Here is a 72,089-nt window from a genome sequence, read left to right as displayed (position 1 = left end):
CAAGTCCCACTATTACTTTCGCATCCATCGACTTAGTGTCTAATATGTCATGTGTGAGCTGTATCATGACATCTTGCGTGGACAAATGCGATCTAAAACCTATCATCGAATGGGGGTATAAGTCGTTGTCTTCCATGAAATTGGTCAGTCGCGTTTGTATGACATGTTCCATCAGTTTTCCAACGCAAGAGGTGAGGGATATAGGCCTTAGATTTCCTAGATTGAGCGGTTTCCCTGGCTTAGGCATGAAAATTACCTTAGCGGTTTTCCATTGTTGGGCAATCTCACCCTTCTCCCAGCATTCTTGCATGAAATTGGTCAGCGCCGTTATAGATTTGTCATCTAGGTTTCTGAGCATTTTGTTGGTTACACCATCGGGTCCGGGGGCTGATTTGGTTTTCAGTTTTAGTATTTCTGCTTGAACCTCGAATTCGTGAATAGGGGCGTCTAGTTCGCTGTTGGATTTACCCTCATAGCGCGGTAAGGTAGTTTTGGTGGCGGAGCCTATATATCGACAACGAATTGCATCGAGGAGCTCCTGCTCCGAACCTTCAAATTTATAACCTAATTTCTGTAAATTTTGTCGCTGTGTTAATTTGCTACCTTCTGGATCGAGGAGATGCCGAAGGAGGTTCCATGTTTTGGCGAGGCCGATATTGCCCTCAAGCTGGTCGCACATTGTTTCCCAGTTCTGATCGCAGAGTCTAAGTGCATATGCCTCAATCTCTTTGTTGTGGCGCGCTAGGCGTCTTCTGAGATTGCGATTCCACTTTTGTCTCTTTAATAGCTTTTCCATACTAGCTTTGGCCTCCCACATATGAACAAGGCGGCGGTCTAGTACTTCAAGTTCCCCGTTGTCGTCGAGCGTTTTAGTCGCATCCTTGGTGTCCCTGCGGAGTTCCTCCGCCCATTGTTCTACGTTTGTGATTTCTGCCTTTCTCCCGTCCTGGTTGCGAGCGTCGCGGAAAGCGTCCTATTCGATAATATGCGGGGAGCGCGTTTGGCGCTTGGCAGGGCCAACGTCAGTTTCTGTGACAAGAATGTAATGGTCACTGCCTAGGTTTAGCAAGGAGTTGGACCAATTAGCTGTACCCGCATTCTTCACCAGGGTGAGGTCTGGGGACGTGTCAGCGCACACGCTGTTACCCATTCTTGTGGGGGTAAGAGGATTCGTGAGCAGGGTGAAGCCCATTTGCTGTATGTCTAGCCATAGCTCTCTCCCCTTCGTACAGTGCCGCGGGTAGCCCCACGCAGGGTGGTGGGCATTGAAGTCACCTAGAATAACCAGTGCGTGCTTGTTGCCGATACGCATCACTTTCCTGAAGAGGGAGTCGAATTTAACTTTCTTTTGACTTGGAGTGCTATAAATATTCAGAATGAAAAGACTGCGTTCAGTCTTTGTGGCCGGAATAAGTTTGACGAGGACGTGCTCTATGTGGCGGATGCCCGTGTCATGTTCAATGGCCGTAATGTTCCTTCTAACGAATGTGGTAACATTAGGTTTGTCGCCTGTGGCGTTAAAAGCTTGATAACCAATTAATTTTGACGCGCCTCCAGTCTCCTGGAGGGCGATAACCTCTGGGTGGGCCTTCAGAGACGCAAGGAGCTGCTGGAGGATCGGCCTTTTCCGCCGATACCCCCGGCAGTTCCATTGCCACAGCAAGTAGTTGTTATTCTTTGTGTATATGGCCATGTTGAATTTGCTGAATGGTATGTTCCACAGTTTGTTGCCATATATTGATGGCTAAGAGCTCATTCCTGTGTCCTTGTGTTACGTCTGTGATCCTGTATTGCGGAGAGAATCGACTGAATTTGGTTTTGCATGTTAGTTTCCAATGCCTGAAATTGCGCTTGTATTTTGGTATCCAGGGCCTGAATCTGGGTCTGAATGTTGGTCTCCAGTTTATGGCAGACTTCCTCCAGCGTAAGTTCGGGTTGTGCGCCCTCCAACGATTTTCTCTTGCTAGGTGATGGTAGGGATTTCTCCACCACCATCGTACTCTCCTGGGTATTATGTGGAGGTTTTTCGGCTTCCTGTCGTTTCCTATCTATCTGGATCTTAAGTGGCAGCTGCTTCCTAAGTTCCGCGTTTTCATTTTGAAGGGCCGTAACCGCCCCGGTTAATTTTTACACCATGCGTTTAAGTTGTAAGATGTCCTCAGACCCACCGGGTGGATGAGTATGGGAGACCTTATATACAAAGCTCTCCCTCTTGTGGTCATCCGGCACGTTGGTCTTGTCCGTGGGCGGCGTTGACCCTTGCTGATGACACTCAGAGCGTCCCTCGATTTTGGGCCGGGCTCCGATGTTCCATTTGTTGCCAGTGTTGTCCCGCCCCCTGGAAGCGGAGCGCTTGCGAGAGCTGGAGTGGCCCCTGGAGCTGGAACGACCCCGGGAGCCGGAACGACCCCGGGAACTGGAACGACCCTGGGAGCTGGAAGGGCCCTTGCAGCTGAGGCGGTCCCGGGAACCCGAGCGACCTCGGGAGTTGGAGCGTCCCGTGGACTGGCCGTGACCACCAGAGCCTGTCCCCGACACCAGGCGCGGGAAGGAGTCATGTCGCATGTGAAATCCCCCTTCTGCCCTGGTTCTTGGTCTGCTCTGTCGTCCAGATGCGTTGTTCTCGCTGTCTGTTGTTGCCTTGCTCTCATTGTCTTGCGTTCGTTCCTTCCACTGTCGCTTCTTAATTATGTGCGGGGTTCTGTACAGTTCCCGGCACTTCCTGTCTCCGAGTATGTGCCCTTTCCCACATAGGGCACACTTTGGGTCACAAGTATGTTCCCGAGGGGGGTTGCTCATACCACATCCTCGGCACTTAATGTTGTCTGGGTTCGGGCATACGTCGGCTCGATGTCCGAGTTGGCCATATGTCACACAGACCTCATATTTTTTCTTGTAGAGATGGCAGCGTAGCGGCATACCTCCATAATAAATCTAGTGCGACACTGTCTCATCTTCAAAGAGTAACAACACGCTGCGAGACTCACGCCCAAGTCTCCTGACTCCCATCACCTCCGGGTTACGCGAGCACTTCAACATATCTTGAATGAATTCCACGGTGTGCGAGACCGGAATTCCATGTATAACTCCTTTCCCACAGCCGTCCGGAGTAGCCAGGTAGACGAACGCGTCAACGCGTCCCTTTGGCGTTGGAATGGAGCCGATTTTCAGGTACTTTTGCATCCTCTCCTGGCTGTCAGTGCCTATGAGAATCGAGTTTTGCTTGTGGTTGACGAGCACGATATCTTCCTTAACTTCCGCCGGTTTAAAACCTGCCGCTATCTTCACCGCGTCCGCCACTGTTGCGTCAGTGCGTTCCATGATCAGTTTGAGACCCCCTTTCGGTCTGAGCACTATTTTATGAAGCTCGGGGGAGAGGCGCGTCTGCTGCGTGCCAACAGATTGCCTCGCCAGCTTCCTTCCCTCTCTCTTTATCGCCATCATGTGCGCTGAAGCTTTGTCTTGCCTCCCATCTCGGGTCGGGTCGCCAGCTTGCTCTCCCTCCCCTGTCTTCGAGAGGGCCGTGACTTTGGAATAATTAACCTTAAACCAACCTACTTGAGAGTGGAGCTCTTCAGGCTGGATACTCTCTCCTTCCACAATTACTTCCATGCGAGACATGGCGCAGCTGAGTTACACCGCGACAAGCCAGCCTGTGCGTCCGCTCGGCGGGCGGCTCGAAGAGCCGCTCACCAGGTTAGGCTTAGCAGCCTGGCCGGGTGGCGTGAGTCCAAAAGTCTGTAGAAATTGCAAAAGAGGGCTGCACTTGCCGAAAGAGTGGTATCCCGGTGGTCGCGAAGACTTCCGGCGTTGAAATAGCTCAGTAGTTTGCGAGCACAAACGGCAAAACCGACGAAAACATCGAAAATTTGCGGAGCGCACATAGGATGCGTCCACTCTCCTCGACGCCCGCGTCCGCTCCCCGTGAGCAACGGCTAACGTATCCCCCTCCGCACAAGTCTCTCACTAAATTGCAGCAGGTGACGTCGCGACAGCTACAATCCCGCACCTTCCTCTCCCCTGCCCACTTAGCCCTGGTTCACCCGGGACTGTTCACGCCAGTATGCACCCTCTGCGGCGCTCTGAAAGCGGATTTTGCACACATTCTTTATTCTTGCTCTGAGCTCCTTCCACCAGCCGATTGGCCACTCACAGACCTCGAGCGATGAAAGGCTGCGATGTCCAGTTCTGACCCGGCTGCCCAACGGCAGCTAGTGGACTGGGCTTTGGAAGTCTCCTTCCGGCCACGACACGCATCCAAGAGCAATCCCATCACTAGGATGTAACAATTAAGGCTTGCTTTACATTATAAAGTTTTTCACCACCACCACTTCGTCGCATTGGCGCTCCCGCAGGCGGCGTCGTTGACGTAAGCGCGGCTCTTGCGCAGGCGTGCTGTGGTTGCTCGAATATAGCAGGCGGCCTTTCTCTTAGCATGGCTGTTTTGTCTTTTTTGGTGCAAACGTGAAGTAAACCGAGCCTGCTTGCCGGCAGGCCAGCCTGGATCCCGTCCGCCGCCGTAATAAAAATCAGATTAAGATTGTTTTTGACGTAAGCAGTAAACGCTGAGACAGAGAAATGTGCGTAATGTATCATTCCTGAGGATCATTGATCAAAACCGAGTTGCTGGTAAAAGCAACAACTCTGATACGAGCAAAATTTCTCGCCAGAATCGCCTCGCAAGCTGCCGCTGGCCCGCCGTTTCGGTCCGGCTCGCCTGTCGCCCGCAGCGGTCCGCTGCATCCGCAGCCGAAAGTGTCGCGGAAATTGACCATAAATTTAGTTTATGGTGCAATTATACTGTTAACAGCAAAGCGATATTAAGAGATATTGTAGCGCAGGCTACTCGCGAAGCGGCGTGTGCTGCGCCAGGCAGCAGCGCAGTTCGTCGCCTGGCGCGACCGCAGGCGGTGCCGTTGCCGAAATCTCGGTACTAGCACAAGCATGCTTTGTCGCTGCTCGTGTATTGCAGGCGGTCTTTCTGATAATATGTCTATTTTGTCTTTTATGGTGCGAACTTCAACACCAAGCCAGGCAGTAATCAGACCGCTGCGAGTGGCAAAGCGTACGCTTTGAGCTCGAGTGCTTGAGTCGAGCGGCGAAGCGATGCTTGCTGCTCTGTGTGTCCCTGCTTGCAGTGGGGCTGCAATTCGCAAGCAGCGACCGGTGCAGCGCGCCGGCCGAGTTTTCGCACATGGGTCGCCTGTTTCTTACTTCTGTCGTGAGTGTCACACTGCTGAGCGCAGCACCTTTGAAAACGACGAAATGTTCTGTTTTCCATGGCGTCGTGGGTATAGCAGTAGCTTCGCATTCCAGAGGTTCATAGTTCGAATCCGCATGTTCGGGAATTTTTCGTTTTTATTATTTTAGCTTTAAATATCTCTCCCGTCTTGTTTACCCGCGAGCGACTGGATTTATTTTTCGAGCCATGCCTTTCTGACCCAGCAATAAGTGCCGCTCAGTACTTGGCTGCACTCAGTCTAGATTCATAATCACAAGTGATAAGAGTTTGTTTTACTATGGTGGCATTTGTTTAAAAGAGTTAAAAATGAAGCGTTCCGGCCCATAAATTTCGCATAGCAGGAAATGACAAAAGAAGAGTGAGAACGAGAAAGGGCCAAGTCGGCGGGAGGTCTCGAACGTTGTCACGCTAGTGTGACATGGGAATTGGCGAACCAGCGGCCAACTGCCATCTTGTGGGAGACGTGGCGCCGACGACGGCAGTCGACCGACTGTTTTCGTCGGCGCAGTGTGACAGAGCCAGACATCACGATGACATGGTTTTGGCAGACCGAATCGGCCGACTGTTGGCCTGTCTTTTGCACAGTTGTTTTCATTTTAATATGTAAACACCCCCCCCCCCCCCCAACTACCTACAGCCAGCTGACTGCTAATGCAAAAGACATGCTTATCTATTCAATATATAAGTTGGGTGTGCGTCTGAATTGTGTATGCATTAAAAGATCACATTTTAGCACACTGCTGTCAAACACAAATGCAAATGCACATGAGAAATTATGACTTTTCCAGTTGTATGGAACAGCTAAAATCAGTTCTAATTAAAGCAGTTCTGCATTTTACAGTACAGTGACGATGTAACGATAGTGGCTTATTTTTGTTGTTTTTCAGTCCATTATTAAAGCCAAAATAGAAAGAGCACTGTGTGGCTGCAAAGGGGCTTAGACATGCATCACTTGGCTGTAGTGCAAGGCGCTTTGTTCTCCACAGAGACAGCGGGCCATCAGGTAGTCCTTTAGCATATCTTCATGAGCTGATATTACCGTTCCACAAGTTAGACTATAGCTTTGAAAACAAGTATGGGAAGTTCTGCTGAAAGCCCTGTCATTGTTGCCATGTACAAAATAAGCTGGCATATACTCTGTGCAACTCCAAAGCATTCTGAAATGTCGCTGTGAGTGGAAAACAATGTGGGTGCCTTTGTACTGCATAAAAGTCTACACGTCTTTCTATAACTGTAAACATAATGAGATCTGGGAATCAGTAAAGGGGATTACAGGTAGAGGAAATGCAAGAACCAATTTGGACGGTTTACATTGCAATGGCTCCTGGCTTAGGCTGGGAAAGAATACTTTGTACAGTCAGGAAAACAGGATACAATGACCCTATAATCTGCTTATCTCGAGCAAACACCAACATTTCAAGCACAATTTGTAAACTCAGATTTCCAGCATGAGGTCGATGATGTTGCACAATAAAATAATATAAAAATTGAGCCATTTAAGTATGTGACAGGCATATATGTGTATGTTCTCTGATCCAAATTTAAAGCAATGTTTAAGAGTTATTTTCACTCATTAGTAAAATGTAGACTGATTGAATGTAAAGGTGACCAGTTCACAATCTAGCTAGCAAAAGTGAGCATTGCTTACTGTTAACTGATGTTTATACCATTCAACATGTGTTGAATTTTCGAGTGTGCTATTAGTTGCCGACTATCAACCTTTTCAGCAAAATATACCTATTTCACTGCCAGTCTGGTTTTCAAAGAAAGAAATTAATTGAGGATGGATAGGCATCAGAAACTTGGAAAAGGCCAATTTGAAGTTATGCCGAAGAAAGCCGAAAAAGAACAGAAAAGCAGTGATGACTTTTGTCTTTACTGGTGTCTCTTTGCTGCAAATTGAAGTTGACGGCTTTTGTGTTCAAGATGAACCAACAGCCCTGTTAACACTATCCTGATTATATAAAAGTCACATGCATGAACATGCATTCGTAGCCTTATTAATGAGCCATGTTATGAAGGAGGTGTGTTGCTTAGCTGAAGAGACGATAAGGGAGAGAAACCAAGAAAAATCTGACAAAGATAGGCACAATAATGCATGCTTAGCTTTTGAGTGCACAGGTTCAAAAATCTGACCTAGATAGGCAGAATAATGCATGCTTAGCTTTTGAGTGCACAGGTTCAGTTGGTTAGACCTAGCTTCTGCACAGTGTGCAAGTTAGCGTAAATGCAAATGTATGCCGTCCGACAAAGCTATTGTGTAAATGTGCCCCAATATTACGTGAAATAGATTGTGAGGAAAGTTCTTACACGAAAGAGAACATTGCATTGGCTTGCTGAGCTGAGCAAGCGACTAAGCACTTCACTATAACAATTTATTTTAACATTTATTATACCTAAACAGTACTAAATGACAATATTTTAGTGGTCAGCTTTGTGAAGAAGTAATCAACCATTAGCATCCAAGCACAGCCATACGGCCACAAAGGAAAGCTTTGTAGCTCTTCTTTGTGGTCTTATGGCTGAACTTTGGTGGATCTCAGTGACTGATTACTCGCTTATTACAAATATTCTCTGCCTTGACGGGATTACTTTAATTAGTGGACGAGCATCATCATTTATTGCGTGCATTTTTGAAGTGACTAGCTCAAGGGACAAGAGGTTAGTAAGCCTTGTGAGGTGGAAGGCCATTCCAGCCTTTAGTGGCAAAAATAAAAAATCAGTCTTGAAATGCAATGCCATGAGCTAACTAGGCACAACAGTACTAGTGCGGCTAGTGCAGAAGGAAAGATGAGTCAAAACAGATTACTTGGTTATAAGAGGATAAAGAGTTAAAAAAAATCCTTGCAGTTTCTGCACGACATGAAGAAATTTGAAGATTCACCTTTGGTGCTGTGAAACTAGAGCTTCAACAATAGTCTGAGAAAATAAAACAGGGGCTCAGGTCTGAACTCATTCTAGGATTTTAGTTAAGTTCGGTTTGTGTCATGCACCATTGGAACGCCCAAGGTGATGCCACACAGAGGATCTGAACACAAGTAACTTGGAAGACGGCGATGCTAAGTATATGTTACGGTGTAAATATTAACGCGAATATTTGCAATGTTTGTCCGTTTTTCAAATCTGCCGCCACACCACCTTATCGCTTTCTTTGCGACGCAAGACGCGACAAGATTTATCTCGATTGATCGCAGCCAGGCAGAGCTGATTCTACGTTGTTCCGGAATGTTCTAGTAACATTGCACGCTTTATCTCGAAAGTTCTCTATTAGCTTTAAATTGAGCACGGCCGACAGCGGCGGGCATTCCGTTCGACGACCGCCGAGCACGCTTGTCGCTTCGCCGCCGCCGAGTGATTCAGTCCATTTTGGGTGCAAGTCAGCCCAATAAATAGTTTTCTTTTTGAAGACCCTTTTGTCCGTCTTCATCGCTGCTTCGACTGCCGTCACCACTACGTGACATCTGGTGGAGGTGCGGGGTAGCCTTCCATGTTCCGGACGCCCCCTTCAATTCTTGAAGCCAGCCCTAAGCGCTTCATACCCGAGGACGAACCAGCAGCTCAGCGAGCCAGCCGACGTCTCCAGGGAGAAGTGCCTGAGTTCGGGAAACTGCCGGACCGCACCAGACAGCGAAAAGACGCTGCTACGAGCACCGCAATCTCGCCGAAGATGTCGACACCGATCATACTACAGCAGCCGCGTCTGCCGCCAACTTTCAATGGATCCCTAGGAGAAGACCCTGAAGAATGGTTGGATCAATTTGAGCGCGTGGAGTCATTCAACAAGTGGGATGATGCGGCGAAAATTGGACACGTGTTCTTCTCATTGGATGGCTCCGCACGCACGTGGTGCGAAAACTACGAGTCGTCCTTTACGACATGGGAGCTATTCGAGACAGAACTATTGAAGGTATGCACCAGTGTCGTGAGAAAAGAAAGAGCCGAACGACTCCTCGAGTCCAGGATCCAGCTTCCGAATGAGCCCGTCCGCGGTTACGTCGAGGAGATGAAGCACTTTTTTCGCCGCGCCGAGCCCGGCATGACTGAGGAAAAGAAAGTTCAGTTTTTAATGCGCGGCGTAAAAGAACAACTCTTTGGCAGCCTCGTCCGCCAGCCGCCAAAAACAGTCGAGGAATTCATGCAAGAATCCTGCACGATTGAGAAGACCCTCGACGTCCGAGCTCGGCAGTACAACCGCCCTTCCTCTGCCTGTGCAATCCGTTCGGACAAGCCGGCCACCACCAGCGACAGCTTGCGGGAATTTATCCGTGAAATCGTCCGAGAGGAGCTACGCCGATTACTGCCATCCTCCCCACAGCCACAAGCAGCGACTCTGATGGACGTGGTACGGGAAGAAGTGCAACAGGCACTTGGCACCCCGACGGCCACAGAACCCCAGGCCATGACCTACGCCGCTGCAGTAAGGACTGCCCAGCCCCAACGACAACCCCCACGTCCTCACCGAGATGAGCCACTTGTTCCACAACGCCGCCTCCCAGCCCCCGCCCACCCAGCCTATGACCGACGCTCAAGCCCCAGGAAATGCGAAGCCTGGAGCACTTCCGACCACCGGCCGCTGTGCTTCCATTGCGGTGAGGCCGGCCATATTCTTCGTCACTGCCCGTACCGACGTATCGGTCTTCGAGGATTTGCCCCACGACCATGCTTCGGACAACGTCCGCAGGAATCGACGTCTACCTGTGTTGAGAAGAGTACACGCCGAACCGCTTCTCGCGCTCACCATCGCCGTCAACCTCGCGCTTTGCGTCGTCACGCCGCAGCTACGCAGCTGTTGTACGAGGAAGGTCTCCCAGCCCCCGTAGGGGAAACTAAAGGCAGACACCTCTGGAGGTGAGGTTGCTCAAAAGCGAAACGCCGAAGATCCTCCACCGACCACGCCCCATGAAGATGCTGCACCCGCGACGCCGCATGAAGAACCGGCACTCGCTGCAACGACGCCGCACACAATGAGAACCCCGAACACGACGCAGGCTGCCTTGAAAACGACGCCGCCATCCAGAATAGCTTCGACCACACGCCTCACCCGCGACTTGCATACGCGACGAAGCCGTGACCCGACGCTGAGAGCGACATGCAATGCAAGAGCCAGGACCTCCGACTTAGAAGGGACTATCGACGGCCGGAAAATTACCGCTCTAGTCGACACAGGAGCCGATTACTCGGTGATGCATGGAACATTCTCTGCGAAGCTGAGAAAAGTCACAACGGCTTGGGACGGCCCAAAATTCGCACCGCAGGATGCCACCTCATTACGCCATCAGTACAATGCACAGTGCGAGTGACTGTCAGAGGACATACCTATCCTGCCACCTTTGTTGTGCTACCGCAATGCTCCCGCGAAGTGATCTTGGGTATGGATTTCCTTAATGAGCATCAGGCGATCATTGACCTCCGATCCAAGCAGATCACGCTTTCGACGGACGAAGCTATCGCTTCGATGAAAACTGGGGAAAATCACGTTGCCCTGAGTGTCCTGGAGGGAGATGTGAGCGTCCCACAACTATCAAGCGTTATCATGACCTTAGGCGCCACGAGAGCCATTAACGCTGAAGCTATCATCGAGGGGAACATGCAGTTGCTTCTAGACAGAGGAATCAGCATCGCAAGAGGCATCGCACTTTTCCGCAGTGGCCAGGCCGAAGTACTACTGACTAACTTCAGCGAAGAATACCAGCACATTAACAGAGGAAGGACGATTGCTTTCTTCGAAGAAATATCTGACGTACGGGACTCCTTCGCCCCCTCCGACCCCTCCGCAGAAGATTCGCCTGACCAAGAGAACTCGCCCACTTTCGACGTCAAACCAGCCCTGCACCGGAACAGACAAAACCAGATCTGCAATCTGCTTCAAAGCTACAGTGAGTGTTTTTCGACATCGCCGAAGGTGCGACAGACGCCAATTGCCAAGCATCGCATTATAACGGATCGACACGTCCGACCTCTCCGTCAAAGCCCCTACCGTGTGTCACCACGAGAACGACAAGCCATCCGGGACCAAGTCGAAGAAATGCTTCGCGACGACGTCATCCAGCCTTCAAACAGCCCATGGGCGGCACCGGTTGTTCTAGTGAGAAAGAAAGACGGCGCACTTCGATTCTGCGTGGATTACCGCCGCTTGAACAACATAACAAAGAAGGACGTCTACCCCCTCCCCCGCATCGACGACACACTGGACCGCCTCTGCACGCCAAATATTTCTCATCGATGGACCTCAAGAGCGGCTACTGGCAAATTGAGGTCGACGAAAGAGATCGCGAGAAGACAGCATTCATAACTCCGGATGGGCTGTTTGAGTTCAAGGTGATGCCATTTGGTCTCTGTTCCGCACCAGCGACGTTTCAGCGAGTAATGGACGCAGTGCTGGCAGGCCTGAAGTGGCAAATTTGTCTGGTATATTTAGATGACGTCGTTGCCTTCGCCTCGAACTTTGAAGAGCACCTCAAAAGACTTCGAACCGTACTAGACGCAATCAAGTCGTCTGGCCTAACCATGAAAGCAGAGGAATGCCACTTTGCCTACGAAGAGCTGCTGTTTCTAGGTCACATCGTTAGCAAGGAAGGAGTACGCCCAGACCCGCAGAAAACAGCTGCTATTGAATAGTTTCCACCGCCGGCCGATAAGAAAGCAGTGCGCAGATTTATCGGACTGTGCTCATATTGCCGACGATTTGTGAAAAACTTTTCGCGCATCGCCGATCCCCTGACCCAACTGACGAAGGCAGACATGCCCTTTAAATGGGAAGCGCCGCAAGCAGAAGCCTTCAAGGAACTTCAGCGTTGTTTAGAGTACCCACCGATCCTTGCACATTTTAATGAAAAAGCCGATACTGAAGTTCATACCGACGCAAGCAGCGTGGGACTAGGCGCCGTCCTCGTTCAAAAAAGTGACAGGCTGGAGAAAGTCATCGCATCCGCTAGCCGTTCCCTTTCCAAGGCCGAGGCTAACTATTCGACAACTGAGAAGGAGTGCCTTGCCATCATCTGGGCTACGTCGAAATTCCGCCCCTACCTCTACGGACGGCCGTTCAAGGTGGTCAGCGACCACCACGCGCTCTGCTGGCTTGACAATTTGAAGGACCCCTCTGGCCGACCCGCTCGATGAAGTCTGCGTCTCCAGAAGTTTGACGTCACCGTCGTTTACAAGTCCGGACGCAAGCACTCTGACGCCGATTGCCTCTCACGAGCCCCTGTAGATGCACCGCCGCCGGACGAAGATGAGGACGCCTTCCTGGGACCCATCAGCCCCAGCTCTTTTGCCCAGCAGCAACGCTCGGATCCCGACCTAAAAGGCCTCATCGAGTACCTGAAAAGCAGGGCTTCTTCACCCCCCGCTTCGTTCAAGCGAGGACTGTCTTCCTTTTGTGTGCAGAATGAGGTCCTTGTGAAGAACTTTACAGCGAACAAAACAGCCTACCTCCTTGTTGTACCTACTTGTCTCCGCGAAGAAGTTCTACAGGCTTCACACGACGAGCCGACAGCTGGACATCTCGGGTTTACTCGCACCCTTCGCCGCATTCAAGACAAGCATTACAGGCCCCGACTGTCTGCCGATGTCGCACACTATGTGAAAACCTGCCGAGATTGTCAGCGACGAAAGACTCCTTCCACGGGACCAGCAGGATTTCTGAACCCCATTGAACTTCCCTCAAGGCCCTTTCAGCAGATTGGCATGGACTTGCTTGGCCCTTTTCCAACGTCAACATCTGGAAATGAGTGGATCATCATAGCGACCGACTACCTGACCCGCTACGCCGAGGCGAAAGCCCTACTGAACGGAACAGCAGCAGAAGTCGCCAAATTTTTCGTGGAGTGCATTCTTCTTCGACACGGTGCCCCCGATGTGCTCATCACGGACAGAGGAACAGCATTCACGGCGGAACTAACGCAAGCCATCCTGCGCTACCGCCAAACCAGCCACCGGACGACAACTGCATACCATCCGCAGACCAACGGACTGATCGAGCGCCTGAACAAAACCATCGCCGATATGCTCGCCATATGAGCGCCGAACACAAAACCTGGGATGTCGTCCTGCCTTACGTCGTCTTCGCCTACAACACCGCAGTGCAGGAGACCACCAAGATGACGCCTTTTAGACTCGTCCATGGCAGGGAGGCTACGACCATGCTAGACGCCATGCTGCTCAACGTTACAGAAGAAGGGAACGTCGACGTTGCCGCCTACCTTCAACGCGCCGAAGCTCGAAGGCTTGCCCGATTACGGATCAAAGATCAGCAGCGGACCGACGCCAGACGCTACAACCTACGAAGACGCAACGCGGAATACAAGCCAGGAGACCAAGTCTGGGTGTGGACGCCCATTCATCACCGTGGATTGAGTGAAAAGCTTTTGCGCCGCTATTTCGGCCCGTACAAGGTTCTTCGTCGGCTATGTGAACTGAATTATGAAGTCATCCCTGACGCAATGACTGCATCCCAGCGACGCCGCGTACCACCAGAAGTTGTCTATGTAGTCCGTCTGAAGCCGTATTATGCGCGATAAAGGCCGCTGCATTTCCATGCTCTACTTTCGTAAGATCCGTGTTTTTTTTCTCTTACTAGTAGCATTATTTGTTTTAATGCATCAGGTCGATGCTTCTTTGAGAGGGGAGTAATGCCGCCAATATTTGCAGTGTTCTTTTTTCAAATCTGCCTCCACACCACTTTATCGCTTTGTTTGCGACGCAAGACGTGGCTAGATTTATCTAGATTGATCGCAGCCAGGCAGAGCTGATTCTACGTTGTTCCGGATTGTTCAAGTAACTTTGCACGTTTTATCTCGAAAGTTCTCTATTAGCTTTAAATTGAGCACGGCCGACAGCGGCGGGCATTCTGTTCGACGACCGCCGAGCACGCTTGTCGCTTCGCCGCCGCCGAGTGATTCAGTCCATTTTGGGTGCAAGTTAGCCCAATAAACAGTTTTCTTTTAGAAGACCCTTTTTCGGTAAGGCCTTATAAGTAGGCAAAATGTAGTTCTTCTGACAATAAAAAAATATGAGCACATTCTTAGTAACATTAGCAAACAGGCCATTCTAGAGCATGCAAAATGTTGTTTTGGAGAACTAAAACATGGGTATTTATTGCAAGATGGCAGACCCCTTTATGCATGGAACAAAACACTGAAGGGAAAGCCATAATGCAGGTAGTAAAAAGCTGAGGCTCAAGGGCAATGCCTTGGGGGACATCCAAGACTGCAGGGACAGGCAGGATGCTTAAGAATTGGCAAGGGAAATCTGCCGACGGCTGGCTTGGATCCAGTTTAGAGCTAATGGATACAAGTTAAAGCACGACAAAGAAAGACATACATAAACAAGGGAATCACATGCTTTTTCAAAGCCAAGAAGGAAAGCATCGAAGGGGATATTGCAGTCAATGTGCATGTCATGAAGAACAAGAGCAAGTTGGCTATTGGAGGAATGTTTTCTAAAAGCTTGCCAGTTTGGAGGAAACAACTTAATGGGCCAAAACAATCTAGCAGGGCAAGAGTACAAAATGTGTTTGGTGATTTGCAGCTCATGACAATGGCATAAATGGGGCCATAGGTGCTGGGAATGATGGGTAAGAAATATTGAGGGGCCAAGATATGATAATAATAATAATAATTGGTTTTGGGGGGAAAGGAAATGGAGCAGTATCTGTCTCATATATCGTTGGACACCTGAACCGCGCCGTAAGGGAAGGGATAAAGGAGGGAGTGAAAGAAGAAAAGAAGAGGTGCCGTAGTGGAGGGCTCCGGAATAATTTCGACCACCTGGGGATCTTTAACGCGCACTGACATCGCACAGCACACGGGCGCCTTAGCGTTTTTCCTCCATAAAAACGCAGCCGCCGCGGTCGGGTTCGAACCCGGGCACTCCGGATCAGTAGTCGAGCGCCCTAACCACTGAGCCACCGCGGCGGGGCAGGCCAAGATATGATGAGGCAGGAAGCTATCTGCACAGTATGCACTAGATATGCGTACACCGTGCTTCCTGTCCTGTTGATGTTTGCTACAAATTTCACAAAACTTGGTACGGGTGTACTGTCGGGTGAACCGGCAGTAAGTTTGCATGTTGAAGCTGCGCTAAGGGACGAGGACAACAGAGCAAGAATTGCTACTATGTGCAGTGGTGCTGTTTTCCGTCGACTTTGTTCCTAACATACCTTTACCAGCTCTACAGGGCTCATTTTGCAGTCTGCTGTTTTAAGTGGTGTCAGGTAAAGCCAATCGCTATTCTTCAACAAGAAAACTGCTGTGCCATACAACACATCTTCATCTTCATAAGTTGCAAGATAAATGTACTTCTTTAGTCTCATATTCAAAATAACACAGATTAATTGCTTGTGTCATCATCAGAACTAAAAAATTAACCATACTTTCACATATACAGCCATTCCTCATTAGTGCAGTCTTCGTTAATATGAACTGGAACTATTAGCAGTGTTTCGGGGGAAAAAAACTTTTTTCAATGCTCTTACGCTTTGCTAACAGAGAAACTTGCCGATCATAGTGGACAAAGTGAAAATGCGTACGGCCCATTGTCGCATGTGTTCTTGACCCATTAATGTGCAGTGGGGAAAGACTTAAAACTTCGGATTTGAGCAGCTAAATCGAACGCTGCCTTAATCATATACCTTTCTTGCACACTGGAATTGCCATCACAATGCTTGCCCCACTGTCTGCACAGACTGTTATGCTAACCCGTGGACTGCAAGACACACTGGCTTCTAACTAGCTCACACACTTTCTGGTTGCCAAAGAGCTTCTCTTTCTAGTGTAAAAATCACTGTCAGGGCTCGGCGACTCACAGCTTGGCTTGGATTCCTCACTGCACAAAATGAAATAACCTGCTTAAAATTAAAACAACAGAATCGCTTGCTTAATTATAACCTCACGTATGCCTACCCTCAGCCCGCAATGCTAGGTTAGCAGTTTTTATACTGTGTACACCGCAGAAGAAAAGAAAAATGCAATACTCCTGATTCAGGCATGTGCAGTGGGCAAGAACAGAACTAGGCACCGGTGCAAAGCAGGGAATCTGCTAATGGAAGCAGCAACAGCCATTTCATTCAAGTAAACGAATGGGTTCAAATTAAATGTGGTCTTTGCCTTGGCATTTCAGCGGTTCCATTGATACTACATGACTCTCAGAAACAGGGCAACATCGGTATTGCAGAACAAACCACCAAGCAACAATGGTTAGCACATTTCAAAGAACTGGAATAAGCCTTGTTATTGTAGCTTTGAATCTATGCAGGAATGGTACTGTCGTGACCACACAAATGTGAAAGGATAAGTGGGCCAGAAAACCTAGCCGATCACTGGGGAAGGTGCCAATTTGCGTCTATATGTCAGCAAATAAATATTTGTTAGTGTAAAATGTAAGGAGGATTAAGGAAATCTGGGAAGCGTTCTACACTGTCGATACATAGCTGTTTGTGCTCGCCATCGCCGTCACTCAGCAGCAAGTAATCATGTCCGTAGCTAGCAGTCACAGGCAAATGAAGGTAGCAGGGTGCATGTGCATTCTGACATCACTTTCTCAAGGCTTCGAAATTGTGTTGTTAAACAAAATGGTGCGGCTGTCCCAGGGGGTGCTGCTGAATAACCACTTAACACCAGCAAAGCAGAGTTCACAAGCTGCTCTGCAACAATAGCATTGTGCACACATCCACTTTCGTATTGCTGATCTCCTGATCGAAAGGGACCGTGAGCAAAATGAACAACAAACAGTGTCACGGTTCATGAGGCGCTTCAAGGTCACCGAATTTTTCTGATTACAGTGGAAACCAAGAACCCACTTCAACTTCACATTGCCAAAAATTTGTCAAAGCAAAAAGATAAAAAAAGCAATGGGAAAGATTCTCTCTCTCTCTCTCTCTCTCTATATATATATATATATATATATATATATATATATATATATATATATATATATATATATATATATATATATATATAATCATCAAGACTCGTTACGCCAAACTTGTTCTGTGGACAGTTTATACCCCATAAGCTGCTGCCACAGTTATTATTTTTTGCGCATCAGAGTGGAATGCACATTGAAGAGTAGACTCATGAGTTAACACATATTAGAGATTCTACACAGTGAACTAGCCGTGATTTAAATGAGGCAATGATTCTTGTTTGTAATCGCGTAATACCATGTTGTCACAACCTAAACCTAAATGGTTAGAGGAAGTGTTCAGTCACCCATTCATCGCGCAAATATTTATTGCAGACAAGTGTCTGCACAGCGGGCAGGAAATAAAAAGAAATGACGCCCTCGAATATACATCTGCACTGCACACCCATGTTTTCGCAAAAGCCACACAGTGTCGCCGGCCACTCATAACCCGGGCACCCATAATCACAAAATGTATTGAATGGAGCACCAAGACGCAAAACGATAGCGGCGTTGCTTTTGTCGCCGCAGAAAACAGTCCGACGGCCGTGCTGCCATGATCGTGTCACGTCGCACACACGGCAGTACTCGAGCACAGTGCCCGCACGAATCGCGATCAAAATGGTAATGGATATGTAGCAGAAATAACGTCGTGTGGTCGCGATCACTGCAACCATCGCAACAAATACGACTAGCTGCGCAACGCCACGATAATTTCCGCATTCGGAAAGCACAGCGTCCGTCGCGAGTTTTCGCAGGTGCACATTTCGCTGCCTTGACGTAAAAGCACTCGCTCTGATCGCAATCACGTTCACTACGCGGACACTTGTCACTGTGCTATGCAGCTCATGCACGCACAAGAAATGCACCGTGACTCGCCGCTGTCCGTGATGATCCTCGCAGCAATTACAAACGCTTACAACAACCAGAAACAACTCGAAATAAACACTTCGTGACACCGCCACTGCACAGGTCTTGCATCGGTTTGAAGCGGCGCTCTGTCAACTCCGTCAGCGTAGAAGATTACAGAATTCAACTAAGGGAACTGTCGCTCGCCACTGCTGAACGCGGCGAAGTTTGCAGTCGCTCTGAACACTGGCAATATCAAGATGTGGCCAATATAACACGCTTAGCGACATCACTGCCTCTGCCCAGGCCGCGCTCCCCAGTTCAGTCGACGGACGGCCATCTTGCCCCGGCAGGGCAGAACCGAGGCGGAGGGGCTCGAGACGTCACAGACGTCACGGGAAAAGCAGCCAATAGCTGCAATCCGGTCGCTGGCCGGATACGCTCGTCCGCCAGAGAGTTGAAGTTGACGAACTTCCATCCGTTCGCCGAACGAGGCTGAAGGCGCTAGGAAACGATCGTACAACGGCCCTTAGACGAGCTCCACCATGTTGACCAAATGTAACGCGGCATTGGGGCGTACGCTATTTAGGCAAAATAGCGTTCGCAGCTAATATTAACCCGAGACGCAAGGCGTGTCTAGCGTTCTACGCATGCGCACTTCGACTCCTCGATATTCTTGGGGTGCCCTATTCTAAAGCTCCCTGATATCGACCATTAGCCAATCATTGAATCAAGAATGCAATTACTCCTCCTTAAATCTTAATTCGTCTCAGCCCTGAAACTCCTTAATATCTGCCATTATCCAATCACTGAATGAAGAATGTAATTACTCCTTCCTTCAATTTGAATTCAACCATGCAGCTACTATGGTAAACCAACGAAGTTTAAGTGTAAAGGCAAGAGTGAAATGGCAAGGCCCAGTCCAGGATGATTTTTCTTTTACTGCAATGTTTCTAATGTAAGGCGGGGGTTTATTTAAAAGAGCTGGAAGGAAGGGAGCAGCGGCGAGAACAATCCGAGTCCAACCAGGTCGGGCACAGACAGACACACGTGGCGATAGCAATACGGCTGACGTGCAGGGCCATCTTCTTCGTTTTCACGAGACATCTGCTTTGTCTGGGTCACCATCTTCTTCACAATCAACCCCGGGGCGAAGAGGAGCCATCCTGGCGACTTACGGGGACTGCAATATGGAGGGGTTGTAGTAAGGCTTGAGACGCTGGACGTGAACAGTCTCGCGGCCGCGGCGGCGGAGATCGGGAGATGGCGTGAGGGGTTCGACGACGTAATTAACGGGAGATGTGCTCTCCAGGACACGGTAGGGACAGTGATACTTGGCGAGAATTTTCGAGGAGAGTTCAGGAGTACTTGATGGTATCCAGAGCTACACAAGCGCACCAGGAGAGAAGTGCGATGTGGTGGGAGCGTTGTCGTGGCGGAATTTCTGGCGAGACTGACCGTCAGTTGTCAGTGACCGGGCGATTTGGCGACAATCTTCTGCGTGTTGCGCGGCTTCGGAAACAGGGGTATATTCGGAGGCATCAGGTTGGTAATGCAGAATGGTGTCTATGGTAACAGATGGATGACGGCCGTAAAGAAGAAAGAAGGGAGAGAAGCCAGTAGTAGACTGCTGGGCGGTGGTGTAGGCGAAAGTCACATAACGGAGGATGAGATCCCAATTCAAGTGGTTGGATGCGACGTACATAGAGAGCATGTCCCCGAGGGTGCGGTTAAATCGCTCGGTGAGGCCGTTGGTCTGCGGATGATAGGCGGAGGTGGTATACGATGGATTATGTTGCACTGGCGGAGCAGGGCGGTGACGACATCGGACAAAAAGGCGCGTCCGCGGTCGCTAAGCAGTTGCACGAGGTGCACCGTGACGAAGGACGAAACGTTGCAAAAGGAAGGAGGCAACGTCTGTCGCTGTGGCAGACGGAAGAGCGGCGGTTTCGGCATATCTCGTGAGATGATTAACCGCAACGATAGCCCAACGGTTGCTGGCCGCAGTGTACGGAAGCGGGCCGTAGAAATCAATGCAGATACGGTCGAAAGGGTGTGGTGGGCAAGGGAGTGGCTGCAAGTCTCCAGCAGAACGATGAGGAGATGGCTTGCGACGTTGACAGGCGAGACAGGCGCGTACGTATTTAAGTACGAAGGTGTACATGCCGCGCCAGTAATAGCGCAGCCGGATGCGGGTGTATGTCTTGAAAACTCCCGCGTGACCGGATTGTGGGTCAGCGTGGAAATAGGCGCATATGTTCGTGCGCAGGTGGCGAGGAATAACGAGTAACCACTTGCGGCCGTCGGTGCTGTAGTTCCGGCGATAGAGGAGGTTATCGCAAATCACGAAGTGGGAAGCATGGCGGCGGAGCGCACGGGATGGAGAAGCAGCCGTGGGGTTGGAGAGAAAGTCGAGAAGAGAAGCGATCCAGGAGTCAGTACGTTGCGCTGAGGGCATGTCGCTAATGTGAAGGGACGACGGGGAGACGTCAGAGGTGTAAAGGCTTTCGATCTCGGCTGGAAGTGGGCAGCGGGACAGGGCAATTGCGTCTTGATGCTTGCGTCCGGAACGATAGACCACGCGGATGTCATATTCTTGCAGACGAAGAGCCCACCTGGCAAGGCGGCGGATGGGTCTTTCAAGGAAGAAAGCCAACAAAGCGCATGATGGTTCGTCACGTCAAAAGAGCGGCCATAGAGGTACGGGCGGAATTTGTAAAGGGCCCATACGATGGCCAAACACTCTTTTTCGCTTACGGAGTAATTAGTTTCAGCCTTCGTAAGTGTGTGGCTTGCGTAGGCAACAACGTATTCATCGAAACCACAGATGCGCTGGGCGTGTACGGCGCCGAGGCCGACACCACTGGCGTCCGTGTGGACCTCGGTAGGAGCGGTCGAGTCGAAATGGCGCAGTATGGGCGGCGCTGTGAGGAGGCGGCGCAAGGTGTTATAACCATCGTCGCACGCCGGATACGACATCGATAAGTCGTAACTGCCGGACAGTTGTGTTAAAGGCGCAGCAATCGAAGCCAAGTTGCGAATAAACCTCCGAAATAAACCTAAGAAGCTGCGCAAGTCTTTTATGGAAGTGGGCTTGGGAAAGTCTGCGACAGCGCGAAGTTTAGCTGGGTCGGGACGAACGCCTTGCTTAGAGACAACGTGTCCTAAAATTGTCAGCTGACGCGCAGCAAAACGGCATTTCTTCAAGTTGAGCTGCAGGCCAGCGTGTTGGAGGCAAAGCATAGGTAGGCGGTCGAGGTCTGCGACGACGTCCGCGTATGTCAGCGGAACGGCCTAGGGGGCGGCGTCTGGGCGACAACGTCCGCGTATGTCAGCGGAGCGGCGACAGGTGGTGGCGGATGGGCGGGCGGAAGAGCCTCGGCAACCTGCTCTTGGATGGTGTGTCGAAGGGCCGGAGCCAAATCTGGAGCTTGCCCTGTAGGGTTCGGCAGAAGAGAAAGCTGACGCGCCACTTCTTCCCGAACAAAGTCTTTGATTTGTTGCAGCAGCGATGAGGTGTCAGGTGCTGGTGTCAGTCCAGCAAGCGACTCAACCTGTCGAGGGTGCTGTCGAATCAAGAGCCTCTGCTTCCGCAGCTCCTCGAAGCTTTGGCAGAGGGTGACGACTTCAGCAACGGTGCGCAAGTCGCGCGCTACCAGCATCTGAAAGGCGTGGTCGTCAACACCCTTCAAAATGTGTTTTATCTTGTCAGCTTCTGACATGTTGAGGTTGACACGCTTGCATAGGTCAATGACGTATTCGATGTAACTGGTAAAGATTTCGCCGACCTGCTGAGACCGTTCACGCAAGCGTTGTTCGGCGCGGAGTTTCCGAACAGCTGGACGACCAAACACTTCGGAGAAGGTTGTTTTGAAAGCAGACCAGGTGCAGAAGTCCACCTCGTGGTTCCGATACCACAGGTTAGCCACGCCGGTGAGATAAAAAAATACGTTATTTAGTTCGGTGGCATCGTCCCATTTGTTGTAAAGGCTCACCCTCTCGTAAGACGTGAGCCAATCTTCGACATCCTGCTCATCGCTCCCACTGAAGATGGCCGGGTCCCGTTGGCGAAGGGAGCCGGCGCAGGTAACAGCTGGGCCCACTTGCACGGCTTGATGTTGAACATCGTGAGGCATCGCAGGTGGCGGGAGAGTACAGTTGCAACAATTCCAGGGCTGTTACCCGGCTCCTCCACCAAATGTAAGGCGGGGATTTATTAAAAAGAGCTGGGAGGAAGGGAGCAGCGGCGAGAAATATCCGAGGGCAACCAGGTCGGGCACAGACACACGTGGCAATAGCAATACGGCTGACGCGCAGGGCCATCTTCTTCGTTTTCACGAGTCATCTGCTTTGTCTGGGTCATCATCTTCTTCACACTAAGAAAGAAGTAGTTTTCGTTTTACCTTTAATTCAGCTTATTAGGTGGAAGGTAATGAAAATTTCTCGTTTACGTGTGGAAGTGGCTTTCGGCTAAAACTTGTTTTTTTTTCTGATGGATTGTGATTCATTTTTTCTTGTTAGTATTATGCGCAAAGCTGCTTGTTCAATGAAGATTTCAGATCAATATCAAATTACCTTTCTTTCACAATTTTTTTAGTCTTTCTCACTTTATGAAAAGCCTGCCGACTTGTCGAAATACGGTTTGAAGACTGCTACTACATTCGCAGGATTTCTGAACGTATTTCACGCATCATGACAATCATGTACATAATTTGTTTCCACCAGAAAGCTTTAGCTGTCACGTTTTCTGGTGCAGTTGCCATATCCATTGTTGGGATTCAGGCAGCGTGACTGGGCCGGAGAAGAGACGAAGACGATAGGGGGAAGAAAACTTGGAAAACTTTATGCAAAGACTATTTACAGTGTGTACAAGTACAGGCAACTGAGAGGGCTTCTCAGTAAAGAGAGATTCTTGGGAGTCGGGAGTCTCTGATACCTCTCAAGATGGGGGCTCTCTGTGGCATCAAACCAGCAGCTCCTTAAATATTCTTCGTATTCCCCAGATCCCTAGCTGGGGAATACAGTTCGAAGAATGATGTCCAATCACACGATGGCACTGATGGTACCACCCACGGCAGGGCGGTCCTGATGCTTCTTCGCAGCTCGGTCGAGGGAAAGGAAACAGGACCCGGTCATGTTGTCGTCCCCGCGGCTTCCAGGTGGCCGCGCACGTGCGTCCGGAGAGCAGTTGCATGACACAGGAATGCTGGCTGTCTCCCCGCCGGTGTCGAAAGATCCTGCACTGGTAACCGGAACGAATACGCTTATGGTCGTCGCTGGCATTCCTGTTGAACTCTACCGTCGCTGCTTCCGGCATTCCTGTTTGAACACCTGGGGATGCTATTGTTTTCTTTCCCTCTGGCAGTCCTGCAGACACGTCCACTTCGCCGAATTCCACAGCAGGAAGGAAGCGCGATCACAACAGCACCCCCGCCGCCAGATATTGCGCCCGGAAGATGAACTGCTCGCGCGTAGCTCGGCTGACTGGGCGTGGCAGGAACCAGATGCTCTTTGGGAGTCTTCTGATGACCTTCAGTGCCGAAGCTCGGCATCGCTTCCCCTCGTCAGATGGCCGTTTTGGGAAATTCTCTGCAATGCTAGCCAAAAGAGATCACAGACGCCGAACCACACCTGACAAAAGCACGTGCCCTCAGAACCCACTCACACCGCCAGACCAAAACTCAGGGCCAAAACTGCACTTATCAAAAAACTTCAACTAAAACTTGAAGAGACCAAGTGTTTTGCCTGAATGAACACATGGTGTCTCCCGAAGAGTAGTATTGACAGGCCACCTGTCTAAGGCGTGTGCTCCCGCTCGAGGCGCACTTGGATAGGAAACAAAATTCGCTAAATGAAATCAGGTTGGTGCTTAGAGGGCACGCGGTACGGGAATAGGTGACTTGATTTGGCCGACGTGGCGTTAAATTTTGCCCGCCCCAATACCTAGAGTCAAGGGACGTTACACCACTCGCTCTTACTTATCCTGGCCGAAATAGGAAAACGTACTCCTAGGTATGTTACCTGATCGGCTGTTCGCTGGACAGCTGAATGTCGTGTCCGATGAGGGTTGTTTTTCCTGGCTTGTTTGAAAACCTCGTCTCAAAGTCGCGGACGACGTTTTTTCATGTCTCCTCGTTGACTTTCCGTCAAACGTGGCTCTCTGTCGATTGAATTAACAGCTCATTCGCTACTTGCTCGTCCTCATGAGGGACATAAGGTGTGTCCGAGATCTCTTCCTCTGGCATGTTCAGCGCCGTGTTAACCATGGCCTGACGCTACACATAAGGCTTCATCAAATTACTGTGGATTATCCGATTGTGTTTGTTTCTAATTTTTGCCTTATAGTTGGTGTCCGAAAGCTTGGACACCACCTTAGCTGGGCCTTCCCATTGTACCTTCAACTTTTTCCTTTTTGACGGACGCAGCAGCATCACCTGGTCGCCGGATTGAAAGGTGCGCTTGAGTGCAGATTTGCCGTAGTACACTTTAGACAGTGACTGCGCTGCTCTGACGTTATTGCTTAGAGCTCTTAACGATGGGTCGCTTTTATGCTCTGCAATGAGTGATTTCCTATCAACCTTACTCAACTCCTCCCAACAAGTCGAAGCAGGTGTTAATTCGAACCCTTCGCGTTGGTTCCTGTTGCCCCATTCTCTTCGGAATGGGCAGTTCCTTGCATTTCATGAGCTACCGCTGGTTCGGGAACATCTTCATGGTCATGCTCATGCGGTTTAGACGGATCAGTTTTCCTGCAAGGATCCCCCGGCTGGTCGGGAGAATGGTTCGGTGCCTGCTCATTTATCGGAGTGTAGTCGAGTTTCTTTGCGAGCTCTCGCGCTCGAGAACGTGTTAGCGCCATGCAAGCCAAGCCAGAGGTGAGAGAGAGACCTTTTTTCTTTCAGCAGCTGCTCGGATTTGTTCGAAAACAGGTAGGGCAAGTGCGTCGGCAAGTTTGCGCTAACTGCCGCTTCTGTGTCTAGCCTGCCAAAAGTCCCCTCTAGAGTCACCTTCGCTATAGGCAAGCATGCACTCTGTTCTTCAGCGACCTGCTTAATCCAGGCACATTCGCCGGTGTAGTCCGTAGAGGAAACACAAGACGGGTGAACAACATCCATTTTAGCCGCTGAATCCCGCAGTGCCCTGAATTTCTTGCCATTTATAACCACGTCCCGCATGTATGGCTCCAGCAATTTAAGGTTTTCCTCCGACTCTCGCATGCACGCGAACGCCATCTTTTGCTGTTTGCAGTTCACTGAGATGTGACCCTCCTTGTTGCAATTATAGCAGACAATGGGCTTTCGCGCTTCAAACACGCGAGCTCCAGGTGCCTGCTGTTTCGGCGAAACGGCAGATTTGGGTTACTCCATCTTGTTTTCGCTACCTCCTCCTTTTGATCCTGCTTCCTCTGTTCGGTGATCCCGGCGTGTTGGTGGCACCCTTCGGTCGGGGATTCTCTTTAATTAGGTTTCTCTCTTTCCTAACCTGTTATCGTACCCTGCCTTGCTTTGGAGGTTTCGGCGAACGTAATACTCGTCTGCCAGCTGTGCCGCTTTGTCTAGACTTAGCCTATCATAGCCTATGCAGCCATATCCTCAGATCTTCTGGAATCGCGCTATAGTACTGCTCTAGCGCGATGCACTCCGGTACCTTGTCATGACTTCCGTGCACCTCAGCGGTCTTAAGCCACTCGTTTAAGTTGACTTTAAGCCGGTACATGAAGTCAGTATGCGACTCTCCGCCTTTCATTGCCTGCCTGAAGCGCTGCCTAAAGGCTTCAGAAGAAAGCCGGTACTTTCTAAGCAGTGCGCTCTTTACCTTCTCGTAGTCGTCCCAATCTTCCTGTGAGAGACGAGCCACCACTTCGGCCGCTTCGCACAGAAGGAGAGGAAGTAACTTCTCTGACCAAGCGCTCTTGTCGATGTGCACCTTCCCGCATGCACGTTCGAAATTTACCAAAAAGAATGCAATATCGCCTCCCACGCGGTATGGTAAGACGAGATCCTGCAATCTCTTCCTCCCTTGCTCCTCTACCGAAGCTACAGGGCTAAGACGCGCCATATTCCCACCGTTCGACGCAATTTTGAGCTCCTTCATTTTTTGAGCATGTTCACTCCCTTTTTCCTCTGCCTCACGGACCTCCCGTCTCTCTAGAGCCAACCAAAGCTCTTCTTTTTTTTTTCTGCTCACACAAATCCCGTCCTTCTTGAGCCAACCGAAGCTCTTCTTTTTCTTTCTGCTCGCACAGCTCCCGTCTTTTCTGCTCTTCTTTGCGTCCAACAATCGTTTCCCAAGCCTCGTCGACCTCCTCAGTAGTCACCTCCTCCTGCCGCATAACCTCGAGAATTTCTTCTTTCTTTTCGCAGAACGTAGCGAAATCCCCAGCTCCTGGCAAATTTCGAGCAGCTGATGCACTTTTAACTTCTCCATCGTGAATTCCACCATGCGTTAGCAAGCCAACTAAAACAAAAGCTCTAGCTTGAAGTGGACAAAGTAGTTTCCCTAAATCAATTTCTCAGACAACAGGAATCCGCACCTAGCATCTGCCTGTGCTAGTACGGTCTGGCGAAATGAACGGAAAAGATTGGGCACTCACCCTGCCAAGGTATAGCTGACGCCTGTCAGTCCCGTAGCTGCCGAGGTCCGTTGGAGCCGGTAACTTCACGTGGACATCCCACAGCTGCCGTCCAGTGGTTGGGATTCAGGTAGCGTGACTGGGCCGGAGAAGAGACGAGGACGATCGGAGGAAGAAAACTTGGGAAACTTTATACAAGGACTATTTATAGTATGTACAAGTACAGGCAACTTAGAGGGCTTCTCAGTAAAGAGAGATTCTTAGGAGTCGGGAGTCTCTGATACCTCTGAAGAAGGGGGCCCTCTCTGGCACCAAACCAGCAGCTGCTTAAATACTATTCGTATTCCCCAGATCCCTAGCTGGCGAATACAGTTCGAAGAATGAAGAATGATGATACCACCCACGGCAGGGCGGTCCTGATGCTTCTTCGCAGCTCGGTCGAGGGAAAGGGAACAGGACCCGGTCATGTTGTCATCCCCGCGGCATCCAGGTGGCCGCGCACGTGCGTCCGGAGGGCAGCTGCATGACACAGGAATGCAGGCTGTCTTCCCGCAGGTGTCGAAAGAGCTTGACTGGTGACCGGAACGCGGAGGCTCTGTCGCAGGTGCGGCACTCAGGCAATTGTTCAATTCCAGCGTGACTGAAGGGGACCACACTGATACCACATATCGTCGTGGCGAGGACCGGAACGAATACGCTTATGGTCGCCGCTGGCATTCCTGTTGAACTCTATCGTCGCTGCTTCCGGCATTCCTGTTTGAACACGTGGGGAGGCTATTGTTGTCGTTCCCTCTGGCAGTCCCGCAGACACGTCCACATCGCCGAATTCCACAGCAGGAAGGAAGCGCGATCACAACAGCATGTGTTGACGGTGAACAAAATACCATAGCAATATTCCTCGATTCATTTTCTTAAAAAATTATTGTAGTCAGTTTGTCTGGCGAACAAAATATCTTAGCAATAATTACTGATTCATTCCTCCTCAAAAATTAAAAGTAAGCTTGCTTGACGAACAAAGCATCAAAACAATAATTCACAATTCATTTTCCTCAAAAATTAAGTCATTTTTTCAAACGTGGTTCAGAGATACCTGTGTAAAAAACGGGAGGAAATTGCACCAAACAGTCTTGACGGAATCGACTGTGAAGTGTGAGGAACCGCCAAGAAAAGTATTTTGGATAAATGGATTCAAAGTTGAGCATCATGTTTATATCTCCGGAAGTCACTGGAGGGGTAGTCCTTGACGACGCTTTCAGTGCAGCCTTCCTTGGCTATCTGGCAATTTGTCTGGTACGCTTGTGATGACTCCTCTGTCCGCATGGTTACTTTTAAGCTGATTGTTATAGAATGTTGCGCGGTAGCAACATCGCCTAAATAGCTCGGCGGCGCTTACGTAATGACCGCCGCAGTGTTTCCACCGCCGGTCAAGTCTCCATCCGTAAATTCGCAACCAGCGGAGCCTTTTAATAAATTCCCCCTGAATAATTCCTGCTTTACCTCTTTAATGAAGCCTATCGCAGCAGATCGCACAAAGCGCTTCTTATTTTTTCTTTGGTGACTTTCGCTTGCAGCTCTCATGAAAATGCGCTGCACTGTACTTATTTTCGGAGAAGTGTCAGTCGTCGAAGGCTGGTATGTTGCTGAAGTCCGAACCCAAAAGAGTAAAGTCCGTCACGAGCACGCGTAGCTAGCCGAACGCAGGAGCAGACGCCTCGAGAACGGCTTTAACGCGAACTGGGGCCGTTGCTAGGGGCAACCACAGAGGCGACCAATGTCGGCTCGGTGGGTCACGTGGCGAGGCCTTTAGACCGTTATCTCGTGGCGCCCCGAAGATACCAAGGTTCAAAAATGTCAAATTTTTGAATTTTAAAGCAACACCTCCGCGATTGATAAGGCAATCTTTTGAAGCACATTCAAGTCTTTTTCAGCCATGAAACTTAGAGACAGCATAGAAAACAAGTCATACGACTTAATGCTTTGAATTTTAGAAGACGGGATATTACACTACTTTTTTCGACGTTTGAAAGCCGCTTCCGTCTTCACTGATATACCCTAAGTTTGGGGTTGTAGAGCCCCTCGCGCCACGCTCGGCTCGCAGGCCATGGCACGCGGCGCCGGACAAGAAAGAGGAAGTTGGGCTGTTGGGTGTTCACTTACATCGATGATCTCTTCGTAGCAAGTTCATCCGGTACAGAGCATGAAGCTCATCTGCGCGCACTCTTCCACCGACTGGATAAATATGGGCTCGTCATCAACACGGACAAGTGCCTCTTTGGCGTAGCTACAATAGAGTTCTTCGGCCAACTTGTCACTCCACAGGGCATTCGGCCTCTCGACAGCAATGTCAAAGCCATCCAAGATTTTCCCGCCCCCACGTCACTCAAAAAGCTCAGAGAATGCTTGGGCCTCCTGAACTTTCATCGCCGCTTTCTCCCGAAGTTCGCCTCCTTCCTGAAGCCTCTGACCCATATTTTGGCTACGAAAAAGATTCTGCTGCGCCTCTTGAGTGGACTGAGGACGCTGCCCATGCATTTGCTGCTGCCAAGAAGGCGCTCGCTGACGCCACATTGCTCATACATCCAGTTCCTGATGCTCCATTGCGCTTCGTCACCGACGCCTCGAGCATTGCCGTAGGCACAGCTCTCGAGTAGCACGTCCCTAGTTGGCAGCCCCTCAGTTTTTTCTCCCAAAAGCTGAAGCCACCTGAGACTAAATACAGCACCTTCGGTCGAGAATTGCTCGCTGTGTATCTCGCCATCAAGAACTTTCGCCACTTCCTAGAAGGCCGGAACTTTCACGTCGTCGCGGACCACAAGCCCTTGACGTTTGCCTACCAAAGGAACCACAGCATCTACACTGCACGCGAGATCCACCAACTGTGCTTTATCTCAGAGTTTACAGTGGATCTCCGTCCCGTCCATGGCCCGAAGAATGATGCTGCTGCTGCTGCTGCTGGGCTTTCCAGTGTTAGTGCCATGGCGTCCTAATCACCAGTGGACATGGAGGAGCTAGCGGCTGCACAGCGAAATTAGCCATAGCTGCATCGTCTTCGCTCCTCATCCACGTCCCTGTGCTTCATCGAATGCCCACTGCCGTTTTCCTCCCAGTTCATAACGTGCGAGACATCCACTGGCGTCTCACGCCCCTAGGTACCTTTGGCTTTCCGTCGCAACATTTTTGAAAAACTGCACCACCTAAGCCACCCTGGTATTCGTGGTACGCAGATCACATCTCGTTTCCTTTGGCCAAGCATCAATGCCGACGTCCGCCAGTGGGCACGAACCTGCCTTCACTGCCAGTGCGTCAGTTAACCGGCATACCGTCACGCCTGCCTCTCCTTTTCGGCCGCCTGACGAACGGTTTTCCCACCTTCTCATAGACATTATTGGACCACTCCCGTTATCACGTGGGGCTTGTTATCTGCTCACCTGTGTGGACCGTTTCACCGGTTGGCCAGAGGCGTTGCCCATATCTGACACTACAGCCGAGACCGTTGCTTCGGCCTTCATGGCCAGCTGGGTCTTTCGTTTCGGCTGCACGTCTGTCGTCACCACCGACCGCGGCCGCCAGTTTCAATCGGCCCTATTTACTATTCTTGCCAATATTCTGGGCGTTCGCCACATCCATACGACCGCCTACTCTCCTTCGGCCAGTGGCATGGCGGAACGTCTGCATCGACAACTAAAGGCTGCCCATGTCACTTATCAGCCAAGGGAACGATGGTCCGAACACCTTCCCCTCATCCGTGTTCGTCAGCCAGGACCAGGCCTCCTGCACCCATGTCTTCATCCACCGCGACCACGTCCGTCCACCCCTCATGCCGGCCTACGATGGACTGTACCGCGTCCTCCATCGTGCGCTGACCTTCACGCTAGACGTCAATGGCCGTGAAGACGTCGTGGCTGCTGACCGCCCCAAACCAGCCTATATTGCCACTGCTCTGCCCGTCGGCCCTACACTCGCTGTCGCTTCGACTGCGCCACCATTGTGCGCAGCTTTCTCCAAGCACATCCGCTGGGCGAATCCTGTGGCTTTCGCTCTACGGGGGGGAGCCCTGTAGTGCTCCTCGCGCCGCGCTCGGCTCGCAAGTCATGGCATGCGGCGCCGGACAAAAAAGAAGTTGGGCTAGGCCGCCGCACCGCGAGCAGAGCAAATAAACAGTTAGAACCTCAACGCTGTCGGAGCTGGTTCTTCCTCGGCTTAGCTCCGACAAGGTCATCTGAACCTCGTTGTGCTGACGTTGTTCAGGCTTCACATTCTCAATGAATTCTGCCTGGCCGTTTCATCTGCTAGGCTTCAACGTTAGCTCATGTTGTATTAAAGTGCCGCTCAGAAGACTTGGTCGCAATTTCGTCCCTGACATTTACAAATTTCCGTGCAATTTCAGGACTCCTAAGATATTAAAGAAGTACACATGGGTAAAAACGGACACTATAAACAGAAGAAGGGAGCTTACTACAAAATATGTATTGTTCCCCAAACCAGCACAATATGCATTGTCAACACTGGACAACACTGGACAACGTGGTAACAGCCAGCGAACTAGTGCAGTGTACAAAGCAATACTCTAGTTACTCAAAAAGTCGAAAAGAAGATAATAAAAGAATTTAATCAACGAACTTAACTCCCAAAACGAGCAGAGTACGCACATGCATTTATTTCTTTGTGAAAAGGTAGCAGCAACGGGAACTACAAACCTAAGAAAGTGATAAGACGAGTTGAGGAAACTACAGTTGAGGAAACGAAAAAGGCAGTTCCGGCTATAAACGTAAAAACGACTTCAGCCTACATAAATATCACGTAAGCTAAAAGGCAAAAATCAAGAGTTAGTAATTAAAGATGTCTCTGGTACGTAGCAGGAAGCCAGAAAGTTTGAAAGCAAGAGGAATGTTTCGGTAAACGTGTTCAAAACTAAACTTACGCGACATTCGCGAACAAAGCCCTTAAGTAACTCGGCAAAATCAGGAACACAGAAAAAGAAAAAGATTAAAAAGACGTTCCAAATGGATAACAATATGGAAAAACATGCATGCCTTATGGCAGAAGTTGTCAATGTTTACGCTCATAGCCGAAGTTGCTTTGGGATATTAAACCCCATAATCTAAATCAAATACATGACGTAACTTCTACGGCAGTCTCTTGGATTTCAATAAGAGTAATGTTTGGGCCTTCTTCGCATGCAGTGCTTCGTTACTGATGCAGGCGAATGGCAAGTTATTGATAGCGCATATTTTGGACTGTTTGTTTGCGCATCTGGTTTGTTTGGCTTTGATTGATTGTCATCACAGAGGTGTTCTTAAAGTGCAACTGCACCACTTTTAGAGAAATCCGCGATATTCATGATTCAAATCTATTTAGGCTGTGGGTAATGCAAGCCAAGTTAATTTGTGCTAGTATTTAAAGTGGTGACGTAACTGACGAGTAAATTTCAGGCTTTTCCTCACAGCACCGGAAGAGTTTGGAGAACCTCTGTGTTACATCATCAGCGGTAAAATTTCAAATTTCCACTGCCGTCAACCACAACGTGCCGTGTGGCTTGGATGCTGCCAAAGAACTCTCGAGGGACTTTGCCTTCGGTGGAATCGGCTTGCTTCCGTCCAAGCAAGTGTTGTGCTCCGAAAATCTGTCGGTACCGTAGATGACGTTATCAAACATACCCTGACTTGGTGCTCTACGCTGCGAATAAGCTTTAAGGCCGTCGTGATTTAAATCGGCGATTACGTAACCATTGCAATTGCCAGCCCAAGAGGGCTTCGCATGCTTTACTTGCACGTTTCAAACATTCGAGCTCTTTAAGCTCGCCAAATTCCAAAACTTCTGCAGTTGCCGTTTAAGCAACACTCGGCACTCGTCTAGACGTCTTGCCTGGATGGGCCTCAACGCCTTTTTTTTTTTTAATTGGGTACACCTGACAGCAAGCAGATTCGACCGGCGGCTGCCTCCTTTTTTTTCATTACCGACATTGCAATCATTTTATTACCAGTGCTTGCTCTTTCTCAAAAGCAGTTAATCTTTCAATCATTCACATTGGTTACCCTTTCTGGGTGCCCTAAACGCGGCCTAACAGCATATATCGCCTTGCCAGCGCTAGTTGATGTATCCGCCACCTGCGAGGCTAGCGCTGCCGCATGAGAAGTACGCTCTTCTTGCATTTTTTACGCACATACCTTAAAGGCTCTATAGGCGTTTAAAAAAGCGCATAAAAGAACGTAATACAAAACGAAGTGAATCTCAAAGCAAGAGGGCATGCGCAAAACAAGTGGTGACAAACCGAGAACTTCACTAGGTAAAAGGGGGCTTGAACAAGCACTCAAAAAAGAAAAGAATGCTAGCATCAAAGAAAAAAATGAAAACAATTCTGGCAACCTTCTATTAGCAGCCAGCATGCAGTAAGCACTTCAGTTGGCTCACTAAATTCACGTCATTATTCTCGTAATCTTTTTTGCGTGTATTTTATTCCAAAGATACATTTCAAGCAACCATGGCAAATGACGTAAAAGGTACAGTACGAGCAATCTTGGGTGCCAGCGAAAAACGGTGGTCTAATTGGGGAAAGATGCGGTGGGCCGGTTTGATATGAGATTTTGTGAATGGCGAAGGAATGTGCCACAGAAATGTGATGAAGGCTGTGAAAGAGAGATAGCTGCGTAGTACGTCTTCGCTATTCATGTAAGCACGAATTGAGAGACGATTCAATAGGAGCACTGCTGGAGTAGGTAGAGTAGTTGCTCGTGATAAACCTTCCGGCATAATTCTGAAGTGATCCGAGCTTTCCGGCAAGATATGCTTGATGTAGGTTCCAGGTAATACCAGCATGTTTTGTTTGTTATTTAACTAAAGTATTGTGCTCTAGGAGTTGGGTCGCCTGATTTCCAGAATGCAAGTGATGCCGAATGAAACTGAGGGTTCTGGACGCTTTGGGGGTTATGCAATCAATATGTTAGCTCTTTGTCAAGTCTAAAGAATTTTGAACGCCTCAGCTTTTTTCTAGGAACTTTCTCGGTAGCCACAGTACTGATAGAATAAATAGAATAAAAGAGAAGGTCATGACCACACTTGTCCTAAATGTTAAAGCTTTTGTTTTAGAAATGCTTATCTCCCCTAGCCATTGTTCGCACCACTTACATAGTTCGTCAAGGTCTGACTGCAAAGCACGCAATCATGTAGGCCAGTAACCGTTCAGTAAATAAAACAATCGGCGGAAAATACTCTAATTGGGGTTGGTGCTTATTTTTGTAATATATGTAAGGAACAGGACAGGCCCAAGCACCGTACCTTTCGGCGAACCAGGCTTTTCATGGGTTAGTGCAGAGCAAGAAGGATTGGCAGAAGTCAACCGTTAGAAGCTATATAACTGCTGGCTCTTCAGTTAGTATCAGCAGGTTGCTATCGGCTGTTCCCGCTACAGAACTCATAAATTGTACTAAGTAGATTGTGCGGTTCTTGATGGGGACTGATGCACCGGTTTAAATGCAGAGTTGTACGTCTCGCAGTCGCTGTTAGTGATGACGATGATGTACTTTTATGGTGCAAGGACATCTGTGGCCAAAGAGTGCCATGGCACAAGGTTGTTTCTTCTACTCACGGTGGGGTAAAAGACCCATTTCCATAGCATTTCACCCTAAAGAAGCCGAGCACCAGGCAGGGGAAAGCTTGTACCCACTCTATCACCGGTGTGCACCCGGCGGCACTGGGGATCGAACGCCGCACATCCCGCACGCGAGGCGGATGCTCAACCACTTGGCTACCGGTGCGGTGTCACTGCTAGTGGTCGATAAGAACGCATTTGTCTTTAATGCGCCGTGGTTTTTTCCAGTTTTACTTCACCTTCTGGAAGTAATTTTCTGTTTATGTTGCACTGTCCCTAATCACACTTAAATTCTATATGAGACTTCAAGTTCGGCCGTACACGAAGAACAAAAAGTTTACACGCTGAAACTGCAGGAGCGCAATACCCTTTCGATTCTTGCATTTTTCATACCGTGCTCACCGTGATCGCCTCAGTTCCAGTCCTCTAATCTTTTTCTTCTAGGTGACTATATATCCTCTTCGTAGCTGCAGAACTTCCTACCGTGGTTGCGACGTTTTATTCTAGGGCGTAGGAATTGTGGCTTTAGGGGCAGGTGAGAATTTAAGGGGTGCGGTAATAACTTATAGCGCTGTGAACTTAAGAATTTCGATAGAGAAAATAGCTTTGCTCGATGACATATTGTCAGGTCCATGACGCAGCACTGTTCTGTCCTTCCCTTTTTTCAGTTGGAGCGAACAGAAATATTTCGTAGCCATTCAGCTGCGTACTTCTGAATATTGAGAGCCATTTGTGTGTTCTACGGGCAGTCTGGACATGATGGCAATTGCCGAAAATGCTTCCGCCATTTTCCTTCCGAGACTTCCTGGCGATTAAAACACTGTTTGGCGAATTTTGCCTTGCAAATTAAAATCAACGCTCTCGACACTGTATTTACTCAATGTGATACAGATGTCAAACCGAGAGGTTTTGTTTAGTTCTAATGCCAGACTTGCGCCGCGGCTTCGTTGCGCACTTTTCTAGCAGCGTGTGACCGGTAAATCGATTCACTCCGATGTGCTTGCTCTATTCACTTTTAATTTAACATTAGAAGCCCCATGGCGCCAACCTGCTTCGTCTGACATCAAAATCATTCATTGGCCTGAAGAAAGTAACCTTACCGGACTCGAGCATTCTCATTGCTTTGAGGGAGGTAAGGTCACCAGGCGGGCGCATTACTAAGCAGCAGGCAAGTCTCGTCAACCTGCCCAGAAAGGACGTCTCTTCAGGTAGACGCTATAAAGGCTGCCAATGCTACTTCATTTGCAACACTTTATGAAATTTGGTGCCCCTTTGGCTTTTTATCCGAAGGTGAGAAAGCTTCGCGTCACCAACCGGCTTTGCAACACGTTTCCTGCAGGAGGTTGAAGTTATCTACCGGAAAACACCGACGCCCATCAAGCACTACATGCTCGCGGTGGTTGTCATAGTGGCGCAGCAGTTCTCCGGCGTGGACCTGATCATCGTGTACGCAACCGGGCCCATGCACGCCCGGTCAAGGTCAACCCCCTACGACGAGCTCATCGTGCTCGCCTTCGTACAAGTACGGATCAATCAGCAGGCAGAAAGTGCGCGATAACGGAATTACGGGACCCTGCGCGAGTACTCCACGAAGTCTAGTTCCGCGTTTCGTGATGTAGGCTGCATCGTCGAATTTCTTCTCTGTAAATGCAAGACCAAATACGAAGCATCCAGGTTAAAATTGCAGAAACACCACTAAGTGGTAATTTTCTTATCAACACTAAGTCCACTGTTTCGTCCTAGTGCGGTCCCGCATTACTCAATTACTCTTGCGGCTATCGCCAACCAGAATCATTATTCGTTTTGTATTGCGTTATCTGCTGCATGAAAAAAGAACCCACTGCACTCAGATTAGGCAAGAATGCAAGTGGCAGGTCACAGTTAATGCCGCAAATGTTAGACGTCAGTGTTAGCGCGACACGTGCATTGATTAGAGACCGGGACACGATTTACGCTAAGGGACATCTTATAACTTCAGACTGAAGAATGTTCTCCATGGGCGCAATTTGGTTTTGTGTATTACACAGCTGTGATGACCACCATAATGCGCAGGTCCACACGGGACGGAGAGGCAAAGAGACACCGTATGGCTCAGTTTAAACAAACAGGTATATTCAATAATTACACATGATTAAGGTTATACATCAGAGGCTGGGGCGTCCGAGCTTACGTGCCGACGACTTCATGGGGGCGATGGAGTGGCTCCGGAGTTGGGCTCGAGCGGTTGCTGGCAGAAGCTGCACGCCGTCGGGCTTCGGCGCTGAAGGCCCTCTTCGCGAACGATGTCGTCCTGAGCGTGCGTTGCAGTAGAATTTCAATAGTCGTCCGTTTCTTCGAGGATGGTTCACAAACCCTTCCTCTAGTGTCGTTCGGCTTGGAAGATGAACAGGAGGCGAACTTGTAGATGATGACAGCAGAGCATAATTTTACAACATACATACTTTGCACTACTTTACTCATCGACCGGGCAGGTTAGTGCCTAAGTAGCATCACATTACATGCTAAGCATGGAGCCCCAGCTCAGACTGGACTGCATCCGTTTACATGCGCTTTTAAGCACTTGATTAACAAAGGACTAAGGGCGGTCATTTCCAGTGGCCCGCCCAAAGCATCAATTCTCCAATCCAAAATAACATGCGAGATGGGGACCACCCCTTGGGTTGGGCTTAGCCTCGACCCCAGAGTCTGTTAACAATACAAACTAAATAAACAACAAAAACGCCACCACTCTCTCTCAAGTGAGAGTATACACAGGCTCTCTCTTCGGAGCTAATTCACTAGCGCCTGTCTTTCCACATTCTTGGCGAGTACTGCCTGTCTGTCTGACAGGTGTCCGTCACGGCCCTTCTGGGAAGCTGTGGGTGCCTTCCCGGCGATAGCCCACGACAAAGGGGGGGGGGGGGGGGAGGGAAAGAATGTTGTCTTCGCGGTAGCGCATAGCGTCGGCTGTGGTACGGCGCGCTCTGGCCCGCTGACAGCTCCCTTGTCCTGGAATGTGCCCGGAAATTGGGGAGGATAAAGCCTGTTTCCCCGGGGCGGCGGCGGGTCCGGTTTTTCTGGTCGTCACTCAAAGAGCATGGCTGGGTAATTGATGATGCCGCTGTCACGGGTCTCCGTCTACGCCGCGCCGTCGAACGTGGATCCTCGTAGCACACACGGAATGTCACACTCGCTCACCCTCCAGAAGAATGTTCTCCGAACATTTGAGTCCACGCAGCTCCCCTTGTCTTTCTGAATCGCCTCGCACAGTGCGTCCGACAAAACACTTTTCGCTGCACTCAACACCACTGCACAACACCAATGCCTCCGCTGTCATCTGGCGTCTCCAGGGGCAGCACTGATCTTCTTTTACAGATAAACATGAAACTCAGCACCCAAGCCTCTCCTTTCTAGTCCAAACTGGACGAAATAAATTTACCACAGTTACAAAGGAGCTCCCACTTCTAGCACGATCACGGCACAGACAAAAATATAGATAACGAAAGGAAGTAGGGCAGGTTCTGCATGCGCTCCGCATGCTCTCCTGTGAAGGTGTTACTTAATGACAGAAAGGTTTAACTACCAACTCCGATAACTTAACACATAAGCACATAGCAATGTTATGAGCTGCGGCATTACACAATTCTAACCAGTTCACAACTCCGCTCTGTTTACGCCATTAGTCCGACTTAGCTTTCCGATTTCGCAGCGGATATCGGCCTTCATGAGTCATACTAAGTAAGTCTGTGCCCCGTTGTCTGCTTTGGGACTCGCGAGGGCTCGTGGCCGGAGCCTCTCCTGGCGTTATCTGCGCGGCAACCTCGCGCGCTTCTTCTTCTAGCAATGGATGAAGTAAATCCGGTGGCATTCCGGCCGTCACCTCGGGCGCCCGCCGAACAAATGCAGGAGAGGGCGTTTCTTGCGAACTATCTGCGCGCTCCGCTTCACTTCTGTCCCCATCAAAATCCGCGCTTTCCCTTTCCTCATTTCGTGAATACTGAACCGGTGCCGACTTGAGGCGATTTGCGTGTATCCTTATCAAACGCCGGTTCACGTCTCGGACTCTGAAGTTTACCGGAGAAAGCATCTCGACAACCTCGCACGGTCCTCTCCACTTCGTCTGGAACTTACGAGCTAGCCCAATCTGCCTTTGGCAGTTTTCAATGTACACGCTGTCCCCCACATCAAACGGCGCGTCTCTAGCACTGCGATCGTGCACCTCCTTCCTGCGCTTCGCCGCTTTCTTTAAGGACTCCTTTGCGATGTCCCTCGCCACTTGCAAGCGCGATTCTAGCTCTACCTTATAGTCGTCCAGTGAAGCGTATGGGACACGACGGGGGCCCTCTGGCACTTCACTAGGCTGGTCCGGGTCTCGGCCGTAGAGAAGAAAGAATGGCGATTCGCCCGTGCTCTCGTGTGCTGCGGAATTGTAGGCAAACATTGCATACGGGAGCCACAAATCCCAGTCCCGCTGGTCGCGCGAAACAAAATGCGACAGGAACCCGGCCACGGTTTGGTTCAGTCGCTCCACCGCGCCGTTGCAAGCCGGATGGTACGGTGTTGTCTGCTTCTTAGCGATCTTAAGCAGCTCGCAAACTCTCCTCATTAGCTGCGACACGAAGTTCGTTCCCCGATCTGTCAAGAGTTGCCTCGGGGGTCCATGTCGGAGCACGATCTGTTCGACAAATGCTCTTGCAACCGTGTCTGCCTTCTGATCTGGGAGTGCTACCGCTTCCGCGTATTTTGAAAGGTGATCGACAAATACTAAAATGTACTTGTTTCCGGAAGTGGTCGTGGGCAATGGGCCCATTATGTCCATACCTGTCCGCTCGAAGGGAGCCGAAACCTCAGGGAACTGCTGAATTGGAGCTGGTCTTCGTCCCTTGGGTGTTTTTCTTTCGAGACAGGAATGACACTTCGCACAGTAGTCTCTAACATCCTGTCGCATGCCACTCCAAAAGTACAAACGCTCCACACGCCTGCGTGTCTTCGCTACGCCAAAATGACCGGCGCATGGCGCATCGTGAAACGCGCGAAGAACCCTTTCTGTCCACGACCGAGGTATGACGACTCTCTCCCAAGCGGTTTTCTCTAATCTCCCTTTCCTGGTTGGCCTCGTGCGCCGACACAGGGTGCCGTCTTTGTCAATGAAATAACCTAGCTGTTCGGGGTGAGACGGTGCGCCCTCTAAGCTTTCGATTATTCGCTTCAGGTCAGGATCTTTGCACTGCTCTGTGCGTAATTCGGCGGGGTCGACTACGGGGACAAACTCATCTATAGCTGCCACGGCAGCTGTGCGGCTGAGTGCATCAGCATTCAGATGTGTCTTTCCTGACTTGTGCTCAACTTCAAAGCAGTATTCCTGCAGGTGTAGATTCCATCTAGCGAGTCGCGAGCTAGGGTCCCTGACACTCATCACCCATTTCAGAGGATGGCAGTCCGTGACTAGCTTGAATTTGCGGCCGTAAAGGTAGCATCTGAAGTGCTTTACTGCCCAGACAACGGCGAGGCACTCCCTTTCCGTAGCTCCGTACTTTTGCTCTGTGGGGCTCAGCTGTCGGCTAGCAAAAGCAACGGGATGTTCTTTGCCCTCGATAACCTGAGATAGCACGGCACCAACTGCGAACTTTGACGCATCTGTGGCCATAACGAAGGGCAAATTAAAATCCGGGTGGCGCAACAGCGGTGCACTCATTAGCTTCCTTTTCAGGGCCCCAAAAGAATTCTCCGCGTTTTCGTCCCAGCGAAAGGCGACATTTTTGGCTGTTAAGGCGGTGAGCGGCTTAGCGAGCTTGGCGAACTCCTCTATGTGCCTTCGGTAGTAACCGATCAGGCCGAGAAACTGCCGGACCTGGCGGACGCTAGTCGGGAATGGAAAATCCGAGACACACCTTAGTTTCTCAGGGTCCGGTCGCACGCCGTCAGCTGAAACAACGTGCCCGAGGTACTTCACCTCGTTTTTGAGGAATTGGCACTTAGAGGGCTTCAGCTTGAGACCCGCTCCTCTTAGTCGCACCAAAACCTGCTCAATATCGCGCAAATGGTTCTCAAAACTGTCACTGTATATGATAATGTCATCCATATACACGAAGCACAGCCTCCCCAGAAGACCTGCCAGGATAACATCAGCGGTTCTCTGCCAGACAGCAGGGCTGTTGGCCAGACCCATCGGCATTCTTTTCCATTCATAGTGCCCTGAGGGCGTGTTGAATGCCGTTTTCTCGGCATCTGCCGGATCCATTGCTATCTGCCAGAATCCCGCCGCCATGTCCACTACCGTGAAGTACCTGGCAGAGCCCAGCTGAGAAAGCGTCTCCTGTATATTGGGGATGGAATATGGATCGATGCGAGTTACGGCATTTAGTTTGCGGTAGTCCACTACCAATCGATACGAGCCATCTGGCTTTTCCACCAATAGTGCTGGTGCTCCCCAGGGTGACTTTGAGTGTTCGACAATGCCGCGATCAATCAGGTCCTGCACCTGCCGCTCCATCTCCTCACGTTGCGAGTAAGGAATACTGTACGCACGCTGGTAAACGGGCGATGAAGTGCCGGTTTCTATCATGTGCTTTATAACGCCACAGCAGCCCAAATCCAGGTTGGACGCGGCGAATTCCTCCGAGTAGTCGTTCAGCAAACCAGCCAGAGCCTCCCTCTCCCTGGATTTTACGTGAGAAAGATCGAACGACACCCTTGGAGCAGCCGAAGGACTAGCATGCTCTACGGTTGCGAGTACCGTATCGGTGGGCTCACGTTGCTCTATCGCAGAGGTGAAGAAAGCCAATGTTTTGTTCTTGGGAAGGCTCAGTGGCTGCTGGCTACAGTTAACCACCCGTAGGGGCACTCTGTGGGCGTCATTAACTGTCACGAGGCACGCGGCTGCCTTCAGGCCATTGCTGAGAGAGTCGACCGGCTCAAGCACTCCCACGGCGCCGCTCTCTACATCTGAAGGCACAAACGCGTACAAAATGTGCTCCGACCAAGGAAGGACGACCGCCTCCTCGACCAGCCGGACGGCAACCCGCGAATATACCTTCTCCAATGATCCCACTGTTTGACGGGTGTCAATATCGGTAATGCGAATCTCAGCCCCTCTCCTGTTCAAAAACGGAACTTTTGAGCCGCCCGCATTAACCTCTTCCTCAGAGAATGAGACTACTACCTTCCCTTTTCTCAAAAAATCCTGCCCTAATATACCTGACACTCCGTTTGGCAGAGACACCGTGTCCGGGCATACGTAGCAGGGGTGCTCCAATGCAATTCCGCCGAGAGAGAAGTGTAACCGGTAGAGTCCACTTATGCCAAGAGGATCCCCCGTTATGCCTACAAATTTGGTTGCCATACCACCAGACGCTTCCAACACCTCGCGGTCCCCCTTCCTTCGAAGCGTGTTAAAACTGCTCTCCTTAAGCAATGTCACCTTTGACCCCGTATCTATCAACAATTCCATACAACAACCATTTAACTTGCAACGCACAACAGGGCATGCCTCGTCGGCCACACAAACTACCACCACCTCATCATCTACTGCTCCCTCCCCACGCTCCTCAGGCTGGGGAGGACTAACTAGTTTTTTGTCCCGGTATCTGGAGCCCCGCTGTAGGCTTGCTTAGGGTGTGTCTCGCCTGCTTCTCTTTGTGGCTCCCCACGGCGCACGTTTTGGCAGAACCTGGCGATGTGTCCGCGACCCTGGCAAGCGAAGCATACGATTTCTTCAATATCTCGCATACCGCGCCTGTAGCTTTGTGGCGGTCTCCGGTTTTCAGCGAATGGGCGCTGTTGAGCGCGCGCTTCAACCTGGCATTCTACCTGCTGAGATAGCACCTGTTCTAAGCGATCTAACCGCTCTGTCAAGAGAGCAACCTCAGGGTTGAGCACCGCTCTCTCTATGACGCGTACTCTCGCTGCGGCTGTCGTTAACGCCTCATTTTGTTCCTCATCCAATGCGGCCTCCACGGCTTGGTCGAAATTGCTCGGCTTGCGCGAGAGCACGAACCGGCGCACGGGGTCTTGCAGACCAGCCACGAACAAAGCGGTCATTTCCTCTTTAAGTATATCCTCCGCGTATTTCTTCTTAAGCTGGTCTCCTTCCTCTTCCCTGCTTAACGTATCGCGCGCTAAGCGCTGAAGCCGCGACGCAAACGTTCGCACGTCCTCCCCTACCATCTGTCCGGCGTCACGGAACCTCTGTACTCGCACGTGACGTGGTTCAGTGTCAAAATGCTCAAACGCGAGCTTCTTAAATTCCGCAAATGATTTTGTGGATTTTACTTTTTCGTCTCTCCATGCAAAATCATGAGCAGCTCCTGCCATCTTACACCTCGCCATTCCCAGCATTTGAGCATCGGACCATCCTCCCATTTTCCCAATCTCTTCTAGCATGGAAAAGAAATCGCAGATTGGAACCCCTTTCTTATCTCCCGTAAACGTCGGAATGACGCTTCCTAATGCCAGCATGCTTGCTCCGAGCGACGGCTGTGGAGTGGGAGCTCCCTCAGATAAAGACATTTTTTTCAAGCCCTCCGGTGCCTCGAGCCTCTCAAATGGGGGTAAAAGTCCCACAATCAGTCCCGTGATTCCCTTTTGATTACAATTTTGAAGTCATGAATGTCGCAGCATTCAGAGGACATTTGCTTTTGAGACCCCACTTCTGACACCAGTGTGATGACCCCCATAATGCGCAGGTCCACACGGGACGGAGAGGCAAAGAGACACCGTATGGCTCAGTGTAAACAAACAGGTATATTCATTAATTACACATGATTAAGGTTATACATCAGAGGCTGGGGCGTCCGAGCTTACGTGCCGACGACTTCATGGGGGCGATGGAGTGGCTCCGGAGTTGGGCTCGAGCGGTTGCTGGCAGAAGCTGCACGCCGTCGGGCTTCGGCACTGAAGGCCCTCTTCGCGAACGATGTCGTCCTGAGCGTGCGTTGCAGTAGAATTTCAATAGTCGTCCGTTTCTTCGAGGATGGTTCACAAACCCTTCCTCTAGTGTCGTTCGGCTTGGAAGAGGAACAGGAGGCGAGTTTGTAGATGATGACAGCAGAGCATAATTTTACAACATACATACTTTGCACTACTTTACTCATCGACCGGGCAGGTTAGTGCCTAAGTAGCATCACATTACATGCTAAGCATGGAGCCCCAGCTCAGACTGGACTGCATCCGTTTACATGCGCTTTTAAGCACTTGATTAACAAAGGACTAAGGGCGGTCATTTCCAGTGGCCCGCCCAAAGCATCAATTCTCCAATCCAAAATAACATGCGAGATGGGGACCACCCCTCGGGTTGGGCTTAGCCTCGACCCCAGAGTCTGTTAACAATACAAACTAAATAAACAACAAAAACGCCACCACTCTCTCTCAAGTGAGAGTATACACAGGCTCTCTCTTCGGAGCTAATTCACTAGCGCCTGTCTTTCCACATTCTTGGCGAGTACTGCCTGTCTGTCTGACAGGTGTCCGTCACGGCCCTTCTGGGAAGCTGTGGGTGCCTTCCCGGCGATAGCCCACGACAAAGGGGGGGGGGGAGGGAAAGAATGTTGTCTTCGCGGTAGCGCATAGCGTCGGCTGTGGTACGGCGCGCTCTGGCCCGCTGACAGCTCCCTTGTCCTGGAATGTGCCCGGAAATTGGGGAGGATAAAGCCTGTTTCCCCGGGGCGGCGGCGGGTCCGGTTTTTCTGGTCGTCACTCAAAGAGCATGGCTGGGTAATTGATGATGCCGCTGTCACGGGTCTCCGTCTACGCCGCGCCGTCGAACGTGGATCCTCGTAGCACACACGGAATGTCACACAGCCATAACCAGCAAATCTGGACGAAGGCTGCTTCGCACTGCGTCCACAACTTGACGTGCCGCGCTGAAGACTTAAAATCACCGCAGTAATGTCGACTATTTGGTACAATTCAATAGCTTGCTATAACCGTCCGAAATTGGTTTTTTGAGCGCAGGCAGAAATTTAAAGCTAATGTTTGGTAGTGAGAAGGGATTATTCTTCATGGCAAACGCCGGGTTCGAATACCATATATGGAAACTCTCTACTTTTCTTAAAGTTAGAGGTTTAAAATACCCTAACTGAGTTTAACTTTGTTTGCTACCGATGCCCAACAGAGTCTAATGTCGAAGAAATCTGGTATCATTTTATATGTATATTTTTGATGCCATCAGAGTCGAGAGGCAATAGTTCCACTTGACAACGATCTCTTTTGTAGCTGCAGGTTTTGAGTTAGCGCGCCGAAGTTGCAGAACAGCGGGAGGACTCAGCACACGTTCTGGTTGTTGCAAATGAAGTCCAAGTGAACATATCAAAATAAAACAAACTTAAAGCACGACAGTGTCTTCGTGGATAAATTGAACCGAAATTGCATATTATCAGATTTTGACAACCTTTTCAAGGGTGTTTTGCGGCTAGAGTCTTTTCCAGCTCCATCATGTCCTCTAGAAGTCGGGTAGTGATCCTATGAGTTTATCGTGGAGTGAGGGTGCAGAGTGTGGCGGCGTAAACGCCCGAACATATGGCCTCTGTTCCGGTTTTTCCCGCTATTTGGTTGCAAAAATCTGGCCGCGTGCCTATCGTGGGCAGGCTTCCTCCATTTTAAGAAAATGATTGTCATCTCTTCTTGAGAGCTTACCATTAGTATATGTTGAAGATGCGGCTACTCAAAAGTGTTTCAGAGTATCTGGACCGGTAGTTGTAAGGTACTGAGTTGTAACTTGGTGGTCGTACACTAGATAATCCGGAAGGTGGGCGGTCCATCTGTTAAATTTACTTGATAAATTTATGTGTGTTTTCCTGATGTTAGGAATAAAGGAATCTGCAATCGGCTCAGCAACGAAAAATTAATTTCGAAGCACTAACAATTATTGATAACAATGAGGCGGAGAGCCACGCTCACGCGCTCTGCTGCTTTTGCGAACATTGGCAAGTGAAAATATAAAAAAATAGGCATCTGGAACTTTTAGCATAAAACTAAGAATGTTTTAGTCATGTTATTGTTTTGGCCAGTTTTTAAAATGTAATCTTTTTTAAATATATCCGACTTGGCCAGAGCAAATTTTTTTTCTATTTTGCAGGTCTTTATTGGAAGAAAAGAAGTTTTCCAGGCCTACAATAAATACACTGCGTCCTAAAAACACAACTAAAAACACAGAACTACAAAACTGATGGCGACGATGAAAAATACACATTTTTGTTGTTATTCAAACTTTGTCCGCATATTCCGCCGTATATCAGCATTCAGATGCACCAGAAATATGTTACCTCATATTGACGCTTTAGTAGTTCCCACCTACAGTGAGACCCTTGCAAGAGCTCTGCTTGACATTAGCTCTTAGTACCAAATCCGTGCAAAGTCTCTTTTTCTGGGTATGATATCGAGAGTGATGTTTAATGTTGTGGTGCTGCACATTGGCTCTGAGAGGCGCAGTTGAGTTTCCCCCTTCAGTGGCGATTGAGAGGAAACACCTTGTTGATGAAATCGGGGTTTGCTGATGACCCGGTGGTTCTGACTCGCAAACATTCACGTTACTCGAGGAAAGGAGAAGGTTAACTATTTATTTACAACATAAATAAAACAAGAAGAAACAAAGCAAGGAGAAAACTATTTACATGACTAAACCGTTGATCAGACGAATTCAGCCCCCATTCAACCGAGCGCACTTGTTATTAAACCCTCTTTCTCCGCTCTTAGCGGGAACAGCCACCAATAATATTACAAGCGACCTATCTCACCAATCAGTGGTTAGGGAGAGGAAAGTAAGGTTTCCGCCAACTAATCACAGATTGGGGAAAGAGTGCCAATTAAACATTTGGGAAAGGAGAGGTTGCAATCAAGTGCACAAACAGCACAAGCGCGACCACCCTCTCCCACGGCACCCACGGCACCACTGTTACCACTTTCCTAACATTTGTTTTCTCTTTCGCGCACGCGACAAACATATGCCGTCGAGCCGAGTTTACAGAACCCACCGAAAGAGAAGACAGTCGTTACGGGAATAGTGGGTTTCCGGTCACTCGGCTAATACGTAGCCCTATCTCGTGCGCCCCCGAAACCTCGTGAACCCCTTAACAGCGACCACATGTCGACAGCTGCACATGGTTAGCGTTTTTTCCGGCGGGTCATCCCCGTGACGGAGCGGCGTAAACGAGGACGTCCGCCGCACGAAGGGGAAGCAGGGACGGGACGGGCCCCTTTGTTGGCGACCTCCAACCCCACTGGAGCTGCCCTCCTTGCGAACACAAGGCCAACGAGTTCGCGGAAAGGTCAGCGAACTCCACAGGCGCCGTCGTGGAAGACTCCGGTTTAGTGTCGACCACATGGGCTTCTTTAAAGTACACTGGTACTTAGTAGCACACAGTCATTTTTAGCATTTGTCTCCACCAAAATATGGCCAGCGTTCGATCCCGCCACTTTGATTACGCTAAGGAACGTTAAACAAAAAATAAGCACCAATTTTGAAAAGTTTCAGCGAAACAGACTAATTCATAAACCACCATGAAAATTACTTCATTGGAATTTAATTCCACAATGCAGAACGCCTTCATTCCTGTAGACTACGAGTTTTCATGCACAACTGGCTTTGCCTCCTACGTAGAGTTCGCAAGGTAGTTCTGCTAACAAAGTATACTGAGGGGCCAGTTGGTCAGACATATTATAAACAAAAGCGTAGCATATGGCCGGGGCGTTTTTGTTTATAATAAGATTCTGCTAAGACTGAGTGCCGTGGAAGGCGCGCGCTGAGAAACAGTCTTCCCTTTCAAACTTGCCGATGTGACCAACTTCTTTTGGCGCGCTAGCACAAAGGCTTCAAACCTCGAAAAAAAAAACAGTTGTTTGACAGTCTGAAGCCATCTATAACGACAAATAAAATAAAAAGAATAAAACATAAAATAGACGAAACACTTTCGTTGCGTCAGGTTTGGCAAATTTTGAAATGAAAACTGTACTATTTAAGGCCACTGAAATTTCACAGCGGAGACTAAAGCATCCACAATTTCTCTGAATATTTCCAGGCGGCTGTTCTTAATACATCTGTAATTATCAATAACCAAAGTTGGCACAAATAGCAGACCGCTTAAGTGGCACGCTGCAGCTTTTCCAGATAAAAAATTAGTTGTGGTTTGAAGATTTTTTTTTTTGCGGGCACATACAACTGCAGGTACTTTATATCTAATCATGAGCCACATGCATATAAAAATATCCAGCAAACATAAAAAGTCGGCTAACCACCCTTGGTTGTTTAAACCTAGAACCATCCAACAGGGGATGACCACCTACTACTACCACATCTAATGCATTGTTTTCCTGCAACATGCAAAAAGTGGGGAAGATTTCTTAGTAGTAGAGATTGCAGATAGCGTTCACATACTGATGTCACTCTTGCACCACACTCGCCAGTTTTCCTGTGATATATCTTATTAACATTCTTCCCGCGTGAAGATGGTAATCAATTTCGTCTCGACTCACGACTTGCTAGCACTCTTGATGTTCATAAAGGAGCTGAACTATATAAAAACGGCCAAAAAGAAGAACGCAGGTTAGCTCCTTGCATCATCACGAATTCCTAAAAACTTGACACCAGCATGTAGGTTTTTTTTTTTTGCGTGCATCTCAAAAGCGCCGCTTCGTCGGATTTTGCACGATAATCAGTAGTAAGTGCCTTAAAAGTCGTTTTTTTATTGTTCGCATTGAATAAATCTCTTCTGGGCACTATTCATCACGCAGTTGGTGATGACGGCCGGGGCCATTCAGCTGCTGGACAGAGCAGGCCGTGTGATACCGCTCGCGGTTTCGGTGACCTTGTGCACGGCAACAGTGCTTCTGGGAACCGTCTCCTACGGCATGTCGAGCACTGCCGCTTCTCCGGCCGGCAGCTGGGCGTTCGGTCTGAACTTCGCATCCAAAGTACGAAATAAGTCTTTTAGAAGCCAGATTTTATCATGTCCCTCATTCAAGAGAAATTTTCTAAAAGGTGGTAGTAGATTTGTATAGCTGAAAACGCGCCGCAACCGATGAGTAAAAGTCGGAAACAAGGCAGCTGTTCTTTCATACAAAATGTACTGGGAAGAACAGCAGAGGAGTAATCGTGCACTCACGTTTAACTGTACAGATATCCGCGTTTAAACTGGTATTCGCAAAGACGCGTTCCGCGCAACAATTTAGGCACACTACAGGATGCCATTTTTTCTCAGTAGTGGGTGATGAAGTGGGTGCTGATAGGTATGTGTGCAATTACGCACGTACGTCAAAAACTGCGCAGATACTGCAGCACTCGAGAAGCTATCATACAGCGGGCATTCTAGCTAATGCTAGAATGCCCGCGCCTTTCGCATCACAGCTGTCGTTCCTTTGGACACCCCTCCCCCCCTCCCCTACATACTTAAAAGACGCTAGCTACTGCCCTCAGTCAACCCTTAATGAAGGAGCCGAGTCGGCTTCGAAACGTTGGGTTAAAGTTAAAATTTTTGGTTGGAGATGTGCAATTTATTATGTCTTCAAACCCAACCAGACAGGCAAATCTGTCAAATGTTTAGTTTTCAAAAAAAAAAAACACCGCACACATGCACAGAATTAAAATGCAGCTGGAACGCCAGCAAGTGCTTTGACTCGACCAGCTGTTGTTTTATTCTGCACCTTGATTATATAAATGTATAAATTATTGCCACCTAAAATTCTGTACATCAACAATATTTCCAAGGCTCTTAGCAATAGTGGGGCGTCTACAGAGATACATCTATTGCTGCTCAGGTAACGCAATGAATTCTGTGAATGAAATCATTTCTTGTCGTAGTAGGGAAGCGGACGGAAATATTTAAGAGCGTGAGAGCACTGACATCGCATATATAAATCATTTCTTGTCGTCATTTCTTGTCGTAGTAGGGAAGCGGACGGAAATCTTTAAGAGCGTGAGAGCACTGACATCGCATATATAAATCATTTCTTGTCGTCATTTCTTGTCGTAGTAGGGAAGCGGACGGAAATCTTTAAGAGCGTGAGAGCACTGACATCGCATATATAAATCATTTCTTGTCGTAGTAGGGAAGCGGACGGACATCTTTAAGAGCGTGAGAGCACTGACATCGCATATATAAATCATTTCTTGTCGTAGTAGGGAAGCGGACGGAAATCTTTAAGAGCGTGAGAGCACTGACATCGCATATATAAATCATTTCTTGTCGTAGTAGGGAAGCGGACGGAAATCTTTAAGAGCGTGAGAGCACTGACATCGCATATATAAATCATTTCTTGTCGTAGTAGGGAAGCGGACGGACATCTTTAAGAGCGTGAGAGCACTGACATCGCATATATTACTCATCGAAACAAACTTCTACCGTTATGGAACACAGATACTGGATGGAGAAAAGTCCCCAGGCCACATAGGGTGCTTTTCAACTACGAACTGGGAGAGCAGCGTGTAACTTATTCTAGCTGGTAAGTCTCCGTGAAGCATGGCACACAACACCGCGGGTTTCAGGTAACGCAAAGACTGGAAGAATTAGATCGCGGTTGACAATTTGTGTTCGGCATGTCAGCATTAAGCGCTGCGTGTAAAAGAACGGACGTTTGGGATGTGCCTGACGCTCAGTTTCCCTGGTGGTTCGGGGGAGAATTATCCTCACATCTAATTCTCTCTGTAGCTTCTACGGCACCCTAAGTGCCGTGCTGGAATGCTAGTTACTGAAATTTTAACCGATCATTTGCCTTTCTTTCAGCCAGTTTTGTCGAGAAAATCGGTTTGATAGCCAAAATGAACGATGGAGTTCATGATGTCAGAATAAGCTGGCAAACTCTCCGAAAGGTGAGCGCACGCTCGCGCTTTAAGTTAGTAAAACAGTGGTAGCAACATTACAAACTGCGATTTGCAGCACGGACTCTCCCGTGTTTCGTCTTTTAAGAGGGTGTCGACGCCAGAGAAGAGACAGGCATAACTGTCGTTCTCTCGCTTTTGTTCTGACTGCGGCTATGTGAACTTATGCGCAGTAATCGAACAGCTAGCACTAAATCGTTGCCCTGCGCCAGATTGTGTCTCCTGCTGCGAATGCACGCGTGAAAGCTTCAGGTCAAAGGAAAAAAAAAGTAAATAAAATAAGTGCCGAACAACATCGGGAAGCCTCCGTGAATCTGAGGCTGAGCACTAAGCCTATCATAAAGCTTCAACATTCTGAACCATTCCGAAACGTTCCATCCGAATGGCGTCAGAAGGGTGTAAGACCACCTCACCCCGCCACAACATGAATGCCCGCCAGCGGCTTTGCCTTTCCATCAGTGCATTTCATGCTGACACTTTTCGTAGAAAGCGAGACAACACCAGCTGCTTCTAGTGATTTCCACGCCGAGAGCAGAAGCATTTCAAGCAACAGCGCTACGCAGACAAAAATGCCGTAAGAGCTCGTTTTTTAAGTTTAATATTATAAATTTCTGCATGTGCTGTGGGTTAGTAGTTGGGTAATTATATCACCATTTAGCATCCAGCTTTGCACTGCAGCAATTGATATTACCCGCCGCAGTGGCTCAGTGGTTATGGCGCTCGGTTGCGGACCCGAAGCACGCGGGTTGGATCCCGGCCGCGGCGGTGGAATTTCGATAAAGGTGAAATTCTAGAGGCCCGTGTACTGTGCGATGTGAGTGCACGCTTGAGAACCCAAGGTGGTCAAAATTTCCGGAGCCCTTTACTGCGGCGTCCCACATAGCCTTAGTTGCTCCGGGACGCTAAACCACCATAAACCAAACTAATAGATATTTTTCTTTCTCACGTACAACGCAGGCGTTCACCTCTTTGTTGCCATCTGTTGGAACTCGAGGCCCTTTGAACCATAGAACGTGAACACACAGGGAGCTACTCTCACTTCATTTTGTTCGAAGTCTGACTGCCGGTTACTTCACAAGCGCAACGCCTGATTCAGCGACACCTATTTGAAAGTTGTGCCGCCGCCTTACGGTAAATGCGCTAACTGCTGCAACCGAAACCATGCAGCTAAAGCGGCTAGACCCTCGTGGCTACGATACCAACGGTTACGCATTCACGTACTGACCATAGCGGCCGCACATCTGCGCTAAAATCATTTTTCTAGTGCTGAAGCCCCGCCGCGGTGGCTCAGTGGTTAGGGCGCTCGGCTACTGATCCGGAGTTCCCGGGTTCGAACCCGACCGCGGCGGCTGCGTTTTTATGGAGGAAAAAACGCTAAGGCGCCCGTGTGCTGTGCGATGTCAGTGCACGTTAAAGATCCCCAGGTGGTCGAAATTATTCCGGAGCCCTCCACTACGGCACCTCTCTCTTCCTTTCTTCTTTCACTCCCTCCTTTACCCTTCCCTTACGGCGCGGTTCAGGTGTCCAATGATATGTGAGACAGATACTGCGCCATTTCTTTTCCCCCCAAAACCAATTATTATTAGTGCTGAATGCGGCGTTCGATTTATATTTTATAGCGTTGCGCCCTCTTTGTGTAGAGACGCGAGCTGACAAAGCAATTGTTCCGGCTGCTGCTAAGAGAGGACACCACAAACCTGTTTAAGTAAAGCCCGTTTTTAGGGGCGGTGCCAGTTGCTCTAGTTTATCTTTTGTCCTTCATATCGAGCCAACAACGCCGCTTAACCAGAAAACAAAGATGTAAGTGCTGCCTTTCTGAAAGAGACATTGAATGAGGTCGATTGAGGAGCTGCCACACTTTGGCCTCATAGGTGAGCGAATATTGACTGTTAGCATGACAACAGGATATTTTACAGCTACCAATAGACCAAAACGTTACCTACAAATAGGCGAGGGGAGGTGGGGTGGCGAAGACGCCAGAGTTCCATAGTACTTGAAGCGATATCAGCGTTGTGTCTTAGAATAAAAAGCTAGAAAAACAAATGTAACCACATGGATGACACTTGTGCAGTGTGTCTCAAGTCCTGAGAAACAATTTAACATATATTTCACTAGAACGGGGTAGCATCCATACAGATGTCGATACAGGCACAGCCACTCTCTGTGAGGCTATGGGGTCTAGAGATAACAAATATAATGTGAATTATTCCTCGGTAGGCGTTAGCAAAATGCGATTGGAAGATTGGTGGCTGAACACCAGAAAGTGACGTAGAGATAAAAATTCAGGATTAATAATTGTACAAAGCAAAAGCCATTAGAATTTGTATTTAGAACAAAATGGCAAATTCGTTCAGAACACCGTCGCCTTTAAAATACTGGTTAGGAATATACCACCACCTCGTGTCAATGCAGTTGTTCCACCCACCCGCCCGCCCACTGCATGGTTGGCAGGTGCAGAAACGGAAATCGTCGCCTCTTCTATGGGAGAGGACGGACAAACCGGACGGTGGTCACCACGAGAAGGACGCCGTAACCTGTAAAGCTTGGTACATGGTAGAGCCAGCTGCTACCGGACACCTGCATCCACCGCGATGGCTCAGTAGTTATGGCGCTCGGCTGCTGACCCAACAGACGAGAGTTCGATCTCAGCCGCGGCGGTTGCATTTCGATGGAGGCGAAATGCCAGAGGCCCGCGCTCTTTGGGATGTCAGTGCACGTTTAAACAATTTCGACCAGGTGGTCGAAGTTGTCCCTTGTCTGAGTCGCTTCGGGACGTTAAACCCCATAAAACACAAACCAAACCTGCCACTTGCCACGGTTGACAACTCGAAAAATACAGAATGGGAATTCTCCCTCTCCTCTTCGAGGGCAGATGAGAGAGAGGCAGGATGCTTGCTGCCACGTCAAGTACCCTGTCGCCTGCATGCGTTGGTACACGGAAGCTAGAGCGAGCTGCAGGTACGGCTGCAGGTGGCATTGACGTGCAAGGCAGCACACAACGAGGTTATTGAGCTCTCGCGTGCTGAGAGCTAATGCAATAGCATAATAACCTGTTCAGTGCCCGGAGGCGCAAACATATGGGGAAGAGGTGATAAACCATCCTGCATGCAATAGAATACTTCCAGAAGAGAGCCAGTAGAGCACACCTTTATCTTGGTTGGGAAAAATGCGTGTATAGAGTCTCATACGCTATTGAGATCAAACTATGACGGCTACTGAAGCAGGGATTTTTTCGTTTGCTCTATTGCAAACACCGCGCAGCTTAGCAGTAATTGCAATGCCAGACGCTTTTCGTATCCACGGAAGAAGGGCATCGCGGGCGGCGTGAAGGGACGGCTGGGATCACAAGAGCCACGGTCTCCTCTCAAAGTAGTCGTTATTGGCGCCATTTCGCCTTATTTAACCTAACATATGCTCTACACTCGCTCTAAGGGGCACCTCGTGGCTGAAAAGTCCAGGTGCAACATGTATTGCTGTTTCCTACATCGCCGCATATCCCTGTTGGCTCCTCGCTTTCTCTGTTCCATGCCAGAAGATACGCTTGCGGGCGAGCGGAAAAAACTGTGGCTGATTTCGACGTTCGAGGCTCGCGAACGCCTCATGTACTCATTTGGCGCAGCAAGCGTGTTCCAACCGCTGGTACGGGGACAGCGCTTTCTGCCGCATTGAAGCGTTCTCTCACATTACGGGCATGCCGCACAGATTTCCCAATTTGAATCATAGAACTTATACACGGTGGTATTTTTAAGTGTTAACATGATTTTATTCTAAAAACGGAGATAAATGTCGATGTGGTCTGTGCAGGTGAATTGTAGAGCAAGGCGGACATTATCTATGTGATATAACTGATTAATTTGATTATTAGCTGAAATTTGGTAATCAACTTTTCTATTTTAGGGGGAATGTTGAACATTGAAGGTGAGCTGTGTTTTTGTATTTTCTTAATCGGCGATGTTGATAGAATTATCGAATGTCTGAAATGCGCATTTGAGAGCTCGTTTAGCTTGCTGTCCCTCATTGCTTATTTAAAAATGGTCTTCCTCCATTTTTAGTGCATGAAACTCGGACGCCATTTGCGTATTTGATGATGTAGAGATTTCACCTTGAATCCGGCGTCGATACCACACGGAAGCGGCTACAGATCCAAAAATTAGCAATGCGCGAAGCCAACTCAACGAGCTTTGAAATCGGTACTTTTGACCTCACAGATTTCGAACCTCAAACCCGAATTAGAAATTTTCAAAACAGAACTGAGCTTCGATGTTCATGGCCATCAACTTTGAAATATCACCTTGCCCCCTGAAATCTAAAATGCAAATGTTGATTGCCTAAGTCGCCTGCACAAACCACACTAAGGCTTTTCTTTCAGTTTGTGATATAAAAATATTCAAGCGCTAAAAAAGTCACCCAGTGCACCTCTTGGCTTGCCAAAACCGCATGCACCTTTCTACGTGTTGAGTATATGCGCGTGCCTGCAGGCCGTCTTCAGCGCCGCCTTCTCTGCGGGCCTCGGCCCAGCGTCCTGGGTGCTGGCCGTCGAACTGGCCCCGCTGCGCGGCCACGGATTCGACTTCGGCAGCGTGTGCGCCTTCTACTGGGCCTCGGGGCTGGCCGTGATCAGCCTGTATTCTGCGTTCGAGAATGACGCACTTTCGCTAACAGCGCTCGCCTGGGTCTTCGCTGTCTTCACCTTCGCGGGTGGCATCACTGCTGTATGCTTGCTGCCGAACACCTGTGGTCTAAGCCTGGAGAGCATCCTGATGGAGGGACAGGGCGAGAAGCACGCCAAGAAAGGGGAATTGGATCACCAGGCTGCCCCTGTCGCCGCGGGCCTCAAAGAATGAATCCTGAGCGGCCCAAGAATTTAAGCAGCTAGTGGAGGCTTGGACCGTGATCAGTATAGTAGTCCTCGACGCATTTGTTGTGATGTTTCGTGGTGAGCCCGCTGAACAACACACAATGTGTGCTGCGGCGTGCAGAGAGATTCTCTGCGTGAGCCGGAGCTCCCATGTGCCATGTAGCGAACAAAATACACTTCAATATGTGGCTCTACTGCTATCCGGGTGCTGCAATCGCTACTGTCTTGCAAATACCGCCCTGCCTATGCGTTTTGTTCTTGCACCTATTTTTACAAGCAGTTTTTTCTTTCAGTGTAAAAAACATGCTTTTTCCCCTTTAATTTCCAGTAGGTACGTTCGCCTCGGTATGTGACCGTAATTCTTTGTCGATTTTCAAGTTTCAAAAAGTATGTGAACCTATCGCCATAATCGCATCTTGGCAGCGTGAAGACGTCCACGGGTTATTTCGTGTTGCCAGGCTTCGCCCGCTTCTTATTTGAATGGATGAGGCCCTACAATTCTATTTATCGCATCGAGATGAGCTTCCTTAATGTCATTTCGCTACTGCCCCGCATGTATTTTCACAAAGTACAACTTTACGCTCTGCTGATTTTTATTGTCGTTACCCACTTGCACTGCGCTTATTAGAAACCCTCATAAAGTTTTCATTAGGAAATTCTAGCGTCAACTGCTTCTAGTACCACTTCTATGTAACAGTACTGCTTCTAGGTAACAGTATCAATTCGACTGATTTTCCGCCATTATAAGCCGCAAAAATGCTGACACACCAACTGCAAAATTGCTCTGTTGTTGAAAACCTGTAATGATTACAGCTACGCACAACTGGTTTACTGTTGTTCGGGTTGGCGCCGTTGCGTCTGACGCCTCATTTCTACTGTTCCTTCTCAGCTTTAAATTAAGCACGGTAGGGAATATTTTTGATCGCTGCCCTGGACACTCTTTGCTTTCGCTGGCGTTCATTTGTTCAGTACAGTGTGGTCGCAAGTCGGTCCAATGATTTTTATTTGGAAGCCTTTCCTTGTAATCCTGCCAGCCGGACAGCCGCAACAATGACGTAACAGTGTAGTATGCCGAAATTCGTGAAATAACCCTTCGGGTCCCCAAAGATCTGCAGCGCAATAAAATTGTCCCGTTTGCAGTATTTTAAAACAAATGCCATTAAGAATTATCTCAATTACGTATGCGCCAGTTCATCGAAATAATCTGCATTTCAATTCAGTAAATATATGCTTAAGGGTGTTGTCTTGAGGATTGCTGAAGATGTTCAAGTGGAATTTATTTGCATACGTGATAATGCCTGATAAAATATGGTTGCATTTTTGGCATGGCCTTCTAAAGTGTTGGAGGAGTGCCCGTGAATCACCCCTTTAATGCGGCAGCATCAGAAGCCCATGGGACTGAAGAGCTTCGTCGGTCAATCCATCGCTCTCCAGAAGTAGCGTCGCCATACTGGAGCATTTAAATCAGCCGGAGGAAAGTGGCGTCACGTCACCATACCGGAGGATTTAAATGAGCCAGTAGGAAGAGGCGTCACCATACCGGAGGATTTAAATCCGCCGCAGAGAAATAGCGTCACCATACCGGAGGATTTAAATCGGCCGGAGGGAAGTGGCGTCACCATACCGGAGGATTTAAATCAGCCGGAGAGAAGTGGCGTGGCCATTCCAGAGGATTTAAATCAGCCAGAGAGAAGTGGCGTCACCATACTGGAGGATTTATATCGGCCGGATATAAATGGCGTCCCCATACCGGAGGATTTAAATCAGCCGGAGGGAAGTGGCGTCATAATGCCGGAGGATTTAAATCGGGCGGAGAGAAGTGCTGTCACCATTCCAGAGGATTTAACTCAGCCGGTAGGAAGAGGCGTCACAATACCGGAAGGTTTAAATCAGCCGGAGGAAAGTGCCGTCAACATACCGGGGGATTTCAATCAGCCGGTGGGAAGTGGCGCCACCATACCGAATAATTTAAACCAGCAGGAGGGAAGTGGCGTCACTATACAGGAGAACTTATATCGGCCGGAGGGAAGTGGCAAAACCACACCGACGGATTTAATTCGGCCGGAGCAAAGTGGCGCCACTATACAGGAGAATTTAAACGGCAGAAGGGATATAGCGTCACCATACAGGAGAATTTCAATCGGCTGGAGGAAAGTGGCGTCACTATACAGGAGAATTTAAACCGGCCTGAAGGAAGTGGCGTCACTATACTGGGTCCTGTGACTGCGATAAGCCTTAATCTAATGAAGAATGTAAGTAGGTGTACGAATATTCTCAAGTTTATGCATGATTTCAGGTTGTGGAACTATTGTTACAAGTGGACGAATCATGAACGAAGAAGTGGCGGTGCGCTGAACGACGACGACGTTGACAGTTGGTAGCTGGGCGCTCGGTTCTGAGCTGAGTGCTGGCCATCTCAGAGCAGCCGCCAATATAGACTTACCGCCGTAACATCCCCGTAACATCTTTTGGTGGAGGTCGCGGGTTCGAGCCGACATGCCGACGACCCGACGAGCCGACGAGACGACGGGCCGAACCGGCGAGATGACTACCGACCCGGCCCCTCCGTCCGCGCCTGCCACGCCAACTGTCGTCGTAGCCCACCCTCGCGACCCGGGCACATTGTGCGGTATACAGATGGCGTGGACGTCGAGGACTGGCTCTCGCTTTATGAGCGTGTTAGCCAGCACAACAGGTGGGACGCCACGCTGATGCTGGCCAATGTAATATTTTATCTCGCCGGCACCGCACGCGTCTGGTTCGAAACCCACGTAGAAGAGATTGCCACGTGGGATGCCTGCAAGCAAAAGCTCCGCGACCTGTTTGGGAAACCAGTTGGCCGTCAGCTTGCTGCCAAAAAAGAACTTGCAGCTCGCGCCCAAACGGCCACTGAATCATATATTACATACATTCAAGGCGTCTTGGCACTGTGCCGAAAGGTCAGTCCCAACATGACCGAAGACGATAACGTAGGCCACATTCTTAAAGGCATTGCCGACGATGCCTTCCACCTTCTTCTATGCCTGGACTGCTCTACGGTTGACTCCGTTCTGCAGGTGTGTCGACTCTTCGAGCCGGCCAAGCACCGGCGCATTGCACACCGCTTCGACCGCCTGCCTAACACAGCTGCCAGTTCCACGTGCGAGGATCTGCCGACACTAAGGCAGCCTTCCAACCCCGACAACGTGACTCGCATCGTGCGCCGTGAACTGGAGGCGCTGGCTCCTGTTACGCCCAACGCGCCCTTGTCGGACAACACCCTGGCCACAATATCCCTTATTCAAGCTGTCGTCCGCCAGGAGGTCGCCAACTTGGGCATGCCCTCCAGCCATCGTCCCGTCGAACCTCGGAGTGCGAGCCCCATCTCCCGTGGTCGCTACTGCTACGGCCCGCAACACCTTCGTCCCAAGTTACACAAGGTATCGCAATCCGGATGAGTGGCGTACCCCTGACGACCGGCCGATCTGCTTTACGTGCTCGCGCGTAGGCCACATCTCCCGCCACTGCCGCAGCCGTTGGTCCGCACCTCCCCGACCTTTGCCCCTACGTCGACCGCCGTTATGACTATGGACCCCGTCGCTTCACGCCTCGGAATGACCCACCCAGCGCCGAGTCCACACCGCCTCCTCGTAGAACCAGCCGCTCTCCCTCCCCGACAGCCCAACGTTCTCGCTCACCTCTTCCGCACCGCAGTTACTCACCGTCCTCTGCAGGCCGCTTCGCGGGAAACTAGCCAGTGCAGCTCCCGGAGGTGATGCTGCATTGGTGCCCCGACCTGAAAATCCTCTACTGACCCAGCCTTCGCCCTGTAATCTGCTCGACGTTTTTGTGGACGGTGTTCCTGTTTCTGCCCTCATTGACACTGGCGCCCAAGTCTCGGTTCTTAGCTCATCCTTTTGCCGTCGCCTCAAAAAAGTTCAGACCCCTGCCGCTTCGCCCACCGTTCGCGTTGCCGATGGCAGCACTGCTGCCGTCACTGGCCTGTGCACTGCCCGCGTCACTCTTGCCGATCGTCACATCCCAGTTTTGTTCACCGTCCTCGATCACTGCCCTCATAATGTGATCCTTGGTCTAGACTTTCTAACCGCTCACTCTGCCCTTATCGACTGCTCCAGCGGCCTTCTACGATTGGACCTGCCTCTCAGCTCAGCCGACACACCCTCCAGCTCCACGCCCCGCCTTCGCTCCACCGAGTACGCTCGCCTGCCCCCCGACTCTGCCGTTTATCTGCCTATGTCCCCGTTTCCTGCGGTTCCTGATGGGGATTATCTTGCCTGTCCACTCGCCGATGTCGTTCTCTCCCGCAATGTTGTTCTTCCGCACCTCATCGTGACCGTCACCAAGAATAGCACCTCCCTTCCTGTCCTCAACTTCAGCTTGTCACCACAAGTTCTTCCTGCAGGCATATCGCTTGCTACTTTGTCTTCTCTCACCGACTGTACCGTCACTGCTCTCTCACCTGGACCGCCTTCTACTGTCTCTCAAGCGGCCGACATCCCGGCCAACGTTCCGCAATCCATTTCTGCGATGATTGCTTCTGACCTGAGCCCCGAGCATGCACAGGATCTTCACAACCTTTTGGTGTCCTACTCCGACATTTTTGACTTCGCTTCTGCTCCTCTGGGTCAAACATCGGTAGTGACTCACCGCATTGACACCGGCGATGCCAGACCTATACACCGGAGGCCTTATCGTGTGTCGCTACCAGAGCGCCAGATCATCCAGCGGGAGGTGGACAAGATGTTGGCCAACGATATCATCGAGCCTTCAAACAGCCCTTGGGAATCTCCTGTCGTGCTCGTGAAAAAGAAAGACCAAACTTGGCGGTTTTGCGTCGACTATCGTCATCTCAACAAGGTCACGAAGAAAGACGTCTATCCCCTTCCGCGCATAGATGATGCCCTGGACTGTTTACATGGCGCCCGCTACTTTTCTTCCATCGACCTTCGCAGCGGGTATTGGCAAATCTCTGTTGACGCAAGAGACCGCGAGAAAACAGCTTTCGTCACCCCTGATGGCCTTTACCATTTTAAGGTCATGCCCTTCGGCCTTTGTAACGCCCCTGCCACATTTGAACGGATGATGGACTCGTTACTCCGGGGCTTCAAGTGGACGACCTGGCTTTGTTACTTAGATGATTTAATTGTTTTCTCGCCCTCTTTTGAAACCCACCTGCTTCGCCTTTCGTCCATATTGGCACTTTTCCGCCGCGCAGGTCTTCAACTCAACTCAAAAAAATGTACTTTCGGCCGCCGCGAACTCAAAGTCCTCGGCCATTTGGTGAATGCGAGTGGCATACAACCTGACCCTGATAAAGTTCGTGCCGTCAGTGCTTTTCCCTGTCCCCGCTCGCCCAGTGATGTCCGCAGCTTCATCGGTCTCTGTTCCTACTTTCGCCGGTTCGTCCCGAACTTCGCAGCCGTCGCTCGCCCTCTCACCAATCTGTTGCAGAAAGGCGTTCCTTTTTCCTGGGGCCCAGAGCAGGCTACTGCATTCTCCAGCCTTATCGCCGTCCTCACCAACCCTCCTGTATTGGCCCATTTCAACCCGTCTGCCCCGACTGAACTTCGCACCGATGCCAGTGGTCACGGAATTGGCGCCATCCTTGCTCAGCGACAACGCGGCCAGCACTGCGTGATTGCGTACGCCAGCCGTCTTCTTTCTTCCGCCGAGAAGAATTACTCCATCACAGAACGCGAGTGCCTGGCTCTTGTTTGGGCCATTGGAAAATTCCGCGCATACATGTTCGGCCGCCCATTCACTGTTATAACCGACCACCACGCCCTGTGTTGGCTCTCATCTCTCAAGGACACTACTGGCCGTCTTGGCCGGTGGGCGTTGCGATTCCAAGAATACACCTTTTCCGTGGTTCACAAGTCCGGTCGCCTCCATCAAGATGCAGACTGCCTGTCCCGCTATCCCGTCGATCCTCCTTCTACAGACTGTGAGTCGGATGCCTGTGTCCTCTCCATCTCCGACCTCTCCCACATTGCCGACGAACAGCGCTTGGATCCCTCCCTCACCTCTCTCATCGACCGCCTCAGCACCGACCGCCGCGACACTTCTCTGGCCCGGTTTTTGCTGGACGGGAACACGCTGTACCGCCGCAACATGCGACCTGATGGCGCTGAGCACTTGCTCGTTGTTCCCCGCCACCTACGGTCCACTATCCTCGAACAACTGCATGACGCACCTACGGGTGGTCATCTTGGTGTCTCCCGTACGTACGACCGCGTGTGCCGGCGTTTCTTCTGGCCTGGTCTGTACCGCTCCGTCCAACGCTACGTCGCCGCTTGCGACGTCTGTCAGCGCCGAAAGAAGCCTGCTGTCCTGCCGTCTGGACACCTGCAGCCGATCCCCATCCCGGCCGACCCGTTTTCTCGTGTTGGGCTAGATTTACTTGGGCCCTTCCCGGAGTCCTCCACGGGGAACAAGTGGATTGCCGTCGCCACCGATTATGCCACGCGGTACGTGATCACTCGCGCCATTCCAACCAGCTGCGCCACTGACGTCGCTGACTTCCTTCTACACGACGTCATATTACACCATGGCGCTCCCCGTCAACTCCTTACCGACCGTGGCCGCTGCTTCCTTTCCCGAGTTGTTGACGAAATCCTTCGTTCGTGCTCCGTTCGTCACAAGTTCACCACTGCTTATCATCCTCAGACGAACGGCCTTACGAAGCGTCTCAACCGCACGCTGACAGACATGCTCGCCATGTACGTATCCGACGACCACCGGGACTGGGACATAAGCTTGCCTTTTGTCACCTTCGCCTACAACTCTTCGCGCCATGATACCGCTGGTTACTCGCCCTTCTATCTTCTCTTTGGACGAGACCCCTTACTGCCCTTCGACACTCTGCTGCCCACAGCTGGCCCTGTCACTACATATGCGCGTGACGCTATCGCCCAAGCAGACGCCGCCCGCCAGGTTGCTCGACACAAGCTCTCCGCCTCCCAAGAGGCTCAAAAACACCGCTACGATGGCCTGCACCGTGATGTGCGATACCCTGCCGGATCTCTCGTCTTGCTGTGGCTCCCATCCCGTCGTGTGGGGTTATGTGAAAAACTTCTGCCGCGCTACACAGGTCTTTATCGTGTATTACGGGCAGTGACCGACGTAACGTATGAAATCACGCCGCTGCACCCAAAGTCGACGTCCGCTCCACTGAAATCCGAAGTCGTTCATGTAGCTCGCCTCAAGCCCTATCACCCACCATCGACATCGCACGCCTAACACGCATCGGGACGTTGCCTTCAGCCGAGGGGGATAGTGTTACAAGTGGACGAATCATGAACGAAGAAGTGGCGGTGCGCTGAACGACGACGACGTTGACAGTTGGTAGCTGGGCGCTCGGTTCTGAGCTGAGTGCTGGCCATCTCAGAGCAGCCGCCAATATAGACTTACCGCCGTAACATCCCCGTAACACTATGCCAAAAGCCTAACAAAAGGCTGAGATAAACCCATCAGGTTTCCCTGATTTATAAAGCACGGCAGCAAATTTAATACCTGTCACAAATGCACTGCAGCGGACTTTCTCTTTCAGAAACCATATTGAAGACGGGACAACAAAGAAGGCAGAAATATTACCAGAACGAATATATATGATTAATTTTGGTCGATAATTAGCGATAGTAAGCCCTTAACATTTTTTTATGAATTGTTACGGCGCGATCTATCCTGCAGCACTCAGACAGACCGCCCAAAAGTAGGGAAACGACATATTTACGCTAAAAAGTAAGATAAATGTTCAGGACAAGGTTTGGATAAGGCAATCGAACACCAATCGAAACAAGCGCATTTTTATATCGCCTAGTATACGCAGAACGGACACAACATCTTTCGTAGAAATAGTTGGCACATTACCCGGACCGTCAATGCGAAATGTGATCACTGCTTCGACTAAGAAAATTTCAGTACTTTTGGGCATCACATTTTATGAATTCGGGGAGCGTCGATGCTCCTCGAATTTGCAAAATAATTTTGAACTTTGAGGCAAGTTTCCCCTTTACTACATAGAGCAGTTGCAACGAAGATATATTTTCGTTTCTGCATCGCTTCATTTTGCGTCTCATTTCAGCAATATCGCCACCGGCTGCACCTAGTGTTCAGTCATTCAAATTAAGCGTTCTAGCTATTTCTAACTAAAACACTCTTCAAACAATAGGGCGCCTCAACAATGCTACTCGTCTTGATGAAATCGAAGAACTAACCTCTGACAATCATCGCTTTGGCAAATGACTTTCTAATGTCGCTCAAATAACTGATGTAAACTGCTACACAACCACAAGTATAGATATCCTTAAACCTTTCAAGAATCTTCGATCTCGCATCCGATAAAAAAATCGCAAAGCAGGAACACGCACTGAAATATTTAGGCACTACATTCTCAAAATTGTTTAATACGCGAAAAAAAAAACGAGAAATCTGTTAGAGCCAATGGCATACCCAGTTCACCAGAAGGATGCATTTTATTCCCAGCACTATTTCTATTACAACGAATCCGTGATATTCCTTATACCTTTAAGGACGAGTGCACACATTATCGAAGTATTTTTGACTATATTGTTTTCAAAACGCCTTACCTGTTCAATGAGTGCCCTACTGTCATTAGAAGAAGACCTTAAAAAGCTTTGTCTATCTATGACAAAAACGAACCACCGACTAGTATATCACCACATCTTAAAGAGTCAGCTTAAGCAGTTTTTGGAGCTCAAGTACTTGGGTGTATACTAACTTCTAATTTCAAACACTTTTTCTCTAATGCTATCGCGTGCGCCACATTCGATGAGACCTTTTTTCATTAACGTGTATGCCTTAACTAGCATTGTGCCAGAAATAATTCCTCAAAAGCAAAACTTGCTGGCGCTGTTTTAAATATTCAAACGCGCTTTGTTTCGCGAGCTTTAGGCTGAAAATAACACCTACAAGAGAGCAAAGAAAGGTGAGCGGATGAATGTTCAAGTGGAACTAGTTAACCATATGCCGACTTTTGAAAGCAGGAAATCATGCCGGCATTTTAAATGCACAAAAACGGGCCACACTTGCACGCCTGTAAATTGAATGTCTACTTCTACGGAACAAATCGTATGGACACTTGCTGAAATATATCTCAAATTCATGAGGAGGCCAGCAGTCTAAGTTCCACCCCGCACATTGAATTCGTCTGCTTTCCATAATGACACCTAAAATAACCATTTCCTTAAAACCTTTCATATACAACGCTCTAAGAAACTGCAGTAGTTGCAGTAGCTCACCATCAGATCCCTTTCAGGCACTCTGCAAAAACGGAAATAATTTTTTATCATGACACAATTGATAGCTGTGCGCAATTTAATCAATCTCGCTTATTGATCTTTCTTGTGCTGTTTTAGTATTGTAACTAACAACGGACGCAAGCACATGTTTTTTGCAGTGTTTCATATTGCTGGTTCCAGTCACAATATCCTCGTGCAATTCGATGCAGTTGTGCCCTGTATGTGTTGATTGTCGACTCGACCAGCCTTTATTCTGTCTTTGTAATCATCACCATTTGGCCCTTGTCTCTCAGAATTCCCAATGGAATAGACCTCAGAAACAAATTTCCCATTTACCCGGACTTCAGGAAGTCTGCTACGTTTGTATACCTACATTAGCTACTCAAGAATGCAGCGGTGAATTCTCCGCAAAGAAGGCCCTCCAGCGAACGGCGTCTACCGCTTTCATGCGGCAGAGATTAGGCAAGAAAGAGAAGAAGGGCCTTTGCCCCAGGCCGTTCAGAGTGCGTTGTTCGCGCTAGGGGTGCGGAGGGGATAAGGGGAGAAGTTGCAAAGACGATGCGGGGTCGCTAGCACTGAGGACAAAGGCCCTATCCCTTTCCTGCCTAGCGTCTGCTGCATAGCCAGAGCTGGATGACGCCATTGGCTGGACGGGCTTCCTTTTAAGGGCATTCGCCGCGGCATTCTTGAGGTGTAACTCACTTTACATAAGGACATGTTGTTACTTCACTGCTCCTTTAGTGAGATTAAAACGCCGCGGCAGCAGCCACATTGGGACAAAATGAATTGCGAGAATCACGGTTTGCTCTGTAATGTAAGTGCACGGTGATGACACCGAGGTGACCGAAATTATTGTGGAGCAGATCCACTACAGCGCATTTTAAAGACTCTGGCCAGTTTAGGGACCTTAACCAGCTCAATCCGGAGCAATTTTGAGTCCAATGCCATAATCAGCACCAAACTGAAATCCATATAATTTGAATATCCGTATGCCAACAAAGCCAGGACCATCCTCGGACAGCACCGAAGTGAAGTAAAAACTGTTGTGATCATTACTCGCACAGGCAGCAAGGCAGCGTGCCTTTTTGGAGCTCTAAAGTTCAGATTCTGTAGCTTCCATAAGCCTCCTGTATTTTCTATGATTAAGTGACGAACAGAAGAGGGATACGACGGACGAGTTGGTATTGTATTTCCTCAAAAACAGCTCTACCGACAGGACGCATACTTATTTTAAAGACCAACTTTCTTGCCCAGCTCGCAGCATTGCAAACAAAATTCAAAATGTTAATCGTCTTTTTGCCCCGACACCTGGGGAAGAAAAATACACTCTGTGGGAATAAGAGTCATCGTTTCAAAATATATTCTACAGTTTAACAATCATTTTCCACAAGAATGGCTCCACGGGAGACTGAAAAATTTTTGTTGGCCTAACCACATGACTAACATTGCGCCCAGACAGAACACAGCGGCACTGTGCAGCCCAAGTCCGAGGCTTTGCGTGTAGCCTGGCAACGCGATGCTTTTGAAATACCTGACTTCTTTGTTATTTTTCCTCTTTTAATTCCGAAATTTCGGGTATTTTACGGAGCACACGTTTAGTTTGGGCTAGTTCGCTCGATTTTCTTGCATACATAGCGCTAGACAGACGAAGGCGGCACACAATAAAGTCGCAAGTTCGCGCACCTCTCCTGTGTATTCGATGTCGTCTTCGTCTGTCTAGCACTATGTATACAAGATCTTTCAGTTCGCAAGTGTCGAATGAACATGCCTTTTGATTCGTTTATCAGTGCGTGAGTACGTTTAGGACGTGTTTCTAGGCCAGATAAAAAGGAGCTTGTTTCAATATCAGAATGGACTGTACGTATAATCGCCGGTCTACTTTCTTGCCGAAAAATGCGCGTCTTTTAATTCTCATCGAATTGTTTTCAGTTTCTGCACTTCAACTTACAATATTTTCTCTACTCATATCCGGGGAGTGTCCTCTCTTCGGGGACACCAAAACTCGTGGAGACACCAACACTGGTCATGCTCTCCATAGCTTTTTCGTGCATTCGTACAATCGGCGATCACTGTTTTGGTTTAGGAGGGTTTAACGTCTCAAAGCGTATCAGGCTACGAGAGACGCTGTAGTGAAAGGCTCCAGAAATTTAGACCACCTGGGGTTCTTTAACGTGCACTGACTTCGCACAGTACACAAGCCTCTAGAATTTCGCCTCCATCGAAATTCGACCGCCGCGGCCAGTGCCGAACCCGCGTCTTTCGGGCCAGTAGCCGAGCGCCGTAACCGCTGAGTCACCGTGATCACTGTTTTCCTTCTGTGTATTGTTACCCCATGCTCTAAGTAGCCTCAAAATTTCGGAAGATATTTGTAGCAAACAATAAAACCATTATCTCCGTTTTAGGCCCTCCAGAAAACTACGATGTTTCGTTCAGCCCCGCATGTAGCCTGCTGCTATAACAGCTCCATCGCGAGTATGCCTTGCGCAAACATTTTTAAACTTTTCTTAAGGCAAAGCTATTGAATTGCTGTAATAAATCAATACTCATGCCAATACAGAACGCTGCGCCGGTTCTCCTGCATTGTAACGAAAAACTTGTAATGGATAAATCTGCGACTTTTCTGGCGTTCTGTGCCTCACCAAGGCTCGCTTCACAATTTTAGCCCGCTTTGAAAATCTATTCCCGACAGCCTTAAGGTGATATGCAGTCGTCATCTGGCGGGTTAAGTCAGCTAAATATCCTATATTTGATAGGAGGTTCATAAGGTAGGGTGCGATAAATAAAAAAAATGCACATTTTGCCTCACTAGTGTTCAGCAATATCCGGCAAACATTGCAATATTTGCTTTCTTTTATTTTTGCACATAATGCCCAACAACTATTACAAGATTATTTACTGCTGTCCGGGCATCTCGCTCATTGCGTGCAGTCTGGACTCCCTCAGGGTACTACTGTTCCTGGGCCTGCATTTGCCCATATACATTAATGCCCTTCCGCAGATTATGTCTCCTAGCATATGACTCCTTGTTTATGATTGTGTCATATTCTGACCAAATACAAATCCATGCGTTGTTACCGTCCTCCAAAGGGACCTTTCACAAGTGCAACAAAAGCGTAACCCGTGGTTTATGCCGCTTAATATATTTAAGACCTCTCTCATTTCCTTCCACTGCCGTGCAAATTTTATTGCCCCTATATACACTTAATTAATCAGCCATGCAATTTCCTCCGTCGACACCTAAAAGTACTTATCCATCCTCCATTAATTTCCCAGGATTTGGCGGGCTAGTAATATCCCCCATGTAACTGACTCGGCACTCTATGTGCACGGATATCAGTGGCTCAAATTCACTCTGGCACCCGGAATTATTAAATCACATACCTATACAACTTTTGCCCGACCAAAACTGGAATATGCTAACTTATTTGGGATTCTGACCTGACTAACCATTGAGTCAGTACGCAACCATGCCTCAAGATTCATCTTATCTGACTACTCCTATCGTAACACCAACTCAGCGCAGAAATCTCGAGTAGACTTATCCGCTTTGAGCTCTCGTCGCAGAACAGCGCGTTTTCGCTTATCTCAGAAAGTTATTAGCAACATTTCAGCAGCAAACGAAATCATCCCACGACCAGATTGCATTTTCCGCCATAACCACCCGAATGCTGTTCACCATGAAGGTGTCAATACCACGGCATTCCAGCAATCATTTTTCTTGAAGGCAACCTGAGTCTAGAATGGCCTTCCCTTGTTCCATCGAAGAAGTGAATTCGTACGTCTAAACCACTGCCCATCATCTAATCTTGTATGATGTTTACTGCCGTTTTCATCCCCACCCGTCATGTAATGTCTTGCGTAGGGCCCCTTCAGAAATAATAAATGGAAAATATAAATGAAGTGTAAGACATAAAATTGGGGTTTGCTGCCCCAGCGGCTAGTGCCGCCGAAGGAGACGGCGACCGGGGGCTTCGGTGGTAGGAGTCGGAGCGATAGGGAGAGGGATGCTGGGGCAGATGAGAAGAGTCAGGTGCGGAGGGCACGAGAACGTCGTACGTCGGCGCTCGCCCGTAGTCCCGAGGACGGGATCCGCGGGTGCGGCACCAACGGGTCACATGACCAGCGAGGCCGCAAGTATAGCAAATCGGGCGGTTATCTTGCGTGCGCCACGGATTCAGAGGGCGTGGTCCTTTTTTCCTTTTTTCGCCCTCACCCCTTTGTGCGCACCGCCAATCTCTCATGCTCCCGCATGCTGTGCTCACATTTTCCGGTGGTTGTAGCGCCCTGTACGTTGCGAACCCGCTGCCTATCCCGACCACTTTATTTCGGGGAGAATCGCTTGGCACGGCTGATGTCATAAATCTCGACGACGTTTCACCTGTTCCGGATGACCCTCCCGCGTATGACATCAATGCCCTCACTCCTCCCATCGTCGCAACCGACCAGACCTCACCCGACCGGCTTGCCGATTCCGTCGATGCCGCTCTGCCCCCTCTACAACGCACCCAGCTTGTCGCCTTGCTTCAGCGCTTCCGCGCGTCCATCGATTCTTATCGAGACACCTTGGGTCGTGCAACAGCGGTTGGCCACCATATCGACACGGAACACATCGACCTTTGCGCCAGCGCCTTTACCGTGTCTCCTCCTCTGAGCGCCGCATAATTGATGATCAGGTGAGCGACATGCTACACCGTGGAGTGATTCAGCCCTCTCACAGCCCGTGGACTTCTCCCGTTGTATTCGTCAAGAAAAAGGACGGTTTCATTAGATTCTGCGTAGACTACCGCCGGCTAAACAAAATTACTCAGAAAGACGACTACCCCCTGCCTCGTATAGATAAGGCGCTTGACTGCCTGCAGGGAGCAGAGTACTTTTCTTCGTTAGATCTGTGCTCTGGATACTGGCAGGTGCCGATGGCTGAGGCTGATCACCCGAAAACAGCTTTCATCACGCCTCATGGGCTGTATAAATTTAATGTGATGCCCTTCGGTCTCTGCAACGCGCCTGCAACTTTCGAGCGCATGATGGACAACATCCTACGTGGCCTGAAATGGCAAACATGCCTCTGCTACTTGGACGATGTTATCGTATTCTCCTCGGATTTTCCGTCTAATCTTCTTCGTCTTGAGAGTGTCCTTCAGTGTCTCAGTGACGCTGGCCTGCAGCTTATTTTAAAAAAGTGTCACTTTGGCGCCCGACAGCTGACTATCTTAGGCCCTGTCGTGTCCGAGGATGGTGTCCTCCCAGATCCTGCCAAGCTACGAGCAGTTGCTGATGTCCCTAAGCCCACCTCCCTGAAAGAACTTAGAAGCTTTATTGGACATTGCTCGTACTTTCGTCGGTTCGTCAAGAATTTTGCTGCAATTATCGCCCCACTGACACAACTTCTCGCCGGCAGCCACGACTTACCGGCCTGGTCCACTGCATGCGACGAAGCTTTTGCCATGCTGCGCCATCTTCTCACCTCCCCTCCGCTCTTGCACCATTTCGACCCTTCCGCCCCTACAGAACTCCACACGGACGCCAGCGGCCTCGGTCTGGGTGCCGTTCTTGCTCAGCGGAAACCTGGCTTCAATGAGTACGTCGTTGCTTATGCAAGCCGTGCCCTCACAAAAGCGGAGACTAATTATTCCGTCACGGAAAAAGAATGTTTGGCAATTATTTGGGAAATCACAAAATTTCGCCCTTACTTATATGGGCGCCCGTTCGCTGTCATCACAGATCACCATGCCCTTTGCTGGCTGTCGTCACTCAAGGATCCTTCCGGCCGCCTCGCTCGTTGAGCTCTGCGATTACAAGACTACGACATTCAGGTAATTTACCGCTCCCGAAGCAAACACTCCAATGCTGACGCCCTCTCACGCTCCCCTGTGTCCTCTGAACTCGGAAACCTTCTATTTCCAGCCTCACGCCTTCTTTCAATACCATTGATATGGCTTCTGAGCAGCGCAAGGATCCTTGGATAGCTTCTATTCTCGATATCTTAGCCAACCGGTCTGCCAGCCCCCCTTCTAGAGCACTCCGTCGTCAAGCCCGTCACTTTATCGTGCGTGACCAGCTGCTGTACCCTCGCAACTACCTACCAGATGGTAGCAAATGGCTGCTCGTGATTCCCCGGCCTCTTCCACTCCGCTATTTGTGCCAGTTATCATGACGACCCGCGATGCGCTCATGCCGGTCTGCAGAAGACTTTTACCCGCCTACGTCTTCGGTATTATAGGCGAGGCATGTACCGTTCTGTCCGTCAGTACGCCCGCTCTTGCTTCGAATGGCAGCGGCGCAAGGATCCACCACAGCGCTCACCGGCTCCTCTGCAACCTTTACCTTCTCCGGCCTGCCCTTTCGACCGTGTTGGAATCCACCTTTATGGCCCTCTTCCTAGCACTTCTGCTGGGCACCGTTGGATCTTTGTTGCCATAGATCATCTCACACGCTATGAGGAAACTTCCCCGTTACCAGCTGCAACGGCCTCCGACGTCGCCGGTTTCATACTTCACATCATTCTTCGCCACGGTGCGCCTCAGGAATTGCTCAGCGACCGAGGTCGCGTCTTCTTGTCCGGCGTCCAGGAGGCCCTTCTTCGGGAGTGTCACATCGTCCACCGTACAGCTTCATCTTACCATACCCAGACGAACGGCATGACCGAGCGCTTTAACCGGACCCTCGGCGACATGATGGCCAAGTACATTTCATCCGATTACTCTAACTGGGACCGCATTCTACGATTCGTTACCTATGCTTACAATTCTGCAATGCAAGCAACTACTGGTTTTTCCCCGTATTTTCTTCTCTACGGCCGGGAGCCATCTTCAATTATGGACACCATACTCCCTTACCGCCCAGATTCCTCCGAATTTACAACCGTCTCTCAAGCCGCTGCGCATGCCGAAGAATGCCGTCAACTCGCCCGTTCCTTTACTGCCCACGATCACTACCGTCAGAAAAGTGCCCGCTCCAATTCTACCTGTCTGCCGCCGGCTTACCTTCATAACTCCTTAGTTTGGCTTTTGGTGCCCTCCTCCAGCCCAGGCCTGTCGACAAAACTGCTTTGCAAACACCACAGCCCCTATCGCGTAGTTCAGCAGACATCTCCAGTTAACTACCTCGTCGAGCCCCTCACGCCTTCGCCTGATCATCGACGCCGCGACCGCGAAATCGTCCACTTCAGCCGCCTGAAACCCTACTACGACCCCGCTATCATCTCGTGCCCTTAGGCCGCCAGGATGGCGCCTTTTCACCCCGGGGGTATTGTAAGACATACAATTGGGGTTTGCTGCCCCAGCGGCCAGTGCTGCCGACGGATAGAAAGCTGAAGAAGACAAAGCTGACGCAGTTCAGTTGGCGAAGAAGACGAAGCTGACGCTCTCGAACTCTTGGCTTGCAGCTACGCTGTGTCGACAAAGATTTTGCCTGTCCACATTTCTTGTGCGTCTGATTTGCGTTTTTACAGAAGTATTAAGCTATCCGCGAAAGCGAAACACTGACAAATCCGAGTTTAGAAAGCTCAAATCTTCGCATTTCTCTCCGAAATCCAGGTCAAAATGAGACGTCTCTCCAAAATAGACATTCATGCTCAGGATATCCGAACATTATCAGCTCGAGCCACCTTGCGGCGGCCAGGAGCTCTGTCATTTACCAGGCATTTCTGTCAGCACTATTGTAAAGCGGCCGCACAGTCTGAAAAAAAAAACCAACAATAGAAAAAGCTTTGCAGTAGTGCGGTGAAGCCCACCTCTGCAACACAGAGGCGTAATCGTTGTTTTGTGTACTATGACGACGAAGCTGTTCATCTCTCAGGAACATCGAAACGCCAAGTCGTACTCGCCAATTTTTTTCTTTTCATATATTTTCGCCTCCCTACATACCCTACTCAGGACTCTCTAACCTCTAACTTTCTCTTTCTGGGCAGCCGAGACTGCCTTGAAATCAAGATAAACTCTTTAAAACAACTGCGTCCTCCTTTTCCGACTAACATATTTTCAGGTGTAGAATATTTTACCTCTTAATCTAGGTAAATTCACTTGAACGCCGT

At 49.6% G+C, this 72,089-nt stretch overlaps 1 protein-coding gene across 1 annotated transcript; it reads left to right on the top strand.

The window, feature by feature from the left end:
* Positions 1–30,258: 30,258 nt before the first annotated feature.
* LOC144120118 (uncharacterized) lies at positions 30,259–51,163 on the top strand. Its single transcript, XM_077652563.1, has 4 exons — positions 30,259–30,510; positions 35,492–35,674; positions 47,857–48,036; positions 51,107–51,163. The coding sequence occupies exons 1-4, from the start codon at positions 30,259–30,261 to the stop codon at positions 51,161–51,163; spliced, it is 672 nt and encodes a 223-aa protein (XP_077508689.1).
* The last annotated feature ends 20,926 nt before the right edge of the window (positions 51,164–72,089 follow it).

This window comes from Amblyomma americanum, chromosome 2 (assembly GCF_052857255.1).
Source record: "Amblyomma americanum isolate KBUSLIRL-KWMA chromosome 2, ASM5285725v1, whole genome shotgun sequence".
Taxonomy (NCBI): domain Eukaryota; kingdom Metazoa; phylum Arthropoda; class Arachnida; order Ixodida; family Ixodidae; genus Amblyomma; species Amblyomma americanum.
Note: the sequence above shows the minus strand (reverse complement) of the source record. Positions and strands in the feature narration are given on the sequence as shown.

What these genes read in the sequence shown, in the direction of transcription:
- LOC144120118 (XM_077652563.1), top strand. Translation starts at nt 30,259, where the DNA reads ATGTCACTTATCAGCCAAGGGAACGATGGTCCGAACACCTTCCCCTCA. An exon ending in ATATTGCCACTGCTCTGCCC is followed by an intron (nt 30,511 to 35,491) that starts GTCGGCCCTACA and finishes CGTTTCCTGCAG; the next exon opens with GAGGTTGAAGTTATCTACCG. An exon ending in GTCTGAACTTCGCATCCAAA is followed by an intron (nt 48,037 to 51,106) that starts GTACGAAATAAG and finishes GAAACCATGCAG; the next exon opens with CTAAAGCGGCTAGACCCTCG.